This window comes from Populus trichocarpa, chromosome 2 (genome assembly GCF_000002775.5).
Source record: "Populus trichocarpa isolate Nisqually-1 chromosome 2, P.trichocarpa_v4.1, whole genome shotgun sequence".
Taxonomy (NCBI): Eukaryota; Viridiplantae; Streptophyta; class Magnoliopsida; order Malpighiales; family Salicaceae; genus Populus; species Populus trichocarpa.
Genome location: NC_037286.2, coordinates 4,002,728 through 4,074,053, shown reverse-complemented (window position 1 = coordinate 4,074,053; position 71,326 = coordinate 4,002,728). Strand labels below are relative to the sequence as shown.

The following is a 71,326-nucleotide window of genomic DNA, read 5'->3' as shown; positions in this document are numbered from 1 at the left end:
CAATTTTATCAGTTCAAAAAGAACATATACACCTATTAAAAAAAAAAAGTCTTCGAATGCAATTGGGAGCGAAAGATAAAAAAGAGAGAAAAATGGAAGGAAAAAAATAAAGGGGGTGAATTGTAAACATTAAGCTCCATGAAATTTCTTGAATTTTTTAATACAGTACGGTAATTTGAAAAAAATTATCCAAAATTAGAAGAATTTTTTAAAATTAAGCTTCGGATATAACATAATTTTTTTCAAATCATACATGGCACTGGTGTTTTTATTTTAAGTAACAATTTACTCTAAATGCAGCCATCTGTTCTTCAATTTTTGATATTCATGCTTGCTGAATGGTGGCAGAAAGCTCCCGGACCACAATAACAATTATATAGGTTCGAGCTATAAATGCCAAAAAAGTCGACATTTGATAAGGAAACCTTTGACACCGCTTTTAGATTCGAGGAATACCTGGATTTATGCTAGGCTGCCAACAAGTTAGTAAAACACGCCTAACTTGATGAGCTATAAATGAGAATTGACGTTTGTCCTTTAATTAAATCCGGAGAAAATTTTGGATTTTTTTTTTAAAAATTAACATAGCAAACAAATTAAAAGTTTTTTTTTTCAGAATAATATCATTTGAAAATAATTTAATAAAATAAGATATTTTCATCTTATCATACTTTTTAAAGCACTATATTTACTAAATGTTATTGTTTCTAAATGCGATAAGATAGTTGTTACGCTTTAAAATAACAACATTTAAACATATAGCCTTACTGTCAATTCTTTAGCTCAACGAATTGATCAAGTTGTATGAACTAGTTGATCATTTTACACAGGAACCATAATCTTTTGAATTTTTTCTTTCAAATATGTTTTATGAGTGTCAATGATGTAGTCGAGTTTGCGATAACAAATAATTCTGAGCAATCAGATGTGAATCTGTCACGATTAGATGAGAGTCTGCTTTAAACAGATTATGTGGTTGGCTCGAAAGATACATTTATGGACTAGTGAGACATATCTAGGATCAAGAAAAGATTTGATCGCGCTATACCAAAATGATAACTTTGATATTGCTTTATTAACATTTTAATCTAACATTTCTTCTCATTGTTTTTAGTTTATTTTTAAGATACCATATTTTTCAATTACGTAAAACATCTAAAGAAACTGGAAAAATTTGACGATACTTCATTGAAACATCAAACTTTTTTTTTTCTTCCAAACTTTTTTTCCTTTCAATCGCATCTTTTTTATAGCCTAGTTAGATGAAATTATGGTAAATTTACCGAATTAAAAGATACAGGACTAAAAGTAAAACGCAGAAAGAATATATGTCTAACCCCAAATTCACAACTACTATCATTTTGGAACAAAAATTTATTTTGTTTATTTTTCAATCTTTGAGTTAGAGAAAGGAGAAAAAAACTCATCAGAAAAAGGCAAAAAAGAGAGAAGGTTGTCGGTTGTCACGATTTAAAAAATTAAAATGGTCAAACTTGATGTCAAAAGGTTTCATTCAACGAAAAGAGTTTGATAATGGTTTTTTGGCTTCCATCTTGCTTGAAAGAGTAGATCATTCTTGAAAGAGTTTTTTTATTTGATTTTATATTTTTGGAGCAATTTGTGATGTTTTAAGTTGAGAGATTTCTTTGTTGATGTTTATAGGGTGTTTTTGTATCAAAACATGTTAAAATCGAATCTTGAACCCAAAAACACCCTAACCCGGTTTTTTAGCCACCCTCTAGTTGTCAAAATCTAGGCTAGCAGACAACGCGTCGTTTGTCTATATTTTTTTTATAAAAAAAAATGAACAACATGTTGGTCATATTATAGAAAAATAAAAATAAAAATAAACAAGGTCATGTGTGTATGGGCCTAGCCTAAAATAACTCCAAACTCACCTGACCTTTTTCTATTTGGGTCAAGCCTTGGACTTGAACTTTTTTTTTATATATAATATAAAATACATATTTAACATGATAATTAACCAACCCTTTAATTTTGACATGATTTTAAATCATATTATCGGTTTTAATTAGAATGTTAACAATTTATTTTAAAATTTTAAAATATATTTTAACATGATTTTATCACATTTATTATTTTTTTAGCCTTAATCACATATAAAAACATGGACACATTGTTTATATACATATATATATTAACTTGCTTTTACAACCATGAAATTTCTTTCTAATTAAAATATTGATTCCACTTAAAAAAAATGCTTTTACTACAATAATCAAGAGATACATTAATAATATTATTTAATTTAAATTTAAAAAATACATGTTTTCTACTCATCTTAAATAGCTTAAATTTTTAACAAACCTTTGTTTTAATTATCACTTTTATTTATTTATTAGGAAAGTGTGATCCTAATAAAAAATAATCATTGTTTTTAATTTTTTTCTTACGTTGATATTATTGATTGCTCTATGGATAATTATGTATCAACACGATAAGCCAAATTTTGATAATAATTTGCTCATTAATATTAAATGAGAAAAAATATCTATATTTATTCTAATTCTTCTTGTTTTTATCAAATTAAGAACTCACAAAAAATGTGTTTTTTGTTGAAAAAAATATATTAATAAAAAAAGCATGAATTATACTACAAATGTTTCCTATGAAGTTTAAATTATTTATGTTCTAACAAAAATAATTGAAAAGATTCTTGCAACATGAGATCATATATCTTAATATACATATTTATATCAGATTTTCAACTCAATTTTTGTTGGAATTAATAAATTTATTATTAACATATATAGTTTTTAATTTTTTTTACTGAAAGCACGTATTAACTTTTCAGTTTACAATTAAATTTATTTTATGATAGATAAAACATTAACAACATCCATCCTTTTTTGCTTTGAAAAACAAAATTGTTGAGCCTCTCAATGTAGCATGGTAAATCAAACTAGTAATATACCAAATCTATATATTTATGAAATGAAACAAAATTCAAATGTTAACCATTTGAATGTTGATCCCTGAAATAATGGGGGGAGTGAGTGGGACTTGTAGTATTTAAAAAGAAAAAAGGAAAAAGAAAAAGAGAAGTTACCATGGTTCTTGAAGAACGAAAAACCAACTTTAGCCACAATCCTTGTTGTATACTTTATTTTTTCATGAGAAAGTTTGTTGGATCTTGTTCTGATTTTTTTCTTAATCACATGGCTAAATAATTAAAGTTATTGAAACTCAAACCTACTTAATTTCATGTAAATTATGGTGGAAACACATACTTAAATATTTCGGGACTTTCAACTTTGGATTCATTGACTGTAGATTCAAGGAAAATGCAGAGGCTTTTATTTTATTTTTCTCTTTTCAGTCGACAAGACGGCTCTTTTCGCATTTCGGGTGAGAGAGGAGTGCTAGTTTCCCCAACTTCCCAAATCCCAAGTGACGAAATGGCATGAAAAGCAGCATTATTTTCTGAGAGCAGGACAAACCATAAAGAAACATGTAAAATTAATTACGTACTTATTCAATGCAATCATCTCAAGTTACGCTCAATGAATAGGCATGACTCATTTTCATGAGAGAGCTGGTTGATTACAAGAGATGCCTTAATTACTCCCCGAATTGGTTTTCTGTAGGGTTACTTGTACACCTCAAGCATCGAGGGGAGGTAATACAATCTCCCTCTCCCTCTCCCTCTCCCTCCTCTTTTGTCTATAAAACCAAACGAAATAATTCTTGTTTCTCGGTCACCGATCATTACTAATAATGATGGATTTCTCTCTATTTTCTATAAGAACTTACCTTCAATTTATTTTTAAATGGAAACGTAGTGATTGCTTTTTTATGGTAAAAAGTTAGTTTTTCCTTTTAATTTTTTATACTTTCAAATGCTTTTGTAAGCTTCTCCTTTTTAGAAAATTCTCTTTCATATCTCATGAATTTATAAAACAATTTTTCAACTACAATACCAATAACTTATTCATGCCAAAAATCCTTTTAGATCCAAATATCAACGCTCCAATCCCACAAATTCGCAAGGGAGCCTCTACACAACATGAAACAAAAATAAAGGGTCTAAATAGGTGAGGCGATAAACAACACCAAACGAAATGGCAGACTCTTGAATCATAAAGTTGTAGATTTGGAGCTATGAAAGGGAAGAAGAAGAAAAATCCAGTGAAGGTTGTTATTTAATTAAGGAATGGCTGGCAAATAACAAAAGAAACAAACGAATGCAGTAAAGGTATATATTCAATTTACCCTTAAAAACCTAGAGCCAAGATAGGGGTGCGTAGGTCCTTCCATGGCATCCAATAACGTCGCATGAAGGGGGAATCGAGGTGATTTCGCCATTGTTGTAAATATTCTTACTTTTATAGCAGATTAAAGCCACTTTTGGATCCTTGTGTGGTAATTAGGAAAATTAAAGTAGAAATTCTAATCTGGTACCATATTTCTTAAGAGCAAATTAAGGTGTGGTCACCGTTTAAAACATGAAGACAAGAGAAAAGTGTGTTATCATGCCGAGCAACAAACTCGATCGAATGAAAGTAACTGAAATGTTACTCCAATGGCAACACTTAGATAGCCCATGAACACAAAAACACAAAACAAGAGTGACAAGCAGGAAACAAAAGCGACAGACCACCGTAACCTTTAATAGACAAGTTACGTTTGACCCGCTTTTGATATAAAGTTTGGTTTGTTTAATAATCATACCTATCTTTAATTTTTGAGGTGTGGGCTCATATAGTAAGTTAATTTGCTTCATATTATATATATAAAACACAAGAAAGTTTTATAAACATGTAAATCTGAATACAAAATTTAATTTTTTTTAAGTTTAACTCGGTTTGACGAGTTAACCTGAAAAATTTAGGATTTGAAGATTAATTCAGACCAGGTTTTTAGTTGAAATAAACAATATATTAACACGGGTAAACTCAGTTTCACCCGGTCAATCTTGGTCCAAACCTTGTTGAGCCAGCACTAAATAAAAAAAATGAAATTACATCATTTTAATAAAGATAATTCCTTATAACTCGCAAATGAAACTACTAATTTAATGACTTGGACTCTTTTTCGACTTAATTTACAAGTTTTATCTAATAACTATATTCAAAATTTAATGAAAAAAAATCTAAATTAAAAGAGGTTTTCAATAAGAAAATAAAAGCAATTTGATGGTACGCCTACTTTATATATATATATATATATATATATATATATATATATATATATAAGAAAGAAAGAGAGAGAAAACATAGTGCTATAGGTTATAAATTTAATTTCCTCTCTACATGTTTATGTCTTTTTGTCTAAAATAAACACAATAAAATAAATAATTAAAATAGAAGCTACAGCCGATCATTTACCCGTTAAATAAAAAGTCTTTCCAAATTACATTAAGTGCGTGCTTTGGACAAAAAGTTCGCCACAAACTTCGGTAAAGAAACGGAGATTTGTAGACGAGAGATGATGACGTGAAGGCCCAATCAGCAAAATGGAGGTGGAGACATGATTTCAATTTGTTTTTAATTTCGGGAAAATAAACTCTCACGTGCCAATCACGTTCAAATGACGGTGCCCAATACGGTACACGTGTGAGCCCAATTCTCCAATAGAAACCGTAATGTTGGAAACATTGACCGTGTATTTAGTTAGTACCTCCACCTTTATTACATGACCGTGACTGCGTGCATATAAATCGTGGCTGGCCCCTCTTCTCAACCACAAACCATGGGTGCAGCTAATCTCCTTCCTGTCCTTATCCCTCCAACCTTTTTCTTTTCTTATGATTTTTTTTAAAAAAATATCCCCCCCAATTTATAAGAAAATAACATGAGATTCAATTAATTAAGTCCAATATCCTTCCTTTAAAAAAAATAAAATTAAATTGGGTTTGTAGTTAATTTGAGAGAGAATCTAGCTCAAAAGTTGTGTTAAAAAGCGAGTTCTTGATTACTTTATATCTCAACCATATTAATTTGATATCGATTTTACACTGAAGTTTAATTTAAATTCAGAAATTAATTGTTTATCTCATATATAGGATGCCATGCGAGCTTGCTAGCTAGCTCTAATTAGAATATGGTTTGAGATAATTAAACTGTTTTCAAATTTATAGATGAAATCTTGAGTTATTACCATTTTGTAATAATATATTTAGCATAAAACGAGAAATTGATTATTTCGTAATTAATTGTATTCTCGCTGTATTGGTTATAATCAATTATCCAGAAATTAATATACAGTATGGTACTCAATTAAGCAGAATAAAAAGAATAAATCATGGAATTAAATAAGCATGGAACGTGTATATAGGTGTGTCCATTATACTATATGAAATCGTGGAATAAGAATTATTTACTGCATTTTTGGAAAATAAAGCCTCTAGTAATAGTGATTAATTTTATTAGTTGTAATAGTGTAATTTTATTATTGATAGATCATAAATTTTGGACGAGGATTTTTTTCATTTTGTCCGTGATGTTATTGGTAAAATATATTTTGACAGATTATAAAAATATATACTAACAAAAAAATTTATTAATAAAATTATTAAATCTGTTAGTGTTAATTTTAGCATATGGTTTTTGAAAAGAAAAGCCGAGCAAATCAAAGGTTTTCCAGACTGCATGCTGTTAAAGATTCAGCCTTTGTGCTGGACATTGTAGAAAAACTTATCATTTCCATGATTAAATGAGACTTTTGATACTGTGGATTGAATTTAATTTTTTATTAAAGTAAAGGGTATTGTTAGATGAGTTTGTATATCAACCATAATTAAATTCTTTCTCTAAAAAATTATTTAAAGCGCGCCCCACTTCCTCGATAAATTAAATAAATAAAAATTCTTACGGATATATATTATCCTTCAAATTTAGACACTTAAAAAAAAAATCAAGAAATACCATAACATAAATTTTTACCTATCAAGAAAACATTTAAAGATTTAAATTCAATTAATAAGAAATATATATATAAGTGGAGATTAGCCAAACCTCCCATCAAAACTAAATTCTCCGCTCCCGGCCCCTCTCTCTCTCTTTCTATCTCAATAAAAGTAAAATAAAAATCGAACAGAAAAGGTCTACTATTTATTAATTATAAGAAGAAAACAAGCACCTTGAGAAAAGTCCCCCCTCTCTAAGCTTTCAAGCATTGTAGTGTATCTAATTCCCCCTCCTCCTCCCCCCTCCTATTTTTCTCTCCTCTTCTTGATGTCAAATGAAAAGGAGGATCCATACAATTACGATCCCTTTTACTACAATATTCAGCACCGAACCAACCGGCCGGTGTCGGTGTTTCCATTCTTCAATGACAACAATCTCTCCGTGTACAATCAACAATCACCCACACAAAGCTTACAAGGGTTTAACGATCCCCCGTATATGAGCTTCACTGACTGTTTACATGGCTCCGTGGATCACTATAACACCTTATCAAGAGCCCTCAACGTGTCTTGCTCGTCATCTGAGGTAATTAGTCCCATTGAAGACGGTTCAAAGAAAACTGGTGCTGGAGAATTATCAGCAGCTACTAATGAAAACCTACCATCCACGCCGAATTCCTCCATATCTAATTCTTCTTCTAATGATGGAGCAACCGAAGAAGACTCTGGGAAGATCAAGAAAGATAAGCAGCCAAAAGAGAGTGAAGATGGGGATGGAGATGCTAAGAAAGTGTAAGTTTCTTGATTCTCCTTTGTAGTCTGTAGATTCATGCATGGTAAAGGTTAACAGGCTTTTAATTACAGAATTAACTCCTTTAATTTCCTTTCTTTTCTTTTTATAGTTGATTAGGGTTTGTGTATACCACTTTTTTTTTCCCAAGACAGTTTGTCAAAGTCTTTTAATAACTGATGAAGTTATTATTGCTTTTTCTCCCTGGTTGTTTTTCAAACTTATTATAAGACTTTTACTCCTTCTAGTGAAAGGGATATGGGCAATCTTTTTCTTATAAACTCCTGTACCATGCGTAGAACTATTTGAATGCTTAATTTCATCAGTTTCCTGGAAGTTAACGCACAAGATTTTCTGAATAAAATAGAGTATTATCCTTTTAGTGGATAGAAACCCTAGTGCAAAAATGAAAGAAATCTCTGCTTGGACTATAAATATCTCGCTCTATGCACTTTGACTTTGTATTTTCGTGATTACTAGGAGCAAGACAAAAAAGAAGGAGAAACGGCAAAAGGAGCCACGGTTTGCCTTCTTGACAAAGAGTGAAATTGATAATCTTGAAGATGGATATAGATGGAGAAAGTATGGTCAGAAGGCCGTGAAGAATAGCCCTTATCCAAGGTCATTTTGCTCAATCACACACACACATATGCATCCTTAAGATATGTACTAGAAATTAATCGATGAGAAATCAAAGAATGCAGCTCCAAATAATTGATAATCATTGTTTGAGCTAAAATTATTTATTTTATGCAGTTAGATTTTTATTAGCCGGATATGCTGATGAATTGTTACTTCATGTATTTAAAGATCACATCTTTCGGCTATCATTGCATTCATGGTGTTAATTTTATCCTCTAACTCTACCAAATGATATTGTTGTCAAACCCGATCTTTTGTCACACTCAGAGTCTCTAGCTAAGATAGTGAGAGAGTTTCCATTTTGTGAAGCCAAATTGTAGCAAACAAATGTACTCCCCAAAATGGGCAAGCAAAAAACTAATTAAGAGCTTAATTTGGTGTCAAAGTTAGGAGAACTTAGACGACATCATAGGAGCATTAGTCCTCTTTGGACATACATTTGAACCAATTATAGAGCCTATAAATCATTTGCCTATATATCAGTGTGATTTTCTAACTTGTTTCGTGCTGGAAGAGCACACATATATATATATATATATACATCTAGCTAGATGACCACTGCATTAATAATGCTCTAATTATTACCCTAGCAGTGCTAGCTGGGTGCCTTAATTATCTACGAAGTAGTTAGCCTCAATACCGTTGGTTCTCTATATATCTTTCATTTTCTTGACCTTTGCTTAACTCTTAACACTGAACACTGCACATGACAAAATTTAGCTATAGGCAAAAAAGAAAAGAAAAAGAAAAAGAAAATCTTGCTGCTGGTAGCTGCAAACTCAAAGTATGGTGTTATCTGTAAAAACTCTTTTACATAGGAAGCTTTCTTCAAGATCATCACAAAAGAATATTTTTCTCCTTTGCTTTGAAATTGCAGAAGTTATTACAGATGCACCAGTCAAAAATGCACGGTTAAGAAACGTGTGGAAAGATCATTCCAAGACCCATCACTCGTCATCACCACGTATGAAGGGCAGCATAACCATCACTGTCCAGCAACTCTTCGAGGTAATGCTACTGGAATGCTACCACCTTCCCTTCTGGCATCGACATCAATAGGGCAGAGCTTTCCTCAGGATCTCCTGACTCGCTTACTACCAGCGAGTAACCAACAAGGCGACCAAACTTCGATGTTCTATCACAGCCTTGCTCCACAGAATCAGCAGCTGCAGCAGCACCAGCTCTATTCTCCTGATTATGGCCTTTTGCAAGATTTAGTGCCCTCCTTCATCCACAAGCAACAGCCATGAACTCCCCCCCGATATCCTCTCTCTTTCTTTAGTGTACTTAGATTCCCATGGATGAGCTAATATACCAGTATGGTGCTCCCATAGAGCATTGATTGCATATTTCTGGCAACTGGATTTTATATTCTCATTGATTCTATAAAAACCCTATTCGCTTTTGTCAAAAAATGAATGATAGGGTATCCCTTCATAGGAATGGCAGTTTGCTTGAGCTTGCCAAACTGGAAATGAGAGCATTAAGTGACAGGAGACGGTGCATGCTGGTAGGACTGCACTCAATTTAATTAGAATTGCGTTTATATATTGGACAGGGAGGTTAAATTGCGTATATATATGTTGGTGTGTGTGTGTGTGTGTGTGTGTGTGTGTGTGTGTGTGTGTGTGTGTGTGTGTGTGTGTGTTGTGTATATATGCAAGTGCAATTAATTCGGTACATAGCTTTTCGATCACGACGGGGTTGTGAAATTGCAATATATATCGGAGATGGCTGTCTCCTTTACTTGTAAATGATCAATTTGATCCTGCTATGCTGTGCAAGGAGATTGGATATATATATATAGTCGTAATTACTTTTCAATTTGAATATATATATATATGGCTTTGACAATATGCTGTGCAAGGAGATTGGATATATAGTCGTAATTACGATCTTGTCGAAAGTTTTTCCATTTTGAAAGTTCTCTTCTTTTTCCTAGTAAATTTAATGATATTCTTCTGTAATTGTCACGACTTGCGATTATAAATGCCGCCGGCTAATCCTTCCTTTACTCTCTTTTTTCTTGCCTTCCTAAGTTTTTGTCAAACCATATATAATCTTTCATGTTGTTAGATTGACTTTCAGTACAGGTGAAGTTGAATATTATATGCTTTGCATGTGAGGTAGAAAATATAAGAATAAAGATTAAAAAACAAAAGGCCAGTGTTAGATTTTTTTTTAAATTTATCACTTCACTTCTCACCAATCTTTTTTTATCAGTAGCAATGAACTAACTTAAAGGCCAGTGTTAGATTGTTTTTTTAATAAACCAAGTAGAATATTTAATCTTCGGTATGATCAGTTTGATCGAACAATTTTATGTTAGAACGGCTAATATATATATATATATCAATTTGTCTGTGACCCCAATCACATTCCCGTGGTATAGTCAAAATCAAAAGCTTAATTTGCTATAATATATGTCTACTGGGAGGGTAAGTCATATACGAGAACCCGAGAAGGAATCGAGATAAATTATTTAATCCGACGAGTTCTACTTCCACTTGTTCGAACACAAACAATTTTAGACAAGCGACAGAGACATGTAATAATTAGGTTTTCTTGAAATCCTAACCAAAACACGCTTGTCGAAATTGTTCAGTCTAAAAAATTAAGGAAAAATGTATGTATAGGTTAGCATCTTTGTCTTTTATATACTAAAGCAGACTCGTGAAGAGGAATGGAAACAGTGGTCTTTTTTTTAAAGCCCAGAGTAAAAACAACCTCTTCGTCTAATAATTTAAATTTTTTTTAGTTAAATAACTTTTTAATATTATTTTAAGATTTTGTTAATTAAAACATTATAAATTTAAATCTTATTATTTTTATTTTATAAATTTCAAATTTAAAAGAAAAATACTTAATAAAATATATTAAAAAAATAATATAAATCAAATTTTTAGACTTTATCACACCTACCATATGCAACTAGTGGTTTTCAATAACCACTAATTGTGGTTGATGTTGTGGTTAGATATAATCCAATTATACATAAACCTCAATCATAAAAAAATTATTTTATTTGTTTTAGTTTTTTTCATGAATCTCACAATCAAATCTTACCTTCCATCTCAAAAACAAACACAGACTTGAGTAGAAGGACGTAGAGAGGTCAGTTTAATATACCAGCAGCGGTAGAGTCCAAATAATTTGCTTCATTTTAAATTAATGTCTCCGAAATATTGAATTGTTAAAGCTCTTCATCGATTTCAAAAGTCAAAATCAACTCGAATCCGATAAAAAAAACATATTCAAATTCCCAATCACTAATCCTTACTTAATTTTTTTTTCTCAAAAACAGTAGAGGACAAATTTATATTTCATACAACGGCATTATTGAATTCACGCGGTAGCTGGGATTTGTAGGGCGTGTCCTTATTCATTGACTAACCTGCCAAATTTTGGCAATGACACTGAATTGTTTTAACACACAATCTATGTAAGTCTTCATGTTCCCATTCCGACGAATCTTAAGAAACCGAGTTGAAAATATTGCATTCAAGAAATATCTTGGTATGAACTGTTTCATTGACAATGAGCATTAGGAAATTTGTGGGATTAATGGTGACGTAATGAAATAATTAATACTAGCTTGTTGCTCATGCTGCCAAACTATTTTTTTATACAAAAAATAATGTTTACATATTGAATTGAGATTAAAAAATAACATAAAAAACCAGTCATAATAAATATATAACAATGCTATAAGGCTAAGACAACATTGCTTATTTTTTGACAACACACACTCTCATAATAGAAAAGAAGACAGCGAGGAATAAAATTATACGATGGAAGCCTATTTTTTACCATCGAAAGTCGCCGCACACACCGCCCAAAACACATGGTGACCCCAATGTGCCAATAGTTTTTTAAAATTTTAAAATATTATTTAAATAATAAATTATGTTATCACCATCAATCAAACCTACAATTGACAAGAGAAAAAACTGAGGCTAAAAGACCTTAATACCCCTAACCTCAATTACTTGCATTTCTTGGATTCAATGGCCCATGTGTAATTTGATTATTTATAAAAAAAATACAAAGATACCCTTGCGCCTGTTGTGTTGATTCTTTTATCTACAGGATTATTTTTGTTATTTTACTTTAATTAAAAATATAGAATAGACAAATACCCTCAGCCAAAAACTACAATGACTAATAAATAATGTGAAAATACATAAACACTCTTGGCTTCAAGGCAAGTGTTTTTTTTAGGAAGGCTACAGACATCACTTGACTATTGTAGTAAATAGTAGATTGTCAATATGGCTATAGAAAAACATTCTTTCTTTTTAGTTGTTTTTTTTTTATCAATTTCATTATTATTATCAATGTTATTATCATTATTATTAATATTATTATTATTATTACTACTACCACCACCACAACTATTATTATTGCTATTATCATCATCACTGTCATTACCATCACCACTATCATTATCATCATAATCACCACCACCACTATTATTATTACTATTATTACCATTATTAGTAGTATTATTAATATCATTATTATTACTATTACTATTACTATTATTATTGAAATAACAAAAAATATAAACTTGATTTGAAGGGTGTGTTGTTGTTGTTGTTACCACCACCACCACCGTTGTTGTTGCAACTACTACTACTACTACTACTATATTATAATCACCACCACCATTATTATTACCATGTCTTCTCCTTGGCAAAGAGAAATTTTACAACTCAATTATATTCATATTTTTTTTATCTTGATATGACACAGACTACCCGGATCCTATTTGTGAATAGCTACGCCAGATATTCTTTTTAGGACCATTCCTATTATTTTCCTATTATCTATCTAATATATTCCTCTTATATTTAATTAAAAGAGCACATTTAATACATTTAATTTATATAATATTTTTTTATATTTGATTTTTTTATTCCACTTTACTTTAATAGAATTAAGATTTATATTCATTTAGAATTTATTGAAAAATGTAATTTAGAATTTCTTAGAATTTATTATTCTGAACTGGAATTTAGAATGATTTACTACTATTATTACTATTGAAATTACAAAAAATATAAACTTGATTTGAAGGATAAAATTAAAGATCATAAAAACTTTGACAAAAGAAAAAAAAGAAATAAAAAAAGGATCAAATTGAAATTAGTATTATTCTTATTGGAAAAAAAATCAAAAACCTGATATGAGGGATAAATTGAAAACCATAAAAACTTTGACAAAAAAGCTAAGAAAAAAATATAAGAAATCAAAAGTAAAAGGACCAAATTTAAAAATTTACACTTACAAATTAGAATTGAATGATTAAATTGAAAAAAAATAAAACTTTAACAAAAGGGATATGGACAAAATAAAAAATCATGACTAAAAGGACTAAATCTGAAACACCAACAACAATAAGGACCAACCACCTTTAGATGTCACGCGCCATCATCTAAAGAAGAGGACACGGAGGAAAACCAATGAGACGACGAAAGCTCATTTTACATCACCAGAAGACGTCGCATGCTTCGCAAAAGTACGCGGCGTCTCCCATGCACGCGTTAGTAGTTTTTTGCATTTAAAAATCATAAATTAAATGATAAATTATGTTACAACCCTCAACCAAATCAATAATTACTAAAAAAAACTATGAGAAAAAGACGTCAATACCCCTGTTTCAATAGCTTAATTTTTTTTCATAAATGTCATATACATAATCTTATTGTATTCTAGAAAAGAAAAAGATAACAGCACCCCTGCCCTACAGTGTTAGTTTTTTTATTTATCCCAAGGGTATTTTGATTCTTTTGCCACTCATAAATATATTAAATAGACATAAATACTCTCATACAAATTCATAATGACTAATTCATTATATATATACATTCTGGTTGTTGATAAAAAGAAGAAGAAGAAGAAGAAGGAATGCATGAATAAAATGAGAAATAATAATAAAAACTAAAGCAACTAGCTCTTGTCTCTACTGTAAATCGTCTAATTGGATTACCTGTGAACCTCTGAGTAAGCTTTTGCTTGATGCAAATTATTTTTTTTTTCCTGCGGTCAAGAGGATGTCTGGGTCTCGATATTGGGCCGATCTGATAACAAACTCGAGATTATCAGTTTCAAAATGCCGAGGCAGTAAGGCCTGAGAGCACCCTGTTCAAGAATGGGTCAACAAATAAGAAAGTTATTAGCCCTAGGCCCAAATACCATTTCAGTCTAGAAGGAGGTAACCATCCAAGTGGACAATTGCTCGTTTGAAACCTATCGATCAAGCCCTTCTATTTTTTCTCAAGTCGTTCTGAACTTCTGATCCTGGGAACAGAGATGCAGGTTGGATTAGAGATGTCGCGGTGAAGGCTTTTTCCTCTCTCTCTGTTTTTTTCTGATTCTCTTCTTCTATCAAAACTGTGACTCGAAGCATTTTATTTTTGGACTATTTGGGAAAGTGAGCAAGATAAAAAATAGAGTCGAAGTCGCTATAAAGTGTAGCCATTTCATACCACTAAAATTAAGTATTTAATCAGGACATATTCTTTCCAGAAAAAAAAAAAAATATGGATACATCCCTGCAAGAATTGGGTTCCTTTAAAAAATTTCACGGCAGAATAATGTGTGAGTGTAATCTTCATGGATAACTAAGAAATTTTATGGCGCTAAATAGTGATGTTCTATGAGTTATATTTTGAGTCATTAATTAGTATGCCATGTCATTAGTCCATGTCAATAAATCTAAAAAAAATCAATTATGGTGAGAAATTAAATAGGAACAATCACTTTTCTAAACAATCAAGTCAGTGTAATTAATTTTGTTTGGATACACTACCATATGTAATTAATGATTGATGCATATTAACATGAGAAGATTAAAAAAAGAAAACCATTTGAGTTGTGAAAATAATGGACTGGAAAGAGATTTTAAGTTTTGATTATAAGGTTTTTTCCCGTGATTTTAAAGTGATTATTTTTTCATATCATATCATATCATATCATATTTATTTTATTTTACTGACTAATGTAAACATAAATATTATCCTTTAAAAGTAAATTAATCATAATGATCACTTGATTATTATTATATAGATAAGAAATAATAGACAAAAAAATATTATATCCTAATTATATTTTTAATTTTTTTTTCTTTTCTAAATGAATCGATTTTGATTTACCTTCTCATGGAGATATTATTTCAATATACAACAAGTTGGATTAATCATATTTTAGGTTTGAAACCTACATGGAAAAAAAAAAGGGTCAAATGACAACTTCATTTAAAACCAACATCAATCTTACCTTTACCAAAAAGAAATAGTTACATCAATTTGATTATTATTTTTTTAAGTGATTGTTTCTATTTGATTTTCCCTGTCTGTGCAAAAAATTAAATAATTACATTAATTTGGCTCTTTAGAAGAGTGGTTTTTTCATTTAATTTTCCATATTAATAGTTGATTTAGATAAAAAGTTAGGTATAATTGATGATTTTTTCGATTTGATAGCGTGACATACTAGTTAAACGCAGTAGTTACAAATTGATCATCATATAAATTCTCATGACAATGATGAGAATTTTTTTTTTCCAGCAGGTAGAGGAATTTGGACAGGAACATCACAAGAGAGTTTTTATCTTGGTTGGAATAAACTAAGAAAGCTTTTGTTAAGGTTATTTCTATTATGTAAAGATTTTATTAAGAATTCTTTTTTAATTAATTAAATATTTGAGTTCCATTTTTAGCTTAATCCGAATAAAAGGAAAAGTTACCAGATGCAATATATCATGACTTGTTATTTCCTGCGTTACTTGCGTGGCTTGGAATAAAAAAAATTGGTATGGAAAAAATAATATCTAGGCGGACAAATTTTTTTCAATATTGTTATTAAATTTGGAATAATGATTTAAGATTGAAAAATTCAAGCTCGATTCTTTCTTTAGCTCGGATTTTAAATTAAATCATGTGAAAGTTGTCCCGACATGATTTTATCGACCTGGTAGGTTTAAAGAAAAAAAACAGGTCAAATTCACCCTAATTAGCCTGCCAAACTCGGGACTGTGATCTGAATTATACGCTCCACTGAGTTGATTAAACTTTTTTATTTTATTATATAATAAAAATACAAAAAATTAATTGTCTATAACATATTGTCTATAACATAACATAAAATATTGTCACCACCACCTTCATGAAGACAGCGGTATTTGTTGATATTATCAAACGATTACAAAATATTATCATGGTTAATTGTTCATATGAACAGTTAAACCAGTCCAATTCTTTTAGTTGTTTTGATGGTTAAAGAGCGTTTTAAAAGGTGAAGTTAGCTTTTCTTTTTTCTTTATCACTCTTGGAAAAAAAATCCCAAAACAGAAAGGAAAATATATGGATCGGTTTGACACTATTTCTTGTTTTGTGGGTTTCCAAATATTTTTGGCCTTTTTTTTTAGAAAATAAAGGGAAAAGGTTTTATATGGATGCGATTTGACAGGTATAATACATAGCAATTTCTTTTTTCCATATATATATATATATATATATCGCAAATGGTAATAACAGCATAATGCAGTTTTGGGACGTAGCAACGAGGTGGCTACGGCTGGCAGCATGCTAAAGACAGCGGCACGACAGCAACAGCAGCAAGAACTATGGTAAGGGCAGTAATGTTGCTGATAGAGACGATGATAGTCATAGAAGTACTAAATCGATGGTGGTAGGCTGGTGATTATTTTATTAACAGCTGGTGAATAAATATGATGATGCTAATAAAATGGCAGGTCATAGCATGCACAGAGGCAATAATGGTGGTAGAGGAGTTCATGATCATAATAAACTAGAGATATAATCATAGTAAAATTGAACGATGGTTGCTGCTCGTATTTTATCAGTCATTTATACTTTCTGTGACGGTAGAAATGGTGTTGACAGCGGAGCTACCATCTTTTTGCAAATAAAAACTTACTTGATTATGGTATTTTTCTTTTTCTTTTTCAAAAAAAGAAAAGAAAACGCAACGAGTAGCATCTAAATATGTGCATAGATATACTTTCTAGCTGTATAAATAAAGTACTCTCGAGGGAAAAGAGGAGCAAAAAGAAAAGTCTTACAAATTTGTACAGGTGTGATTATGATTCATTGCACTGGTCAATTAACACAACGTACAAAAGCAGCCTGAAAATCATGGCTGCTCGGAACCATCTCAAGAACTGGTACCTATTCCTGCAGGCCTGGCACAGTACAGCATGCAGGTGACCTTTTCTTACCATAAAAAAAAAAATACATATATAGCATAAAGATGACCTAAGCGAATGGAACTACTACGAGGGGGCCTGTCAACACTATCCCGAGGATAATTTCCAGAATTAGACCGTTGCATGTCCATTACTGGACAAAAAAAAATAAGAAAGTCAAAAGCTGGGATCCTCCGAATTCAAACTTAGATCCGAAGGAATTGTCAAGAAAACAGGACGTGGAAGAAAAAATGATTAATTGATTGAAAGAAAGAATGTGTTTCTCAAATTGAAATGCATATTATTTATTTATGCTTTATTCTTTGCTTTGACAAAAAAAATTTCTATTAACGTCATTATTTAATAAAAATCAAAGGTAATTAAAATAAAAAACACAAGATTCTCAATAATTTATTTTTCTATAAAAAAAAGTATTTTTTTTTATTAGTAGCATGTGTTTTTAAGCAAAAACTTAATGTGGCTGTATGAAAAAATAATTAATTAATTCATAAAAATCATATAAAAAAATATTTTATTGTCATTGAATCATATGTAGTTATTATATATTAAGTTATTGTAAATATAACCTAAAAAGCTCCAATAGCATTTGAAAAGTAGAGTAACATGATGGAAATGAAGTCTGGGGCTTGAAACATAAAAGCACATAACTCCAGAGATCAGACTGGAAAAACAAAGACTTCAAGGACCAAAGTGAACTTTTACCATCACCTCCTCTCGCCTATGAGTAGGAGAACAGGAAAAGATCTGGAATATATTTCATATAATGTAATAAGGATCCAATAGCATGCTTAACGAGTCAGAAAAAACATTTGATTAGTTCCACGACATCAAGATCAGAAACATGGAAGCAGATATCCCACTTGTATATTTACTCATGAGCAAGTAGCTCAACTGAGAAAACTCAACTTTACGCCACATGCTCAAGGGACAAGTCATTATAGTACGTTAAATGGCACTGAAAAGATGACAGAATGCAGTGATGAGAAGAGATCAAGCACAGTGGAGCATGCATCATTGTGCTGCAGCAAACGGCAAAACATTGCAGAATAAAGAGCAAGAGGGGCAGTGATGCCTGCAAACATCATCGTTTTTTATCAATGAAAATCATATTTCATAAATAAATAAAAAAAGGAAAGGAAACGGAAAGGTGTAAAGTGAAAGGAAATAATCATTCACTATCCCAAGAACAATAATCATGTAAGCAACAAAGTATGAGAACCATAAATAATTGTACTCGTTGTAATGAAAAGAAAGCCCATTGAACCTCAGCAAACATCTGTACAACTCTCTCTCTTTCTTCTCTCTCAAGTTGCCCTTTTTTTATGGGATTGAAAGCGACTCCTCATTTGTGTGCCAAGGCAGTATGGAACGAAGGCCAACACTCCACGATCAAAATGAGTAAACTGGATCCAAGCCACCTCTTCCATGCAGGAAGAAAACAAACATCTAGATTGTGTATTATCGATGAGTTATTGAAATCTTTTAATTTAATGGATGAGAAGGTAATGCTTCTCCCCCATAGTGCTCGTTGGTCCTATCCATGAGTTGTCTCAGCTAAACGGCTTTCTGAATCCACTCCCTTGTTTTCACTTTCTGTTGATTCCTCTCTCATGGATTCAATTTCCATGCTAGTAGTACGAGTCTTTCTGTTCCTCCGATCCTGCAAAGGATTGTACAAGTCAAATTCATGAGCTCTGTAATACTGTAATATCATGAGCATGGTAAAATAAAAGAGTTTCTGAACCCTTCACATCCAGATTTATATAATAGTTTTTAAATGACAAGAAAACATCTGGATAATTTGAGAGAAGTCTCCGGAACAGACTAGGGAACAGCAAATGCAAATAGGGCAGACCGTCTCCCTGAAGCAATTGCTATCACAGAATATAGCTATATCACATGGAAGAGTAGGCTTCAAAATAAAACCAAATGGCATTACCCATGATGCAAAAGCTGCCCTATTCATTATGCATACTCGAGGATCATATGTTGTCATAATTAATGGAAGATATTATAACTTTGCGTGAGGAAAAACAAGATCTTCCTCGACGGATTCATATAGCAACAAAGGTGTCCACCGCAAGTGTCCAACCTATCCTTTGGTCAGGAAATTTGCAGAATGAGCAATAGGAAAGAAGCTCACAATAGATAGTTTCCTGGGAAACCTATCCCTTCCAGAGCAAGTACCTTATAAAGGTTACTCCACACAAAAACAGGATGACAGGCTATGCACCCTTCTGAAAAGAAAATTAGAATTCCCAAATTTCCATGAAAATATTAACTGCTGAATGGAAAAAGATGAAAAGAAAAGAAAAGAAAAGAAAAGAAATAAAAGATCATATACCTCACGAAGCGGGTACTCATCAGCTTCAAGCATCCTTACAACTTGGGTCATTTTAGGTCTCCTTTCTGCATCAGGATCAACACACCTTAGTGCAACCAAAAGAGCACGTTTTAAAGCACGTGTTGTTGGTTTAACTTCAAGATTTGGGTCCACAACTTCCTCAGCTCTTCTTGTCCCAACCATCATTTTAAGCCACTCAAGAAGATTAACCTGTCATATGCAAGTGATGTGCACTAAGGAAAAACTCTTGGAAGAAAAAAGTTAATATTCTTTTCGAAAGAAAGTGCATGTGATGTGTGTGCCCAAATATACATCAAAGAATATGGTACCTCGTTAGCTGGCCGGCCATAGTCCACAGGGTCCCTTCCAGTCACTGCTTCTAGCAGCAGGACTCCAAAGCTATAAATGTCACTCTTCTCATTTAGTAAGCCTGTGTTTGCATACTCTGGTGCAACGTAACTGAGTTCCACAAATGAGACACCCATCAAGAGATACTCACCATAGAGACAAACTATTGCACATGTAAAAAAAATGTACACATACCCAAATGTACCCATAACTCTTGTTGTGATATGACTCTCTCCAGAACCAAGGAGCTTGGCCAATCCAAAATCAGAAACCTTGGCGTTAAACTCGTCATCAATCAAAATATTGCTGGATTTTATGTCTCGATGAACAACCTTTGGTTCTATTGCTTCATGCAAATAAGCAAGCCTGCCTCAGGTTTACAAAACAATTTCAATTTCATCATCTTTGTGTATACATCCAGGGAAAGAAAATACTAATTCCATTTCTGGCATCATCCTTTATTGAAGTTTTCCTTGAGAAATGAGTTAAAAATCAACCACAACTAAATAACCACTTTAGATGAAGTAAGTAAAAAATAAACTGTCCAATCTATACATTTAATGGAGGTTCTTTTGAAATAATGGACAAATGTGGTTTGAATAGAGCTAAGAACTTACGCCTTAGCAGTACCCAGAAGAACCTTCATGCGGGCCTCCCAAGTAAGGATACCATGATGATGCATTGCCCCATGCAGCCATTGTTCTAAGTTCCCATTATTCACATATTCATACACCAGCATCCTGTGCAAATAAATTTTTTATGCAAAAAATCAAGCTCAAAGATGATCAAAGAAGCTATGCCAGGGTAGAATCATGAAGCACATGCCACAGACTCATGTGAGACTGGAAGGCAGAAAATAACATCATACCTGTGAACCCCTTCGATACAGTAGCCAAGAAGCCGCACAAGATTCTTGTGTCGAACATGACCTATAGCCTCCACTTCGACCCTAAATTCCTTCTCTGCCTGTCCCCTAAAACCACAATCCAAAAGAAAATTGTTGGATAAACTAATACAGCAGTGGATTTTGGCATCACAAAAGTAAGAGGTGACATCTTTAAAGAATCCTTACAGATTGTTAAGAAGCTTCTTCACTGCTACCTCGGTTCCATTTATTAGTGTACCCTTGTATACAACTCCATATCCACCCTCGCCAAGCACATTCTCTACTGCAAAACTATTTGTAGCAAACTCAAGATCCCTAAGTGTAAACCAGTGGCCCCATCCAAGGTGTGAAAATTCTGGCAAGCCGATTAAGGGAGAGGCTGTAACAAGTCCAGCGTGTGATAATGAAGATTGCTTCCGAAAAGTCCCAGAGCTTCCTTCTTCCCCTGAATGGGAACTGCATGCCCTCTCATGGTGATAAATCGAGCTGCATTGACTGGCATTGTCAGGATCACTAGATTTGCTCATTCCCAAATGAACCTGCATTTTCTCTGAATTCTTGTCACTCAATTTATCATTGACTGTGAGGAATAAACTTTCAGGGTGATCGTTGAAATTTTGAACCCCAACCCTATCAACCTTAATATCTTTTGATGTGTTTGGTATTTTGGAATGCGAGTACTTGTCCACTGATCTCCTAGATTTCCTCCGAAATGTAACCCATGCAGATAAGGCACAGAGAATAGAAATTATAAACACTCCTACAGATACTCCTATTAAAACCCATAGTTTCAGACCAAAAACCGATGTCTTCTTTGATAGTTCTGCATTCAAACTCTCAGATGACATATCTGGTCCTCCAGAAATCACAATTGAAAACGGTATTATGCAATCTGACTTTACACCAAGAGATTAACAGATATCCACCTGGACAAAGATAAAATGTCATGGATGTAAATACACATCAAGATGACCAACTGATGAAGTTTTGAACTTCTTATACGAGATGAATGTTTTGTCCAACACTCTCTGAAGGTAACAACTGAAGCAACGTATTGATTAAAAAAGAGCTTTATTTTCCCGATTAACACTAAAACCTCAAGGAAATGAAAACAAAGGAAAATTAATCTACTGGAAATTGAGTAGAATAAATTCTTGGCTTCATCTACAACTATTTAAAAGGAACCAAACAAAGAAAAATTAAACAAAAGAAGGGATAGGAGAGAGTCCACGGGACATAAAAAGAATTTAAATTGCATAACAATTGGCAGTTCCTTAAGGTTTCTGCAGTGCGTACAAACATGAAAACAACTTCTACGCTCCAGGTATTTGACAAATCAACTAAAACCCATTTCCAGAAAAGTCTCTCTGACCCAAGAAACCAGTGCAAAATCAAAGTTCAACGAAAAAGTAATCCCAGACCCATAAGTCACGAACAGTTAAATCACAAATCTCAAAACTACGAGAAAAAGGAATAAGTTCTCAAAAAGCATCTCTTATGATCCAAGTAAGAGACAGATAAAGAGATGTGAAACCTTCGAAGAAAAAAAAAGGGAAGGCATTTACCTTTGCAGTCATCTGAGTGTCAAAGCTAACCCCCTTGATATTCTTCCTTGAGCACCCACAAAAGCAAATAAAGGGCTTCTCTTTTTCTAGGCAAGTGAGACTCAATAAGCATGGAGAGGCCAATGTAGACCTGAATAACACAAATCAACCAAACCAAAACCCAATAGCCACAACAAGGCAGAGCTGCAGAGAGTAGTAGTTTAGAAGCACAAGTCGTGGCCTCCAATTGGCCAAAAAAATAAGAATTTTGTGAATAATAAAAGAAAGAAATGGCAAAGAAAGAAAGACAAAAATCTAATCTTTCAAGGCAAAATGTGTAAAGGGAGAGGGGGGGTAGTAATATAAATGAGGGTGATTCTAGGGGCCTAAAAAAGATAAAATGGGTGAAATGGTTGGTGGGTCTTTGTGTGCATGTGGAGGGAAGAGAGACGGACCTTTCAGAAAGCTGGAAAGGAAGCTTAGTTTGCAATGGAGGAAAACAGAGAGAGAAACAGTAAAGGGAAAGCAAAATGAAGTGAAGAGAGGTGGCATTTATAACCAGGTAAAGAAAGAAAGAAAGATTATACTAATGAGAACCCATCAAAAAGCAAAGGAGAAAAGTGAAGGGCAAGAGATGGACAGGGAGAGAGAGGGGCAGAGAGTCAACATAACAGTAGGGAACTCCAAATCATAGCTTGCCCACGAGGTTTCCTTACCAAATTATCCTTTTTTTTACAGGCTGTTTAATCCTTTTTAATCGAAATTAAAAATATTTAATGAAATTTTATATTTATAATCATTTTTAGTATGAAAATAAATTCCAACTAGAATTCAATACCTCAAAATAGATCCTCTAAATGGAATTCAATTTAAAATTTTAATGAAATCTTGTATTTATAGCCATTTTTAGCGTAAAAAATAAATTTTTAAAAGAATTCAATTTCTAAAAACAATATAAAAATAAATCAAACATCAACCTCTCTTATTTATTACAATAAAAAAAGAATAAATTAATATTAAAACTAATTTTTTTTTAAATACCATCTCTTTTTTTTTATATAACTATTCTCCATCTTGTCAGCAGTAAATATTCATCCCTATTAAAACCTAATCTATACCATCACCAGAACACTATTTTCTTCTCATTCAATCATATATCATATTGTTTGTCTTTAATTTTGTGATTTGTGTAGTCGTGGAAAAATAAGACCTTAGAAAAAGGTATTTGGATTTTATCTTTTTGGGTCATTTAGTATGGCAACGGAGGAGAATTAAAGTAAAATAAAGGTGATGGTGATAATATAAGTAATTTGATGGATTGAATTTGGTGATATAATATATCTTTAAATATGTGAATTTAAATTATTTATTGATTAAATTTAAATTGAATATTGTAATTTAATTTAATTATAATAAAAAAATGAATTTTAACAACCAATTAAAGAATTTTTTTCTCTCTCTTTTGATTTTTTTTCAAAATAGTATTGTTTAGAAAAAATGATAAAACAACATAGTTTAAAAATGTTATTATGAAATAGCACAATTTATATATATTACAATTAGAAAATACGAGATTTAAAGTTGTTGTTGTTATTAGATTTGTTTTTTCAGTATTTTTCTGGTGGTGTTATGATTGAAGTTTTGATGTATCTCTAATTTTTTATTTTTTTTTATTTTTTATAATTCGAGCCAACTCATTTAATTTATTTTTCAAATGTTACATTTTCAAATGACGGACAATTTTGAATCTCAAGTTTTCTATCCCAACATGTATAAAATATGATATTTTACTAATTTTTTAAAAACATTATGTTATTTTATCTGTTTTTTAAAAAAATGTTAATAAACAAAAATACCCCTCTCTTTTATAGAAATTCTTGCTGATTTTTATTTTTTTCTAGATCGAAGGAGACTTGAGCAGAAAAATACAAGGTGCAATGTCCTAATCCGTTGTGACCCAAGAAAATAAATCAATCCATCCTGTGTTGCGTACGATGTTCAAAGAAAAAAAAATTGTTTTGGTTAAACATGCACAGCCTTTATGCACTTGGAATTTCGTTTTTATTTTCGTATTTATAACTTGTATTTGTTTATAACTATGAATAAATAAGCAGCCAAAGAAGGCATGCCAAAAATAATATATTTATCACTTTATAATAAAAAGAAATAAAAAAATAATAATCCGCGCAAGCAGCTATTCCTTAATCGCAAGACAAAATTAGGTCTTTGTTGCAACTAGCCTTTCATGTATTTCTTGTCTTCCTCTCAACTAGCTAATCGACTCTGTAGCCATGTAAATGATGTTGCAGCGGTTATCAAGGGCAGTTATGTCAATGTATATTCGACCAAACCTGTGTTTGTTTTTCGGCGTGTTCGTGTTTTTTTTTAATTTTTTAACATGTTATTATTAAAAATAATTTAAAAAAAAATATAAAATATTTTAATATTTTTTTAAAAAAAATAAAATAAAAAACAACTGCTATGAACCCGAAAAGAGCTTTTCGACAGTAATAAATTAATTAATCATAGCTCGGAAGGAGATAATGCCACCCCGTAATCGGGGAGAGTCAGGGAGGCTTTGAGTTGAAGCATCGATACCTTTAGATTAAAGCATGTCTCCAACAAAACCTTTTCAATTCTCATAAAAAAACAAATCCTTTTTAATTCTTTCTTTTCAGAAATCACATTAGAAAACATACAATGGAACATCAAATTCTGCCGAGCGAAGAAAAATCATAAAAAAGAGAGATGAAGAGCCAATCGGACTCGGTTTTCATGGGTGGCATTCGAGAGATGATGAGCACCAGCTTCGACTTGATTAACATGGCCAATTGTGACCGTCTGATCATTATAAATCATGTGAGGTGTAACTTTTATCAGCATCTAGAAAAATGAACAGTTGAAACAAAAGGCAGCCGAGGTGTGTGTGAGTTATATACACAGCCTTCTCCTCCGTGGCCACTTGCTTTCCTAGAAGCCTTGCACATGCGTCACGTGAATGGCACGCGGAAAAACTCCTTTACTGAACTAGATGCGAAGTGGTGATTGTTGGTTCAGTGTTTCTAAAGAATCTAAATTTAATTTAGTAATTGTTTGAAATTAAGTTGGTATAAATATTGTATTTTTTTTTTTACATTTCCTGTAGGTTTATATTGAAATTTAGCTCTCAATATGTAAAATCTTTTCTCTCACAATTTTCAAATACATAAATCATATTTTCAAAAAAAAAAATACAAATCCTTGATAAATTACTACAGAAGACAAAGATTGATTATTAAATAACGACACCCATAATGATGAAAGTAGTGTTACAAGTGAAAACATGAAACACGTAGGATACAATGATTAAACTTGTTCTCGGATCTAGACTAACTTGTAAGAAAAAATCAATTCAAGGTTGATTTTATTAGATCGGTTCACTTGATTTCTTGGTCAAACTATGTTGCAAAAAAGAGTCTATAATATCATTTTAACTTTCTAAAAAATTGATCTAAATCCACCTAAATTAACATGTTAAATATAGATTTGAAACCTTTTATAAAGTATACACAACATAAGGATAATAATCGAAGTGAAAATATGATGTCTAACCTTTGTATATACATAATTGATAAATTAAAAAAAAATAAAAAAATTTGATTATTCTTCCAAAAATAAAAGTGTATATCTTCATCATAAATCATGGCATATTAAAAGGTACATGTGAATATAATAATGATTGTTTTTTCAAATGTTTTTTATTTCAAAATACATTAAAATAATATTTTTTATTTTTTAAAAAATTATTTTTAATATTAACATATTAAAATGATATGAAAATATAAAAAATATATTAATTCAAAAAATAATTAAAATTAAAAAAAAATTAAAACAATTTTCAACCCTGCCAGGTTCGGGAGGTGCACTCACAGCAACCTTGAACAGTGCTCAGATGTGTGTTCAGGAATGTTGCACGACATGCATGCTCACGAGCCTGTTTTTCTTCTCGTGATTGATTTTTCTATAGCAGCATGCCATGGCCGTCGTCGAAGATTTTCTTCGCACGTCACGCACCCAAATCATTGATGAGAAAATGAATTTCGCTCGTGAAATTGGGCGAGCTTTAATTCAACGCTCTTGACAGTGCATAAAAAAACCAGACTTTCTTGTGATTCGTGAAAACAACCCTTAAATATCATTAAAAAGCGAGAAATGAAAAGACGAAAAGACGAGAATAGGAGGAATACAAAAATTAATTTCCATTTTCATCTATTAAAGTACTCAAATTTCATTTGAATTTATTGCTACTATTCAAAACCCGATATTAAAATTAAATATAGTTTGTATTTCCCTTTTCTCATTTAAATTATTTCATTTCTGATTACCCAAAGGACACCTTGGAGCAAAAAAAAACTTCACATTGATTAGAAGGACATTAGTTTACAGCGTTGCATTACATTGTAAACCGAATCATGAAAATTTTGAATGTAAAAGAAAGTGCAGGGAATAGATAATTATTTGATATTATTATTAAATTTGATTTAATGTGTTAATTTTAAATTTTTTTAATTTAATTTCTTGTTTAACATGGATTTAAAATTAAATTGTACGGAAATTATTCTGATATGACTCAATCGAATTGATATATCAAAAGACAATATTAATGACATGTAAAAAGCATGGTTTAACTTCAAAAAAAATAATTCAAGATTTTATTTTTAATATTAAGACGTCAATATTTTAGATCGACTAGACCTTCACGAATTAACATGTTAAAATCACAATTCGAGTTGTCATAACCCAATTTTTACTCCATTTAGAAATTAAAAAACAATTGCATCAAGGTTTTCTTAGATAAATGTTGGCATATTTTTGGAAAAAAAAAAGACTGTTGTAAAAAATAACAAAAAAAACATGAAAAAATAATTTGAGATGAAATCATAAAAATATTTTTTTAAAAAAAAAACCAAAAGAACTTATCCAAAGCAAGTAAAACTAGGCCAGGGATAATTTTGAGGGAATGCAAGTAGGGGGTTTAATTGAAGTGAAATTGAAGATAAAGTTTGAAATTGATGGAATTTGCATAAATAAAAAGGCCAGGGATGAAAATTTTTGAAAGAAAAAAATTGAAATATGAGTCAACTAGTCAAAATTAAAAAAATAAAGGATCAAGGGCCAAAACAAAAAAGATGACAAAGCTTGGAAGTCCAATTCATTCAATTAAGAGCTTAATTGAAGATGAAAGGGAGACTCTGTGGCAAAATTGGCCAAATATGCACAAATTGGATGGCTAAGGACCAAAATTGACAAAGCAGAAAAAGTTGAACCAGGGACAAAATTAAAGGAAATTCAAAGTTAAATGTTCAATTTGAGACCTAATTGAAAGTCTTCGAAAACAAAAATTAATATTGAAAAGGCACTGAAGTGTAAGGACTAGCTTGAAATTTACCAAAACAATGTAGTTTCATCTTGATAAGAAACCCTTATGTAAAAACTACACCATGCCGTTCAGCTTTTTTCTTGAAGGGAGAGACGACGTTGTCCTCTTCTTCGTTGAAGGTTTTTCTGTAGAATTCCAGCCTTTCTCGGAAGCATGGATAAGCCATCTTTGTCCACTTTGATCTCTTCATTTTGTACGTGTTTCGAAACAAAAATCACTCCTTTTTGCACCATCTCGTCACCCCTGCAACCAGCCAAAAAAAAACCCTGCACTTTATAGCCCTGAACCCGATGAAAAAGCCGACCAAAAAACATGCCTGAACCTGCTGCAACGATGGTACGAATGTGGTAGGACATGTTTCAACAACTAAAACTTCGTGATAACTTTATTTTTTAAAATTATTTTTTATTTAATTATATAATAATAATAAATAAATATTTTTAAACTTAAACATGGGTCAAATATTAAGATGATTTTTTAAAATTATAATAATTTTATAAAAATTAAATTGAAATAATTTATAAAAATAGATCTAAAATTAAGCATTTGTTAAAGAATAAAACCGAGAAAATAATGACAAAAAAAATTAAAAATTAAAAAGAAAATATTTCATTCACTTCACTATTTATTGCACCTCTAAGTTTTTTAGAATAGAAAATATAATTAATATCAATTCAAAAAATATTATTCTGAGGGATATATACATAAAAAGAATCTTGCTCATTTAAGGAAAGATATGTATTTTTGTAAATAATAGAATTTGTTACATTTATAATTTTTTTCTCCATTTAAAATTAAATAATTCTACTGTGTTCAAGCTGACATCCTATAAGTTAGAGCTTAAACCATTAACTAGCATGTCATATCATCATTTTATGTTATCGATCCAAAAAAAATCATTAATCATGTCTAATTTTTTATTTGAAACAATTATTAATATGATAAATTAAATGAAAACTATCACTTTTGTGGAGAGCTAAAATAATATAATTATTTCTTTTCGATACGAAAACAATCACTTTTTAAAAAAGCTAAATTAATGTAATTATTGTTTTAGTAAGGATTAGTAGCCCAAAATATGATTAATCTGACTTGTTATGTATTGAAATGTTGTCTCATCATGAGAATGTAAATTAAAATTGATTCATCTAGAAAAGCAATAAATTAGCAATATGAGTAGGATATGATAATTTTTATCTCTTAATTTTCATTTCTATAGTAATAATCGGGTGATCATTATAATTAATTTAATTTTAAAGAATAATATTTATGTTTACATAATTCCGTAATATAAGATAAAATAATTTTTTTATGAAGAAATAATTATTTTAAAGTCATGGAAAAAAAAAAACTTATAATCAAACTCAAGATCTATTTTAAGTCCATTGTTTTCACAACTCAAAAGTTTTCTTCTTATTAAAAGACAACTCATAATAATTATGTTAATTTGTCTTTTTTTAAATAATTCTTTCCATTTAATTTCTCAATATAATTAATTTTTGAATTTGCTGGGTTAATGATATAATATATACATATATATTAATTAATGGCTAAAGCTGTATTTTTTTTAATTAAAATTTAAACACTATATATAAAATTTATCCTCGAAGCTATTGCTATTACACGTGTTGTATAAATGGAAGGAAAGCTAAGAGAAAAGAATCACGTTTATATGGAGTTCTTTAATTTCCTATATCTATCATTTTATATTTCAGAACGTGTTATATTATCTTGAAGTATAATTTTCCACTCTATTGGCACGAGGAATTAGTTTGCACGCACGCGTTACATGCAGGGTACCAAGATTTTTTAAAACACGATAATAAATTTTTTTTCGGGTATTATGAAATTTTCTTGTATTATTAAATATGAAAATACAATAATTTTAAATTTGTTTTTTATCAGATTTTTTTTTCTAGTAATGTATTTTTTGTTTATCTTAACGAACATAATGTTTTTAATTGAAATAATTGTTTCTTTTATTTTTTTTATAATTATTAAAGCAAGTTAACAAAAAATATCAAAATAGTATGTTTATATTTTATTTATGATTGAAAGCTAAAGAAATAAATAATAAATATGATATTTAAAATCTATGTAAAAATTGAATTAAGGAAACAAAGGGTGCTATAAAAGCTGCTAAGAACTCCAAGAACAAGGCCCGTTAATCTGATGGGCTAGATTCCTGACCCGATTTCTGGCCCCTCTTCAATATCCCGGACGAATCGCATCTTCTAGGGTTTAGCGTCGCATCACCGGGAAATAAACCTTGTCATTAAAGAATCAAGACTCGAACATCGGAGTTCCAATCCAGCCAATGGCATACTCCTATTCCAGATCTCAATCCTTTTCTTTTCTGAACGAAGTTGAATTTCAAGCTCATCTTTTGTTTGGTCTGTGGGTTTTCGTTAATAAATCTTTTGGATTCCTCCACCGAGCACGTTCAGAATGGTGGCAGTTACTTTATCTTTCTACCCCCGCCCCTTCCATTATCTAATCCAGCACCCATTAATAAGCAGTAACGGACATAATCAAGCTCTGCCAGGCGCTATTTTATGGAATTTATACAGGACATGCACCGGAAAAGATACCTAAACCAGAGTAAATTATCAGAGAAAAGGTATAGCGTTTTTAAGGAAATCCATTGTTTCGAGACAGTGGAATTGAGTTGGTAACGTGACAGGTCATTTATGCACAGCTCTAGCTATCCTCCTGCTTGCCCACAGGTTCAATTAATTGGGTGGTATTTTAAAGTTCATGAATTACAGTTACATTTATATTATATCATAAATGTAAAATATAGTAGAAGGATTCGATTGATCACCGTAGCAATTCACAACACCCATAATGTTTTTTTTTTTTAATATTTTCATCCTCAAATCTTTTTTCTTTCTTTCTGAATTGCAATATTTTATTTTTAATTTCATAACTAATTTATAAAAAAGAAAAACATTTATTAACATAAGATCAAAGTGTAAAACAAGAAGAAATCTTGTGGCTAATCTCAAATCCAGTATAAAAGAGTCCACCTTTATTTTTTCTTACTCTGTAGTCTTTTTAGTTTTTACAATTTTAATTTTGGATCCAAAAATTTATTTTTTTAATATTTTAATTCTTGTGTTTGAAAAAAAAGATAGAAAGTTGTCTAAATACTGCGAAGGAGAAATAAAATTTATGAATAGTTACTTTTTGGCGACAAGAGTCTTTGTTCTTTGTATTCACATGTTTTATTTGACGAGGAGAGTTTGATGGTAGTGATATTTTCTATAAACTTGCTTAAAAAAGTAGATTGGGCTTAATTTAGATTTTTTTGATTCAATTGATTCTTATTTTTTTAGTGATTTTGAGGTATTTTAGGGTTGATAAATGGTTTATGGAGATTTTTATAGTGTTTTTAAAGTAAATATGGCTAGAAATTTTGATTTTTAAGACAAAAAAACCCCTATCACCCATTTTACAAATACTATAGCGGTGGTCATATTTTAGGCTAACTCCCAAAGATGACATATCACATGCTACTACAGATAACTTGTCGCATGCCACCACAAACAACCTGTTGCCTACTTAAAAAAAGAGTGGATAACATATAGAAGCTTGGGCTTCTATACTCAGACATGAATGAGCTTTTTAATTAAGTCCAAACACATGGGCTTGACCCATCAACACTTGATTCCTCCCCCTTTTTTTTTTTTAATTTCACCCTTCATCGTTGGTTTTTTATTTTTTTAACTTCATCCTTCAATATTTGATTGATTTTGATTTGGATTTCAATATTTGTATCAATTTGCTTTTTATTGGTTTATTTCAATCTCAAACAAATATTTTGATATTTATAATCATCTATTTTTATTATTATATAATTAAGTAAAAAAAACTTATAATAAAACCATTATAAATTTAGATAATGTATCACAATATCTAAATATTGTGGGTTTGGAAGGTTAATCAGTGAAGCCTAGGTGGATTCAATGTATATTATCTAAATATTAAAAAAAAAGATGTTATCTTAGACTTTTTTCTTGTAAAGTCAAGTTTTGTTTTTTTCTGATCATTATGATGTTTATAAAATTATTAAGTTGATTGGGTCATATTTGATAAAATAGTTTTAAAATTGACTTACTAAACCAAATTTAATGATCTTGTCAAAGAATTTTCATCCATTTAGATACTCTTTTTAATTTTCAAGAAAAAAATTGGGCCAACCTACAGGTAACAATTATGTAAATTTGCCTAAAACACGTAAACATGATTTTCTTGGAAACAAATATTTTAAATAAAAAGTATTTTCTAGTATTCGGTGAGAAATGAAATATAAATTTACGAGCCATATTCAATAATTGATTAGGATGGGCAATTACAGTGTTACTGCAGTTGGTTTGTATGAAACACTACTACTGCTTTTGCAAAACTAGACTGGAATTATGTATCCTGTTGTTCCTCTTCCTACAGCCTTTGGTTTATTACACATGACATAATAGACCCAACAATTATTAGGCACCTAACTCCATCAGATTATTAGTCGCATTAGGCTTGAAATCTTTTACTCTGCATCACAGCTGTACTTCCCTTGTTTTTTTCCTTTATGAAGAAAGAGATAAGATATGCTTTATGGTGTTTGCTTGCGAAAAGCTATTTCTGGACTCCTTTTTTCCCAATGATCATTAAGAAGATAGTGTCGGCTATAAGCATTGTCCAGATGGAAAATTTATTGTGAAAAGTGCATAGGAAGCATTGAGACCAAGGGGTGTTATAATTGGTTGGTGGAAACTGCTATGGATCCTTTATCTATCCCTCGACAGAATTTTGTAGCCTGACTCGAATCCTTCAAAGATAGACAGAAGATAAGAAGAGGGAGAACTACAGGCCCAATTTGTGTTTATGCAAGTATACCAATGAGAGTAGAGATCATTTGTTCTTTAAATGTCAATATGCCAAGGACATTTGGAGCGAAGAATTGAAAAAATGCGACGTCTCCACACAAGTCGGTATTTGGGACCAAGAACTGGGATGAGCAAAGAAAAATTTGCAGAAAAACATTTTTTCTCTCCATGTTGTTAAGAATTTCACGGTGCTCCCACTTCTATTTTACATGGAAAAAGAGAAATTTCAGATGGCCTGCATTACAAACCTTTTATTTTCATAGTTTTGTGAATACCATACTTTTGATGGTAAAGATGGGTTAATGACACGTTTTATTCTTGATAAAACTGCAACATGACCTAGATGCTGTAAGTTTGATTAAAAGTGACGAAAACAACAAAATTTTGCTCCTTAGTAAGCATTGCCCGCTGCGAAGCACGGGTCTAAAAACTAAGTATACACTAAATCCCTAACAGCACCGAGGAACACAGATGATACTATAATCCATAGTTACCTTAAAAACAAGTACGTCCCTGGCATTTCTGAAAAGATTATTACAGCTTGGCGCCACCAAATGCAATAAAGTCCCACCAGCTGGTGAAAAGTCCTGTGCTGCAATGCATACATTCAACTAAATTATAGTCCTAAACTAGTTGCTCGTTGAATTCAATCAAGTAATAAGATGTCAGCATGTCATAAAAACAAAATAAGTGTCACATATAATGTTTGCAGAGGCGACAAGCATATACATATACTCGAGAAGATTATCACTGCTAGATCTAAGGGCTGTTACATAAAACCATGATCATCATTCAACTTGAAACACGTGGATGAAAAACCTCGCTAGTGACATTCATGACTCATTAAGGCAGTTTTACATCTGACACTATACATTCTTAGTAGAAACTGTTATTCATGTCTACAATCCACCTCTATTTGAACTGAAGTCCTGAATCCATTGTTTTGGCAATGAAGATCCAAATATTCGAAGAAGCAAAGCTCTTTGTTTCCTGCCTAACTTGTTTACACCATAAGTGCGGTAGACACCAAGTTTAAGTGCTTCTCGCCCTTCTTCAGCAGCTCTTTTCCTAACAGACGTTAATAAACCAGTCCCTTGTGGATCAATTTCATTACTCTCCACCTTTCCATTCTCACCTTTCTCTTCGTCTACAATCACCACACTGGTACCAGCATCTACCTTTTCTTCAGATTGACGGCCGTCATCTTCATCAGTCTCAATTCCAGCTCTATCAGTGGCCCTTTGAGTATCAGACAGGCTGCTACCCCACCATTTATTCGTAGCTGTTGATAAACCATCTGATGGAAATCCATATTTAAACTCATCCAAACCCATCAATCCTTTTGCCAACCCTGGAGTGAGCGTGATATGTTGCCGCCCAACTAGAACATCCTTAGTTCCTTGTTGCTGCAATTTGTGAGGTTTGGAATTCTCATTGTTTTGCTGCTGGATACCACTGATCAGATCATGAAAATAGGCCAGAGAAAGAAACTGAATCAAATTGATTATACATAAATACAAGAGCATATAATTCAAATGGATTTAGATGATAGAATTGTTTTCATCATGTCAAGCATTCCCTCAACAGAAATTTACTAGGTGATATCTGAATTCTCTCGTGACCTGCTGTTCACTTATTAGATCACAGACCAAATTACTAGATAAAGACAACTGCAACTAACACACCATCTGCTAGCCACTCTTATCCATAAAAAAAACTCACCTCCACATTGTCCTAATCAATGCAAGAAGCAAGGATAATGAATAAGCATGCACACCAGAAACCAATTCTGAATGCAGACACATAAAGAAAACCTATCAAATATTGCAAAAGGCGAATCCAACCATCGCTACAAACGTCAAACCTCACAAAATCTATTCTTTCAAATTTTTCCCATTAAAAAGTCTCTATCTTGGTCGAAATCTTTAGTAAGAACAACAAAAACCAACCCAGGTAATTTTTCCTTCAGAGAAACTTATATTACCACAATCCTATTTCTTAAATCTAGTAATCTAGTTAGTAAAACAAACATAATGACAAATTCTCGAAAGCAAAATTTATGACAAATCAAACGGCGTTAAATTCTAAAACTCTGTAACTTGCTTGCATTGATTAGTAACAAAAAAAGAAAAAACACACCTTTTGTTAGCAGCCTTGGCGAGGTCGGCAATGGCTTTGATTTTTTCTCTAGCAGCATACCTTCTAATGTCCTCTATACTCTTTCCAGCTAAGTACTGAAATACCCGGGGGGGGGGGGGGGGGAGTAATTAAGTTTCTATAGAAGAAAATTCATTTCTACCAAGAAAATAGAAGAAAAGATTACTGATAGGAATCGAGAAAAACAAAAACAAAAACTGACCTTGCGATATGGCCACCTATCAAGACCATTGTCACGGCAGATTTTCTTAAGCACACTGACACAGACGCCTGCTCGAATAATTACACAAAATATTAATAAAAAATAAATAATTTGAAACTTGAAAGTTCAAATGTGAGATGAAGGGAGAGAGGTACCGAGATTGTTAGCGGCATCGGAGAGAGGAAGAGAGAAGTGCTTGGAGATGGCTTCCCAGGAGGGCGGTTTTGATTGATTCGGTTGCTGCTGCTGCTGGATATTCATTTTGTTTGAATAACTTTAAAATCAATCTAAAAGCCCAAAAATATAATCAAGGGTTTCTTTAATCCGTGAGAGTGATGAGAAGAGATTCGAGCTATGGATGGATGGATGCTGTTTTCTGTGTTTTTTTCCCTTGTTTCTTTTTTATTGTGACGGCCGGTAACCTAAAGGGGGTGTTGGAGTCCGACTCGAGCGCTCTCTCTCTCTCTCTCTCTCTCTCTCTATATATATATATATATATAAAATTATTTTTAAATTATTTTTTATTTTAAAATATATTAAAATAATATTGTTTTTTTAATTTATTTTAAACATTAGCAAATTAAAATAATTTAAAATTTCTAAAAATAAAAAAAAATTAGTTTATGTTCTTTTATCAGGGAATTCCTGTACGTGTTTGTAATTAATTGAAGAATCATTTAATAAATATAAGTTCCTTGATTTTGAATGGTTAAGTTAATTTTTTGTATTCAAATTATTTGATTATATTGCAAGTTTTTGATTTGCTTTTTTTAACATATAAATGATCACATAATTTTAAAATTTATATTTGAAAGACATCATTATAAGTTTTTTTAGTCTAGAAATACAAGTGTGAAATTTTAGGAATAGTACTAATATCAAATTTAACATATAACTTTAAAATTAAAAGTTTTTTTAGTTGGGGATGGTCATGAAAAACCTCAAAACAACTATATAATTATATTTTTTATAGAATTATCTTCTTATGAGATATTTTTTTTCTTTTTAAAAATTAATAGAATTACTCTAGTGATTCTCATTACTTTAGTTTTACTGTTATAAATCATTTTATTTAATAGCTGATGCACATACACCTTTAGTATAAAGTTTGAGAATAAGCGAAAAGAAGAAACTACTCCCTCATCTTTTTCTTCAATTTATCTCAGTCATTGATTTTTTATTTTCCTTACCTTTCACACGTCCTTTTCAACTATTTTCATCAAACAAATGCTTGACCTTTCAATCTAATTGCAATTAATTTAACTCGTGTTTGCTCAAGAACCTTTTTATACTTAAAAATTTCCAGATCTGACCTCTTCCACTTATAAGGTTCAATCTATCTATAAACTCGTCTACCTATAAGGTTCCAACAAACTTAGAAATTTTGATGGGAAACCTAAAATCCCTAGATTTGACCTCTTTCTTATCACGAGGTTGTCTTCTCTATTCGTGTTTTGGGTTTCAATACTAGCCAATGACCCATGATCACTCTTTTGGGTTTGTTCTTGTTGCTCTTTCTTCTCTAATCTACGAGTCAATTCTGTAATCTATTATTGTATATCCTCCATGATAAGCTCTTGAAGGTTTCTCTTAAAGAAAAGTCTCCTCATCCTTTTTTTGAACACGCCCTACTCTATGACCTCTTCCTACCATGGTTGTTTAGTAGCACACAACAAACAAACAATTAACTTATGTTGTTCATTTATGTAATTCATTGTCTCATGATCTGTAATGAGGACAAACTCTTTTTGCACTAGATAATGTCACTAATGTTTGAAACTCTAAATAATAGCATAAAGTTTCAGACCATACTTATAGTAATTCTTCTTTGAACTAGATAGCTTCTTATTGAAAACAGTCACAGGCCGCCCATCTTGGTTAAGAACTCCTCTAATGCCTATCCCAAATGTATCACAATTAACCTGAAATAGCTTCTTAAAGTTTGAGAGTGCTAGTACAAGAGTTTCAGTCATTTCCCGTTTAACAAGCTGAAAACTAAATTCAGCCTTCTATGTCCACTTAAAAGAGTGCCCCTTCAAACACTTCATAATAGGGGCAACAAGAGAATTGAAGTTTTGGATGAAACTCCTATAAAAGGATACAAGTCCGTGAAAGCACCTGATATCATGAACACTTTGAAAAACTTGCACCTTTTGCAATTCACATACAAATGCTTATTTTTTAAGATTGTAAAAATAACACGCCAATTCATTTAGGACCCTACAGATCCACTCTATTTTCTATTCAAAGAGTAGCCCCTTGTCTCTATGTTTTCACATTGAGAATTCTTTGCAGATGAAGAGATGTCAAATGGGCTTCTTACTTCCCAAACAGATCCTCCTATATTTATATATAAACACTGGTTTATCAAGAATATGTAAGAAAAGGACTTCGAATTGTTGATTCATCGCCAAAGATGGCTTATAGCCAAGAGTTCATTATCTAATGGATTTTTCCGTTCTAATACTCTATCCGAGTGTTTTCAATAATGAGAAATTTAAAATGCTCGGGGATGGAAATGAGAGAATGTCTACAATATCTGGATTTAATCATATTTAATTTGAAGGATTGCTGCTTTTTATGAAGCACAAACAGAAGAACTTATCCTCAAAACAGAAGAACTACTGAAACTGTGCAAAATCCTTACAAGGTTTTATGCACAAAGAACAAACAAATTCTTATGGGTTGGATCTGAAGACATAGAAAGTGATGTTTTTATATCAATAGAAGTCCAAGTTCATGGAATTATTGATCTTTAGCAATTGCATAAAAAATAGTAAGAATTTTACACAAATCAAGATTTGAGATTTTAGTTTCTTATCAAAAGGTTTCATATTCTATTAATTTGACTAGGTGAGATTCCAAAATGGGGTTGTAAATCAAAATATTATAAAAACCATTTCCTCGTGAACTCAATACATGATGCATGAACCTCATGCAAATACTGAACGCATTGTACATCCCGAATGATATAATCATCAATTCGTATAACCCTTGCCGAGTTTCGGCACCTTTCTGCTGAGGGGGCAACGCTGAAAGATGAGAACCCAAGAACCCAACTCACACGTGTTGTTGTCAATTAGAAAAACAATAAAGTGGGTCCTAAATTCCCAATTTACATAGCCGAAAAAGTCATGCTGTGGTGGGGCATGATTTCTTATGATCATATATCACAGGATGGGAGATTTTGCTTATATCCCCTGTTCATGTCGAAGATTGACCAGAGCAATTATAGCTACCACCGATAAAGATTGAAAATCAGAACTCACTTCTTGCATTTGGAGAAGTGAACAGCATAGGATTAATTAGATTGTGTTTAAAGCTATAAGATTAGAGAAATTCATCTCTCTATCAAGATTCCATATAACATTGGCACCTTATAAATAGCTTCACAGATCATAATAAAACACAAAAAGAGAAGAAATAAAATTAACTAAGGAAGATTTAATTTCCTTAAAAGCTCCTACATCGTAAAGAAAAAAAATGATCATATCAATCGATCTTGTAAAAATAATTACCATCTTTCTTGGACTTCCAACTAATTTTAGATACAGGACAGAATAAACAAAATGAAAGTGAAATGTAGAAGATCTAGTTAGATGGTGCTTTCCTTCCTGCATCAGCGCCGTCTTTCTTTACTGTTTCAGGTACATCTTTCTTTACAGTATCGCTTCCATCTTTCTTTCCTGCAAGAATCATAGAAATCTGGAGGCCTCTGCTAAATGCTTGATTGAAGAGCAGGCGAGTTTGGAACTCTGAAACAAATGAGAACCATGACAAGATGGCTATTGGCATGAAAAGCAATAAGCCCATGATGTACTCGTATGCCCTTGCTAGCTCCTTCAACGAATCCCAGAATCCTATCCACTTAAACAAACTCATGCATGCCTGTCCAATCTATATAAAGAGGATTTAATCATGCAGTGACCAACTGAAGGAGAACCCTTGAAGTATATATCACACATTTTGAACAAAATTTGTATACTTACAAGAAGAAGGGCCCACCCTGTGGGCATGAACGCGAGGATGGCAGCAAATAAATCTTGTATTGTGAGACCACAAACTACGAAGAGAACAGTCATGACTGACATGAAGCCGAGAAATAGGAGTGCCTTGAGAATCCTGAACATGAGCTGAAAGTCTGTACGGAATTTTCTTCTCCCCATTGATACCATCTGAGAGCAACGTTTGAAACACAAACAGCAGCAGACTAAGTTCAGAAATAAAGCATAGACACAAACTTACTTGAGATTAATTTACTAGAGAACACCGCTACATTCTTCATTCAAATGGTCAAGATATAAGCTTAAAATGCTGATTTGCTAGTTTTCAAATACAATGCTAGATTTTTTTATTCAAGCTCCTCCTAATCACATTTACTTTCTACATGAGTTCCATTGGCATGCCACATACCTTGAGGACTAAAAGAGCAGTAATCATAACTATCCACGAAAGTCCGTAAACCTGCAATAAAGATTTTAAGTTTATAGTAGAGAAGTTAGCTTATGGTAGCAGAAATCAACCAAAAAGTAATAGGCCAACAAATAACAAAACCACTCAAATATGGATTGTACCAGCAAACTTTTACTGTGATGGGATATATCAAGGTGGTAGACAATGCCATATTGGTAGATAAAGAAGCGAAATGCAAGGATTATTTCAAGCAACCATCCCCTGAAATTTGTGTGTCTGAGATGTTCATGTTCTCCAGCCCACCATGATTCCCAGCTTTTATCAGGAGAAATTCCTATACCACCACGATTGCCCATCCACCGTTTCCAATCTGTCCAATCATCCACTGTTTTTTGCCAGTCAAATCCAGATGGATTGAACACAAATGGAGCAAACAACCAGGATCCAACCATGAACCACATGGATAATGTGATGAACATAAAAAGACTTGAACTGCGATATGATGCCCCGTAAACTTCATACACGATCAGCAGTATAAATAATTCCAATCCCTTAACAAAGTGACTTCGTGAGTATAGCCTGTAGTTTTCTGCAAACTTCGCATGGAAAACAACAAAGCCACGCCCAGTGGCTCGATATTTGGAACCACCATGAAGAATTGTTCTTCCGAAATAATGTGATTTGGTTCCAAGCTGGAATGTAAAGAACACAGATGCAAGCTGTAGCTGCATAATGACAAAATCACCTAGAGCAGTGCGGAACCCTTTCTCCAAGCCAATTTCCATAACCATGGGCAGCACTAGAAAAAAGCCCAGCTGAAAAATGGATTGAGGAGCCATAGCCTGTTCAAGGACCTTGCTCTCACTTATGCTCGGGTCCATAAGAATCTCCCTATCTAATCCACTCAGTACCATGTATATGCGTCCATATAAGAACACATATACAGTAATCACAGTTACCTGAAACGACAAAAACATACCAAATCAAACTATAACACACACTTTCCATTCCATGTAGTTATAATAAAACTTGAAGTAAATCTTGGTAGGAATATTAAAATGGCTTCACAAGTAACAAGCTGGCCAAGTGACCTGAATCACCTAATGGTATCTAGCGCTTTTGAATTCCATAAAACTGGGGTCTCCTTTTTTTTAGTACCTCATTAATGCAGGAAATAATTGTGAAACCATCACTACGTAATATTGGTCACCACAGAGGACTGAAGCATAGGGCCCCATCTGAAACAATCTGATCTTATTCTTAATGTTTAATTGCTTATATTTTGATACCAGCATAAATGACGCTCCGTCCTCAATAAGCAGCTTGGAATATGTAGATAAGAATAATCTGAGCTACATTTACTGGGGAGCCTAGTTAGAGTTATGTTATCCATTTTTTTTTAAATTGAAAAAAAAAAACATAAACAGGGAGGAAGATAAGGGCATTTCCTAAAACAGAAGTAATGAAGGGAATGAAATCACCTTGAAGCTCCAGATGTGGAACTCCTCAAGGAGACCAACAAACCACCATAACTCAGAAAACTTAAAGAAAAAGAGATGCCACCAGTAGTAGTCAAGAAGACTATAAAAGGAAGCAAGAAACTTAGACTTTTGTTCGGCACAAAGACAGTGAAATAAAGATCAACATACCATGCTACTGAAATAGAAACCAACTGTTGTATAGTAGAATGAGAGCATCCTATAGAAGTCAAAACGGCGCCCCAGTCGATAAACATCACGGCTAAGTGTCTGCTCTCCATTTCCATTTGCAACCTTTGCCTCAAAAGATGATATCTGATTCATCCCCACATCACGCCCTTTCCCTACTTGGATATATTCATGATGCGTTACATATCCCCCACGTAGGGTTGTGTTGTATCCTGAAGACATCCGAATGCTTAACCATCACACGATAATTATATCTAATGGCAATAGTGTTCAAACCCATATAAAATTACCTGCAAATATATCCTCGCTTAAGTTTATTATTTTTGAAGCTTTGCTTATGCCACCCCTTGTTATGTGGAATATTCTGTCAAATATATCAGGATGGCCGTAATGGAATCGTACCCTATGAAGTTAGACAACATTTGTTAGAATCTTAAATTGGTGGTAATAGAACAAAATTAAATTAGATTTTTGAGCATGAGACAGAATATTTTAATTAGAGCAACATACAACATTGTACGTGAAAAACAACAAAAATGCTATAGAACTGCAAACTACAACATTGCATGTTAATGGAAACGAGGCACTCCAAATAGTTTGTTATGACACGAGCAAGAGAGAAGACACCATTTTCATCCAAAAGTACAAAAAATAACATGCTCCTGTAAAATTTGAGTTGTTCTGCTCTAAAAGGATCGAACCTCTCTTCATTAAAGAACTGTTGGACTAATTGAATTCATGTCTAGGCAAATTGAAGAATTCAAGACAGACGAATTATTTGACATTTTGATTTCAAGACATTAAAGACAAGCAAATAATCGTCACAGGGTGTCTAAATAATTTGAAGCTTGCAATTTTTCCTATATTTGAAAGTTGAAGGAGTTCTAGAGTCCTCTTTTATGTAAGTAATTTTTAAAATCATGTGGTCTCTTAATACTTTCAACCTGGATCAAGGCTCATTGTTAAGTTGATTCAGATAACTTGTACTGATCAATGAGCAAAACAAGTCTGTTTTGAGGAAAAGGGGAGAACCTGTCAAGTGGTGATTTACACATAAGATGGCCGTTTTTTGGGAGATTCCCAGGAGCGATTTGTGATTTTGAATTTTATTTTCCTCAAGCAGTGAAATATCATCTGTCTGAGGTTTGAAATTTTTTCATCCCATGTTTGAGAATTAAAAGGAAAAAATAGAAAGGTACGCAGATACAAATTTTAACAGATGGAAAGAGCATTCAAATTGTAAATTGTATATAATACTATACATTGATTGCTGGCTAAAATTAGGCTTACCTTAGAGGACTAGCTAAAACACGTTGGCCAATAGTCACAAAGCTGGTCTCCTGATTGGACATGAACCAAGCAAGTGATGAAACACTGTCAAATGAAAGGGAAGAAATATAAGGGTTTATACTTTCAAAATCAGCATTGTTCTACAACATAATTCTCTTGCATGCTAACATGAGTTAGCACAACCATTAATTGGTAAGGCTGACCTTCCAGTAAATATATGCTCCCTGACACCCAAAATCGTAGGGTTTTGTTTCCTACGATGAGATTTTTTAAGCTCCTCCAACACATTCCTCATTTTAAAAGCTTCTTCGAAGTAATTGTCCTGAAAACAAAGGGAAAGTTTAGTGAATTACTATGTGATGTAATTTACAAATGAAAGGATAAAGAAAAAGTTAACCACCTGATTCATGTCTATAGTCTGTAAGGCTTCTCCACGAGTAAAGATAATGGCATGATTTTGATTCTCAGGTTTTCCTTCACCGATATCTGTTGGAGGACCTGGAAGCTTGATTCGGTAGATTTCCTAGCAATGTGGCAAGAACGACATATAAGAGAACATGTTTCAGATTGAACAAAAATGGCAAAATAAGCTTGTAATACTGGAGCAGCATTAACAATCAACTACTCTCAAAAACTTTCTTGAGAACGCAAAGGCAGGACATGTTCCTCATTCTCAGTAAATGAATGAAGGTGCTAAACTAAGCAGTTGGGGAACATCGCATAAATGTAATTGTTCCTTAAAAATAGTCCTTTACAGCACAATTTATTTACATCTGCAGATAACAAAGTACTCCATAGGATTATCTTGCAGACACTAACTAGATTTTTTCCAGAACACAACTCTGCAATTTCCAAACCTTAATTGCAATTTGAAATGTGATAAATTTAACTGGAAGTGACCAATAAATCTTCTAAATTTTATCATAGAAATCCAGCAACACTTAAATTCTGCACCAAACAAGGAATCAGTCCCATACCTCATCAAACTTATCACCTCCTTTGACGAGAACAGAGTAATACAATTTTTGAGATTTTCCATTCACTGTCACCTCTCTCTCGTCGATGTAAGCAATACGCAGCGAAGGATTCCTGCAATAATGTTATTAAATTAAGGATTCCATCAACCTTTTGCATTTAAATGGAGAACTTCATGTAACGCATAGAGACATAATTTTAACTTACGTTAGCATTAGATTTAGAATATTACTGTAACAACTTCGGTCCCGGGCTTCAGTGGATTTTTTCTGAGCTCCATACACCTGACAGGAAACAACATAGGTGAACTTCAAATCAGCCAGTGCTTGTGCATGATCAAAGTAAGCTTTCTGATCCTGCTCATGTTCCAAGGTACGGAAGGCACCCAAAACAGCTGCAAAGAAAAACAGTGATTAGTTTATCAAAAAGAGAATGAATCATTAGAGGCAATGGAATCAAATGCTAAATTTCAGAAATCATAATGTGTATATATGTTAAGAAATCACAAACCATGGTCTCCTGCAAATTCCAATAAGCACTGAAGTTCTAGGGCTTGTCTATAGTACATCATCCCTCTCACTGGAAAACAATTTGAGAAATATATATGAGTGGTTACATGATAGCCTAGTCAACATCCAGAAATGAAGATGGTAAGTACAGCTGCAAAAATCTTCACTATTCAAACCTGTTCTAGCAAGGGTCTGCCCCCTGTAGGATACCCACTGACGAGTAAGCTCCATCTTCTCTTTGGAAGAACTTGTATTTGTGCGTTCCTCAAAATTTTTCCATTCATCTGTTTTGTAGTCATTTGTGCTTGATAAGTTAACCCCATTATAAAAGACCAAAAGTGTGATGCAGGAACTGGTGCAAAACTCACTCACCACGATATATGGTCTTTAGGTAGAACAAAATTGTTATCCCATCTTCATTTTCCTTGTGAAGTTCGTCATCAGAATAAAGAACATCTTCTTTGTAATATGGAGTCAAAACACTAATAATATCAAAAAATACATCAAAAGTCAGAGCAGAAAAAAATGAAAACAAGTAACCTTCTATTTATGACCAATGAATGATCATCTATACGGAAGAAAATGAGAAGTATAGAAGCATGTGACCATTTATAAAGATAGTGAATGAGAGAAGGAACTGTGTAATCCTTATTAACACAATCATTATCATGTTTGCATGAGAATGGTACCATTTCTTCATTTCTGACCCGATTGTGGCAAAAAGCCATGAACATTGTTGAAAATGATTTATTTTAGAACTTGTTGTTGCCATGATGAAAGTATAGACAAAAGCTAATCCCATCTATAACATTTTTGCTAACAAGTTTCACATTGTTCAATCACTCACCTAAAAGAGAACATGTCTCGGACTTTTGGAGCCTTCGGCATGTTCATGAATAAGGAATTTGCAAAGAAAGTTATTCGGCGACGAGCATCCAAGTTCGAGGGCACATTTATGGCAGATTCCTTGGTGGTCAAAAGTAAATGGAGCCTAATGACCTACGGGAGAAATATAAAACAGTAAGAAATTAAAGATGTATATGTGAAATCATAACATGACATTTGTAAAAAAAATACGCAAGTATGAGGAAAACCTTATCCGCCCAGTACTTTTTATATGTAGGGCCTATATTTATCTTTCCAAACCTCTGTTCTCTTACACTACTTGCATCCCCTGTGGTAGCAGTGTGAGCTTTTTCCAGGATTCTGCAGGGATATGTATCTAAACGTTTAGTAATCACAGTTCAGTCTGTCACAACCATTTTGACATCCCCAGTAAATTAGTTATCATTCAGAGCTTACTCATGGCCATGCGTCATGATATCTTGAGTGATAACTTCTATAATAGACTGGAGAGCATTAATTATCTGAGATTTGTACATGTCATCAGCTTCTTCATGATCACTTAGCTGTCAAAAAGATTCTAGTGTGAGCACTCAAAAATGAGCAAGTGCAGACCACAATGACAAGTTACAAGCTTAAATGCTCAGAAATTAAAGAAAAAGGAAAAAAAATGAAAGCATAAAGAAAGCACATTACCAAGAATTTTAGAAATCTCTCCAGATATTCACTAAGCATAGGCAATCCACTCATCCGGAATTCATTCAAAAACTGACGTTGTTGTATGCTCATGTCTACTTCATAACATATCTGCCTTACAATCCTATTTAGAAAATAAAAAAAAGGGATAAATAATCAATCATATATGGCCATATTCATCTAATATTACTCGCGAGACTCAAGCTCACAAGACAGATGCTTCTTACGTCTTATCTGCACTATCTTCCAGAAGGCCATATATTATGTCCCTCAATGTCTCATAACACTCAGTTACTGCTGATTGCATATAATCATCCATCTTCTTATACAACTCAGCGTCCTCCTTCCCCTTGAAATCTTTTGCCATATCCAATGCTATAGGAATCTGTCGTGTGTCAATCAACACATTGAAATAAATTGGAATTGGATTTGCATTGAGTACAAACATTAAGAATAACAATGACAGAAGGTATTACCTTGCTAGCAAGCAAAAAAGGAGGCCACTGCACGACAGAGACATCACTTGAAGAATACGGCACAAGCAGCAAGTCTCTTTCACTGAACAGTGAAGTAAATTAAAATCTTACAACTATAGAATATGATGCACTTGACATATTGAATAATTATTTAGCAAGAAGAGTCTCAACTGATTGCTGATCAGATCTTCTGCTCTCAAGGAATATATGAACTCATTCCACACATGTGAAAAATTTGCAATATTTTTTCTTTCGTGTTGCTCTTCCTGACATGAAGAGAACTGTCAATTTAGCCAAAGACAAAGGAGAAAGTTCCAATTGATTGCTGTACAAAATAAGTTGGAAGACCAAATAATATTGCTGCTTTTGTATTTGGAACAAAATGCATCCAAAAGGAACATCATGAAAAAGAAGAAGATATATATATCAGACAGCCAGCGCAGATAAGCAAACTACTACATAGATTTGTTAGAATTGCTACCATCACATGGTCCCCTGAAACATCCTCATCTGACGATGGCACAAGATGGCGACTGAAAGCTGAAGGCACTGATTCAAATCTGGACCTTAACATCCCTAGTGTCCTTATCTGGAAAATCAAAAGTTACAAGTGTAATGCACGATCAAAACCGCCATTTGTAAAGTGATAATTTCCATACAATCAAACATGAACTAGGATTTCAGATCTCTTATAACAATCAAAACAATGTTGGGTTAATAGGATCATTGCACATCATATGATTGCGAATATATCATTATAGGAGAAAAAAATGACCACCAACCTCACCCAAATGGTTGAATGCTCCTTGAATCCCACCAACAAGTGTAGAAAATATGGCATACCATATTTGTGCATCCAAAAAATAAACCTAACACAATAACGGAATTTACCTTATTGAAAAAGTTTGTAATGTAACATAATGCTATGAAGTTTCTCTTTCCTAATTAAACCTCTTATTCAGTCCGCTTACCAGAAGAACAGGGGCCCATATTGAGATAACAACACCGATGTTATGCGTAACTACAACAATTTCAAAATATGACTTAGTTACAGTTTCATGATGAAAAAAGTACAAATAGTCATTGAAAAGGGTGAAGTATTACGTCGAGGAAAGAATTCATGCCATTGATAGTTATCAACGGTAATCTCCATAATCAACTTTGTTGGTTCAACTAGAGGCAGTATCTATTCACAAATATGCAGGATACAGGTTATAAGCAGAATGAATTTGACAGATCAACAAAGAAAACACGTCCACATAAAAAGTAAAGAACCTATAGAATGGACAAATATAGAATCTCTTTTTCTATTTTGCCACATCCATAGTATAGTTGCTGCGAAAATTCACGAGAAGTGCAATCATTGATAAGTATAGGAGTTTACCAGCTTGTTTTTGGCACTTTTTTTGTTAAAAAATATCGTAGTTTTTATTATTAAGGTAAAGGTTCCTGAGAAATGTAAAAAGAAGTTGTATTCCTTCTTACTATTAGAATGGTAGTCAGCATCTAAGAATTCCTTATCTGCTAGTGGCAAAAGATTTCAATCATACGAGATAAGGCCAGAAAAGTTTAGCACTTTCACCCTACTTTCCCATAGTAGGGTTATCTGTTTCTGGAACAAATGAAGAAAATTCAGGAAACTGTGTCTCTCCTAGTATTATACACAGGCTTCAATACCCTCTCTCTCAGGAATTGTATTTCTTTCTCTCGTATTGGCCATGTAACTAAGAGTTTGATCCTTGGAGCAATTTAAAATATCTCACATGGCAACTGCATCCAAAGGGTGTTCCAAATAATGTAAATTTCAGGAAGTCAAGTTTTTATCCCTCAACTCCCAACCCTGCACTGCATGCAACTGTTCTTTAATTTGAGAAGTACAAATATATGTGGCATGCTATGCAACAAGAGGAACACCCTTTTAGGTGGTGGCGGAAAGACTTCAGAGTTCCTCCTAAACTTAATCATGACAATTCCATGCTCTTTATCTGAATATCTTCGTTTCATGTGTATATATCCAAATTTTAAAAACATGCATATAAGCAAACTTATAACATCTCTATGTATGCACATGGATGTGTGTTTTGTGAGTACTTAATGCATTTAAACTCAGAATACTATTAACAAAATCTTATCCAAAGGAGTACTGAAATTCAACAACTAAGGTGTTTAAGGAGAGAAAACCTCCACGTAGTAGCTAAATGCTAGCTTGCAGATTATCAGCAGGATCCAAAACAGTGTATACCTGTGCATAGGAGAAAATCAAGATTTTAGGAGAAAGAATCTCTAATTTATAGCAGAATCAGATTCATGTTGAATGTCCCAACAAGAATTCTAACATATATTAAATATTTGCACCAAATAATGCAACTTTCTAGTAACCTCACTAATCCCCTCCTAAAAAATAAAAATGAAAATAAAATAACAATCAATAACGTTTGTTTTCTTACTTCAGAAGTGAGAACATATCCTCATGCATGCCTCTTCCTACAAATAGTTTTGGCTGCAGGTAGGCAAAAAAAAATTTAAAGCAGCCCCTAGGTTGAAGAGGGAAAAAAACAAAATCTAGAATATCAACCAAACCAGAAACACACACACACACATATGCACACAAACACTTGAGTCAGAAGTAACAGTGCTAAACATGCTTGCCTGAGCCCACCACATAATAAGAGTGACAATCCGCCAGTTTGAACGTTCCATGGTTCTCCGTAAAGGCGGAAGAAGAAAAAATATGGCAGCCAGTATATTGGGTATCAAATAAATTGCAATGGCATAGGTATAAAATGACTGGTTCTGCCAATCCATAGACCAGGTGCTAAAGAGCTTTACAAGTCCTGTTGGATTCAACACAGAGCTTGAATAACCAATTGGCAGAACCACAGCCCATGCAGCAGCCACAACAAACTTCAGAAGATACCGCAGTATTTGTGTGGCTTTTAAGCTCCTCCATGCATTAAGACTCAGAATTATATCCAGAAAAGCTGCAAAAGAAAAGGTGAAAATGTCAAGGGAAAACCAGAAATGTTGCTCAATCTACAACACACAACCATTGCAGGATATAGACATCTGGAAAAATTTTAAAATCCATGTTAAGGTTTCATATAACTTTAGAAATTGCCTTAAGGATTTCTTTGATTTGGTTGATGTCCACATTCCACAAGAACTGCTAATTCGCTTGAAAATAAGGCAAGCAAAGTTTTTCCTTTCCAATGGAATAAAAGCAATAAAAATTAAAATAACAAAAAACAATCTTTTCTGGAAAGGAAATTTTTTTTTTTGAGAATTTCACCAATACCTTGCAGAAGATTAAGGAATGCAGAAGTAATAAAGATGCTCAAAACACTTTTGAAGACATCCTCATCGAAAAAGGCTATAATAGATCCAGAAGGACTCCAAGCAACAATTATCATAGCCTGGAAAACAAGTTCATATTCAGTTGATTCCTAGCAGAAAAATTGATTGAACGCATTAACTCAAAACATTTTAGGCCACCTGCAAAGCCAATATAAGAAATATCCACATTCGATCAAAACTTCTAAAGAGGTGCCAAAACGTGCGGACTTCAACAAAATTAGTTTTAGGCTTCCTCTTTCCAGTGCTTTGGTTAGGTCTCTGCAAGAAGCACAAAAACTTCAACAAAAAATACTTGGAAGAAATGCATGATAAACCACTCCCCAAGGGAACACATAAAATATAAAAATTCAGGAACACGGAAGAAGTTCAAGAGTTCAACATTAGAGACTAACATAATTATCGATGGCTTAAAAAACATCATTACATCACGTTTTAGAGGAATAAAAAACCAACCAGTTGAAAGATGTTTCAAAAATGGTGATGAATTTAAAGATCCGCGAGAAAAAGTTGATGACAAACACTGTGCTCCGTAATTTCTCATTTTTGTGAAGCACAGTTGTTCACATGCTTAAGTAAAAGGCTACAACACACTGGAGTCCGGAATATTTTCTGATGCCTTAACCTCTTCTTTTGGTTTTGTGGGGAGGGGAATAGAAGAGAGAGATACCTCATTTGCACGTTGAATCTCGTCAGAATGAACAAAAAAATCTGCTTTAAGGTCCATTGGCCAATTTAATTTAAGACACCTATCAGACCTAAAAGATGAAAAAAGTTGACTGTCAGTAATCTTGACTAAATGTGGGAACAAAACTTACTCTTCAAAGGATCTCACCAGAAGTACTCATTCAAATCATCATAATTTCTCCATTTTGAATGGCTAGCCTTGCCTCCTTTGTTTCTCCTTGCTTCCTTTTTAAGGAAATGAAATTATTTTCCAGATGTAACATGTAATTGAAGGTTAAAAAAAAAGCAAAAAATTGAGTTAAAAAATACCTTGCGCAAAACCTGATAGATTGGGGTTATAACAGTCCTCAGAAAAGCTTCATCATCAGGTGCTGCTGTCTCATATGTCTCCCCACTAACAGGATGCACGTTGCTAAACAATATTCCATAGACTTCATGTGCCATCTTATACATAGGGAAATAAGGAGAGCATTACACTCGCATACAAAACAGATATGGAACATCAAAAAATCATTATGTAGGAAGCTAAACAGATACCAGCCTAAGAATGTTTCATTTGCTTTTCCAAGATAGGAGAATTATATGCCAAAGATTAATTTCCAATGATTCTGCTATCATAATTGGTACAAATGCTTCTGGTAAACTGATTTTGTAAAACTCGTAACAAGCAAAAGAGACAGATTGATTCTGCTATTTGGAAACCAAGGTTAAGACCTTTATTTCGGTCAATAGTAGATGATTAAGATAATCCTAACAACTAATAACAAGTAAAAAGACCTCATAAGGCACTTTCAAATGATGCTTTTCTTATATGCCTTAATAAAGGGTAGACACATGACCTTTTTTGTCTGGTTTGGGATATGTAGAATACAATTTCTGATACCACTGGTGAGCATCAGCAACAATAGCAAGATGGAAGAGTTTTTTTTTATGCAGTTGGTGGGTTTGGGGAGAAAGGATTATAAAATTATGTATAAATGTGCAATATTTGCAGTGGTATGAAAAAACTCAATCCTTTTTCACATAATAAATGTGGGACCAATCATTTTCCTAGCTTCTTCGTTGAACAATGTATCTGGGGGCATTTAGGAGTTTCTTTAGTGGATATGAAATGAGACTAGAAAGCCATTGTTTTTTTAATTCTTCTTATAATCTTTTATGTTCTCCACAGAAAGTTTCCTTGCTCTACTTATTCAGGATTCCTTTTCTGTTGAAGATCATACCTTTTCCATTAAAAAAAAAATACCCAGCGCCTTTCTTTAATTAATTTAAAATTTTATTATCTCTTTCAGGAAAAACAAAGGCCTACAATGCTGCTGGCCCATGTGAATCATAATTCCTATACAAGATGGTATGTTGAATGAAACGAATAACATGTGTGTGCGTGCGGGTGTGCGTGTGCCATGCTAATATTATTTAATTCAAACTTGACAGTAGTCCATGAAAAGGTCTTATAAAAAACGTACTTTGTGGAAGATATAGCAAATGCATTCTGGCATGAATCGTATATTTGAAGCTTCACCCCATATAAGAAGATAGAGTGCAATGTAAATAAGCTTTAGCTGTTGGGTGTCAGACTTTTCAGGAAACCTGCAAGATCAAAAAACTTCAGCCACCTGAAATAATACACCATACCTACTGAAATCTAACTTAAGACACAGTGGCACAATAACTTACTTAAGATTTGATTTACATCGCAAATAGTTACACCATGAACGATAATTCTTGAAAATCTTATCCAACAATTTCTGTATGGTCCTACTATTGAGCTGCAATAAGCTTTAATTCAATCTTTGAAAGAAAATGATATAAAGATGTCAACAAAAAAGCTTCTATAGAGAGAATAGAAGAAAGCGATCAAGCTTTTACCGCAGTATAATCATCAAGACTCCTATTCCTTACATCCATATTTGCTAGTAGCAATATCAGGTGCTCCCTCTGATTTGCCACATTTCCTCGCTTTGATCCCCCACAAGATAAAAAAAGAAGAAGCATTATATAGTTAGATAAACTAATGTTCGTTTCGTTAAACTTTATAGATGAGATAAGAATATAATTAGGAAATATAACTGAATCAGAATTCTTTTATGCATAAAGCTGACTTGGTTATATGAACATGGCACACAAGTTTCGTTATAACCATCAAAACTCTGATGTTTTTGTGGCAGCTCAAAGGTATTACTGAACCCACACTAGATATCTGACAAGATAAACAAATTGTCAAATCCACGCAACACTAATCTTGTTTTTCCAAATGTTAGCCTCATTTTGATGATTTGGAGGAGAGGGGAGGAGGGAGGGAGAGTTCTTTTCTTTTCCAAATGTTCTTTTTAGAAACATTCTGATTTTTTCTTCACGAGCATTAAAAAGAGATGCACTAATTTCTTTATTACTTTCGTTGCAATCTCCTCATTGCCACATAAGATTCACCTAGCTTCATGAAGAACAATACTGCTGCCAATTCTCAAAAGGAATAAAGTATATGAATAATAGTGAACTGCAACCCGAAGGTCCAAGCATTCATGTCTGTGAGTCCTTAAAGCAACTTAAACGTGAAGAAGCTATAAATGCAGATTAGTAGAGCTAACAAACTAAAGACCCAAAACTGATGACATTTTAGATGTAAATACGAAAACATATTGCAAAGATAGAACTGAAGGTGCAAGTTACCTGAAACCCGAAAATGGATGAAAGCCAATCGAGTATGTCATTGACAGATTTAACACTTTCCTTCGGCAAGTCATCAGAGGAAACATGTGGCAGCGTAATTCTGGGCATCGGAAGATTATCCAAATCACGTATAGCATGAAGTGCAGCTTTGATCTATATTTTCAAGGATGACCATGATGAATTTCAGGCATTCATAATTAATGTGGTTAGCACAAGCAAAACAAGATTACATATAGTACATATATCCAACCTCTGGAAGTTCCATGATCGCTGGTTTTACCCCGGCAGCATACAGTGGAAGAATGTTATAGTGTTCATACTGTCCCCTTTTCCTCTCAACATCGTCAGCATATTTCCTTGTCTGTGACAATAAAACCAATTTAACATCCATGATTAAGCACCTAAAACATATACCTTAAGAACTCATGTCAGGACGCTGAAAGCAATCAAAACAAACCTCATTGTCAACTTTTCCTGTTGGTACCACCGTTTGCAGCACATCATATAATACTGTAGCAATGCGAAGAATTTTAGCCATCTCTTCCCTGCAAGAGTTGACAAGATACAAAGAATAAGATATGATAAATGCTTAGTAACTTTGGCAAGACAACAACTAGACTAAAAAATAAAGAAGAAAGTAAGCTCCTTAAAATTAATCAAGACTCACGGTTTTTTTGTATGTTGTGCATCTTTAATGTTCTGCTCGTAGAATCTTTGGTAATACAACTGGATTTCTCTTGGATCATTTCTTGCCAGCTGAAACTTTGTTTCCAATTCTTCCTAAAAAAAAGGGAAATTTAAAAGGTCTAAAATCATTTCCTGAGAACTCTGGAATATAATTCGAGTATATTTTTAATACAGCAATCTGATAATATCTTCTTTTTTCATAAAAGGACTATTGCAATCTGAAAGTGTTATTGAAATATATATGTATGTATGTATATATGTATGTGTATATATATATATATGTATATGTATGTATGTTGAACAGGTTACCTAATGACCAATTACAATATTTTAGGAAACTGTGATTAGGCTAAACCATCAATCGGTTATGCAGTTCCTCAATTATTTGATTTTCAAAAGGCCAACTTTTTCCTTCTTAACGAAACTACAGTTTACTTTGGCAATATATCCAGTCAAGAGCAATCCCCAGGAGAGTAAGAGAACAAAATAAATAAATTACGGAACATATATTTTTTTACAATTGAAAGAATTTGGACAAGAATGGGATACCAAACAAGAATTTAAAATCAAAGAAATGCCAGAGTAGAAAACAATCACATAAATAGCAATCCATCTATGCTGCAGAGCATCATGAACAGGATTATACAAATTGTTCTCATGGTTAGCGCATCTAACGATAAGGCTTCTGTTGGTTAGTGAGAAAGCAACACGCTGTATAATGCTACACTGGACCTTCATATATCCAGTTCATTGTAAGATTGCGCAATGTCCCACTCATGTTCAGGCCCAACAGAATCATGCAAACGCCACACAATATTAGACAGGACTCTATACATGCATTTTCTAATACTTTGTAAGAGCATCTGAACCAAAATGTTCCGATTAGCTATATAAGTCGTACCAAATTTCAGCTAGTATGCCAAGAATGCTCCAAGAAGTCAGGCAAGCAGTGCCATAATGACTTTCTTCGAGATACAGGCCAGCAGTACGGTAATTATTTTTTTACTAAGAATCAGGAAAGCAGTTGAACTAAAAACTTCAGGCACCCTAAAACAAGTAGGATAAAAACATCAGGTAAGCAGTTCAGTTATTTTTTATGGATATGTGATCAAACAACTGCCTAACTTTTCCTAGATTGATAGTATGATCCCGATTGGCACATGAACAAAATTCAACTGGAATCTTGAACTTCAGAACACAAATTATGTACAGTGTATATCAGATAATCTTGAATACTGCTGTAAGTTTTTTATAAATTTACCAGCTGCCGAGGAGTGAATATGCCTGCCGGTTAAAAGTTCAAAAATGCTAAAATTAACAAAAGGGAATTCATCGAGAATACTAAGAAAATTCACAACCAATGCAGCTATACAAATTCACTTCATTGGTACTTGAAACAAAGAAAAGAGAAGAAAACAGCTATAAGAAACAAATTTCATTCGAGAAGAACACCACAATCATTCCTAAAATCCCCAGCAATGAAACCTGAACAAAATATTTTTCTAAAAAAAAAATCAGTTATTATACCCTCTCAAGCCTGTGAAGCAGATAGGTCTTGAACTGTCGAACTCCACGTCCACTCGACGTCTGATCCATCTTATGAGCTTTCTCAAATGCATGGAATCGACCTGCTTGCACAAAAACATAGATAAATATAAAAGCCATTATGCAATGAATTGTTTATCCAGGAGGAAAAAAGAAAGAAAGAAAGAGGTATGCAAAGGAGAGGTGGAGGAGGTTACGTACAGAGATAAGCGACGCGTGGATTGTCCTTCTCAATCTCATTAGCAACGCGAAGAATAGGAGCGATACCGGCCAAAGAAGACGGCACAAGCTCACTGTCAACGGAGGCGTTATCCTCGTCAGGAAGATCCAACATCATCGTCGGTGCTCGCGTCATTCTCCGAGACAGCGACCGCGGCGCCGGACCTGTGTCATTCTTGGTCCCGCTCGAACTCGCCATCGCCAATCAACGAGGACGTACAATGCGTTATACTTTCAGGTTTGGGAGTTTCTTTGAGTTTCGGTATCTTGTTTGAGTTGTTAGGGTTGTTTGAAGGTAGTGAAAACGAGAGAGGCCATTCTGTTTTTGTAGAGAGAGACAGAAGCAGAAAGATTGATGCTTTGAGTCTGGAGTGGGGCAAAGTGAGTGGGTGATTGCTCTGGTGGCAAGAAAAGAATTGAACTTAAAGGTTATTTTTATAGGACGGTGCTTCTTTTTCTTTTGAGTTACATGAGGAACAGACAGCAGTTCCATCTGCTTTTCGTAAGTAAAGTGGATGCTGGCGGGAATTGTATAACGCGGGGAGAGAGGGTTTCATCGTTTTGTGAGGCGTTAATATGGAAAATAAATTTTAAAAAATAAAAAAATATTCGATATGCTTTCAAATAAAAAAAATGAACGTTAGGAATTTTAGAATGCAGAGAATTATTGGCGTTCCGGTCCTTGGCGTTTTGGAATGGTTACTTTTAGTCCTTACACTTTAAATTTTTACTCCAAAACTCTGGCTCATCTCCCTCATCATGTAAGATCGATCTATGATATTTGTTGCCTCATATAAATATGGAAAATCGAACATTATACAAGCATGCTGAGGATAATTTTTCTCTGGGCTCGAAAACGCGATATAATTTTGTTTGGTGAAGTCTTTACACGAGTGTATTAGTGAAAGAAGCCGCCCTTCTTTTCCTTTATTTTCTTGGATTTAGCCTCCTCCTCTTGCTATCTTTAAATCATTCATTGATCCTTGATTTAGCTCCATTAAGCATCTTGCCCCTTCCCAATGTCTTCTTTTTTCCGCTTGAAATCTTAATCTTGTGCTTGTGAAATTCATAAAAAAATGAAGCAAAACCAAGAAAGTGAGAAATTGCAGGAGGCACATGTAACCTTTCTGCCCAGCGAGACTGACATCTAGTGGGGTCAATTAAGCTGAATATTCAATGGGCCAAGAAGTTATAAGATCAAGTGAAAAAGTACAAAAGTTATTGATGAAGTTTTGAGAATGCGTGGACTGAACCATTGAGTCACCGTCTCCTTGTTAAATTTATATATCCTACTATTATATGATTCTGGCAAGGGAGAGAGAGCCATACATGTAGAAGATTGGTTAATTTATCAATAGAGATTATTAACTTTTTTGTGTTCACAGAAAATGGCGTAACACCATGTAGAAAGCTGTTCCTGGGAAGATACCAGAGCCGACCCAGGCATCACAAAGCCTGCAAACCATTCTAGCAATACAATTGTACGAGGTGTACGAGGAAAAATCTACTTGAGCTATTGGCAAAAATCTTTTCATATAGACCTTCCATGGCGAGTTTTCAAAGGAGATGGTAAGAAAGTGGAAATTCTCGTTAACCAAAACGTTAGTCTCGCTTGCTATATTAAAAGTTATGTACAATCATTGATGTCAAAATTTGATACCCAACCAAGAGTGTAAGAAATTTCAACGTGAAGAGTAAGGAAGCTGCTGGCTCGTCATATTGCACAATTGGACTTCCACCCGTAACAAATACAGCTTTCTATACTTTCCGCATTCTTTAGCACAGAATATGATAATGATGCTTATATTGGACTTGCTTTTGACACCTGAAATGAAATCGCAGATAGAGACTTTTAGTATATTTGGTTCAGTTTCATGCACAGGTAAAATGAAATGGGAAAGTAATTGCTGCAATCACAAGTTCATCGCAAAAGCACCAAGATTACCATGATGCAAGCAAGGAATACGAGGGTGACAAAGAATAAAACTTCCTTGTTATTATGATGTGCCCGATATGAGATTCCAAGTTTTGGCGATTCAAAGCCTACTCATAGACACTTCGATGGAAAAACTTCCCTCTTATGGTGTACAAGCACCTAGAGTGGACTTTTAGCTTAAAATGGAGGACATGCTTAGATATTTTACAACATCATCATATAAGATGATGCACAAGGTTTGTCGCTTGACTTTTGTGTTTGGCACCTGTTCTCTATCAGACTCCTAGGTAGTTAAAGCAATAGTGCTAGGCATTATTACTGGGATTCCTAATCAACAGGGGTGAGAAAAAAATAAAAAAATTGATTAAACCAAGAAAACTGGAAAACAAATAATCAAAAAAACTGAACCATGAAAAAAAAACGATTAGAATAGTTAAAAAAGCTGACTGGTTCGGTTCGATTTCATAAGCCTAAAACCGAAAAACCGAACCGAAATTAATAACTGAGCCAAATTGGAAAAAACCGAGCCAAACCGAAACCAAACCCATTAGAAATTACAAAAAAAAACCCCAAAAAACAATATAGTTTTTGGTTTTTAATATAAAATAACCAAACCGAACCGAAACCAATCGGTTGGGTTTTGGTTTTTGTTCTAAATAACCGAACCGAAACCGGTCGGTTTGAACCGGTTTCGGTTTTTTGAAAGAAAAAAAATCGGTATGGTTATTTTTTAGGTACGAACCGAAAATGATCACCCCTACTAACCAATGTCCAATATGCCATAATAAGGATTTTCTAGTTGAATTTTCTGAAAATTTCAAATTTCCAACTCAGAAATGCTGTTTGAAGTCAACACCTAAATGGGCTTGAGGAAATTATTTTTAAAAAAATACCAAAGACGTAGAAACCTGATTATTTGAAGTTGTAGCAGCAACCCAGTGCCGAGGATTTTGTGTTCCATCTGCCCCATAACAAAAAAAAGTTACTGCTCTTGATTGTGCTTGTGTAATTGTAACTGGGGTTGGCAATTCTCTCATGGCCCATAATACAAAGGCTGAGGGCACAGACGAACCTGAAAACAACAAGCTTATAGCAATAATAGACATGTTGCTCACAAATTTACAATAACACATGCCAATCAGCTGAATAAAAGTTAGTTTTGCCTACATAATTGAAAAAATTAAGACCCTACTCCCTTAAAATCAAGAACTGAGGAAAAAGTAAATGACATTAAATGAATTATACAATGAAATTGATTTTATCAATTACAACCTATCAAACCATAGGTTACTTCAATTTTTTGGTTATTAAGGTAAGTATCTCTCAAAGGAGACAACCTGGCTAGTGAAGTCAAATCTTTAATTCTACATGTTTGGCATGGATGTATCAAACTGATATCATCCCACGCCCAATAGTGTAATATCATAATGATGCATATGAATATCCCAGGCTGGGCCCCCTTCTCCAACTGTCAAACTTTCTTCCATTTGTGACAGATTCATAACATAAGTAAATTCTAGTTTCAAAGCAAAGGCATGATAGCACCTTTTGGCATTCAGTTAATCTGAACCTTGGTGCCCCAAGTTATTGCTATCAAGTTTGGTATTAGAAGACATGGAGCTAGATAATCAAGTAGACGGACTTGGTGCTCACAGCATGTCAAAGTTCACTGTATCAAACAAGCAATCTTTTGGTATGCTGAAGAGCAAACATAAACAAGGTGGAGGAAGTACCTATAAAATAGTAAAAAACTAGAAGAACTAGTGTTTTTGCTTCATTTTTATTCTCCATACTCCAATCATATAGAAGCTGCCAAAGGAAATTAGATTAAAAATTGTACATTCCAAGGCAGGAACTGATAACAGCCACCAACCACTTACAGGTACATCTGTAAGAAGAGCCACTGCAGCACTTGACGTAAAACATACAACAGAGACAACTGCCAGACCAGCAACCTGCATATCATGGAAAATCTTACAAAATCTAAACACAATCAAGTTTTTCCAGTTTGCAAAGAAGGAAGTGCCAGGATGTTTTATAAATTATAACCTTCAAAGGGATAAGAATATAATTGGTGACATTAAGATGGTAAGGAAATATCTTGAACAAAAACTATAACAGAAGGCAAATCACAAAGACAATACCTTCCGCATCTCAGATGAAGCTGTCTCAGACCTTACATTCCTCAATTTAAGAAATAGGAGAAGACCTGGAAAAACAACCAGTGAAAGATAGTCCAGAGAAAGAAGAATGAACTTGTATAGTTAACAACACATGAAACCATTCATGTTAGCATGCCATGTAAAATACAAAGACGGTTTCTAAGTAAAAGAGACACATAAGTTGCAATTTTAAACACATGCATGAATGTAAACAACTCATGGTTGCAGACAGTCACAGTACTTAAGGAGCAAATCCAGGCCTCATTATAAAGGAGCTTGGGGAGAGGGTTCTGGTATGGTCACCATTGATGGTCCACCTGTACTTAGTACCCATATTTTATCACAAGATTCTGGGATTATTTTATAGTGTTTTCCTCTTCTTAATTTTAATTTTTTTGAGAAAAATCTACATTAAGTTAAAGGTTTAAATTCCATTTATTTCAACTAACGTTCAATTCTCTAAAGTTCCATGTGATTTATTAAATACAATAATTGGAGCATTCATGGCAACTCTTGATTAACCTAAATAAAATGGCTGTGCTGGTGCACTTGTGCATTATGCAGCCGCACATGTGAACACATGTGCATAAAAAAATAAGAGGTGAACATGAAAAGTTACATGGCTGATGGCTGGAAAGAAATACTCGATGGAAGACCCTCATTGGAGATGTATACAACAATAATTCTTCTTCGCTTTGCATAAATAGAGCTATTCATTGACCGAGATCCTTCTACACATGTGAATTCTAATAGCCATGAACAAGCATTTGCTGGAAGTTCCTCCTTTTAACTATATGTTTTTGGTATCCTCTATTTAAGGAGAGAATAGTTGAATAAATCTACCTTCCATCCAGTCATTTGGTTAAGAAGTAGGAGAGAAAGCAAGATAAAAGTGGATTCTAGAAAGCAATACCATATTATTCATACACAAGGTTTAACTCAAAATCAGCATAAAAATGGACAGGATAATGTATACAACAGAGAAACTAGGCTCTCGCAAAAAGGAAATAAGAAAAATGAAAGCATTGTTAAGGAGCTTACCAGTAAACTTATTTAATGATTTAACATTTACTCTTCCAGAATCTATTGTAGACAATTTATCAGTAGAATATTTTGCTGAGCAGAAGTATACATGACAACATCACATTTCATTTACGGTGGATATTTCTCAAACTGTAATATATTTTAACATGCTATTGCATTTCCAAATAAATTTAGCTGACATGGCAAAATATTTCAGTTACTTACCATAGCAGCCTAAAGCCCCTCCCAATATGAGGATTGCAGAGGCCAAAAAATCTACATAGACCTGCACAGTATGTTAAGGTAATTAACAATAACTTGTAGCTCTGAAGATAAAAAGTGTGTGTGTGTGTCACAAATAATTTTACTTCAGCTTTTCTGTCATTCACAGAAGTGAACAATTCATTCACAACTTCCAGAAGATTTAAAGAACCAACAATTAAATCCTTTAAAGTGAAAAGCTATAATATTTTCCTGTGCTGTTATCTAAACAATATAAGCAAGAAGAGATGAATTTAATACCCGGGCAGCTACTGAAGAACAAATTGGATTCTTTCCCACTCCAATCCAGATTATCACAGCAAACGACAGCATTAAGAAAAAGATCAACACGACAACCTTTATTTAAAAAAAAAAAATCAGAGAGAGACAGAGAACCATTATATTCCAGAATCAATGGAAGAAATATGAACATAAAAATGACAGAATCTCAAAAACTACTTCCCGTACTGTGATAACAAATTTCTGACGACCACCAACATGAATGCCTCGGAATGAGCAGCAACTCCAGAAATTATCTGTGTTCGTTGAACCAGGTTTATTCTTTGAACTTTCCAACAAAGGCTGTTGAGAGCTATGTTCTTCTTCGTCGTCATCTTCTTCATTTGCCTGATGGCAAAGGTCGACCCTATAAATCATTACCAATGAAAAAGATATATGTAGCTCATAAATTACAGTATACCACTCTTGATACAATGTCTCATAGAGGTCAATGCTAAGAAGATGACCTTCACATTCATTTGTACACTAGTGTCATTATTCAAATTCATAATGTGCAAGGTACCATGCGAACTTCAAGTTTTCCTGCAATGTTAACATTATGACCTACTATGTTATCTGTAGATTTAACTTTTAAGACGTCCAAAGCCCAAAGTTTCCCAGAATTAAACTATAAGATCAAAAATACATAACCATGTTGACATCAATTAATAGAAATCAGCTTAAGGAACCAAAGCAAGAACATAATAAATCCGTGCTTTTGGTGAAGTTGGTTCTATATGTGAACTAAATTGAGTTTTTGTTCCATCACAGTTCAAGCCACAGCAGCATGTTCTTTTTACAGAACATAAACAACTAATCACAAGAGGAAGTTCTAAGAAGTTCAGCAGAAATGACATATTGCAACTGACCCAGTCTATCATGAACGAACCAGTTTGCAATTTCCCAGGTTTTATGTATTTGCCTAATCTGATTAGTCTCTAATTTTGTTGTTCTTAACATTATTTCTCTCTTCCTCTTACACATTCCTGTAAAACATAATAGACAGGACCCTGATCCACCAAATCTACCCATCAAACACCATCCATAGAAGTATTTGTTGCCTTACAGTATTTTTCCACCACCTAGAAAATAATATCTTCCTACAACATTAGTACCGCCTCTTCAAGGCTCCAGTGATTAATTACAGCCACATCAAAGCATTTCTTTCTGCTGTAAATCCGTCCTCCATTGTCGTTATACTTTTTGATCTTCTCTTAGAGTTGGACAAAGGCAAAGTCATCTTTGATCTCCAAACAAGAACCAAGAAGACTGAATACATTATCTTACAGATAAAGCAAGTGAAAATAGAGAACCTAGCCCAGAAAGAAGAATGAAGCTTTAAATGATCCTAAATAATCTTACTCTTACCAGAAAGATAGAAGAAGCAGAAACGCTGCAAGGAACAGAATTTTGGGAAATGCTGCATGAAATTTCACAAGTTTCTTAAGACCACTCGGATAGATGGGAATAAAACTGCATGTAAAAGTAACCTGGAGGAAAGCTTACCCATGAGGACAAAACCACATGCATGAGACCAGCAAGGCCACCTATCACAAGTAGCAATAACTGTAGATATAAAGTAGATGAAGTAACCTGCCGAATAGAAATCAAAATCCAGAAGATTAATTTATTTCTGCAGAACAGTATCAGGCACTCGTTCACGAAACCTTAATACTTCCATATTTCAGCACCGAGACAAAGGGATCCCTTTTGCTGACAAAGTATAAAACCGTTGAAAAATCCTCAAAGAAGGTTTTAAAAAGAAAAATCAGAAATCTCGAGGGTGTTTTGATGGAAAAGTGCTCAGAAAAATAATTTCAAGATATTCAGGAAACTAATCAGTTAAAAGCTAATTGAAACATTTCAAAAATCAACATAATTAGTAATCATGCACTCGACCAAATGGCCTAGACATTGCACATTTCCTTCTATGGATGTGATTTTCCATTTTATCATGATTAGGTTCATACAATTAATAAAAAGAGACAAGTTATGAAACAGCATACTTAAAAAAGCATCAGTTCCAATATCCGTTGGAATGTGTAGGAAGAGAAGGTAGCATGACCAAACCTTGTGCTAAAACATCATTTTAGTTCAAAAGAAAGCTCAAAGTAAATTTGGAAACTCATGAAAAAAGAAAAGAGTTGAAAATGCAGGTCCTCTCAAATCTTTGTACAGTATGGTGAAATTGCTCAAAGGATGCTATTCTTTCCAGGAATCATCTGGCTTTTGAAATGATTGACAATAAATGTAGAGGGGTGCGGCGTCTTACTTTTTTTATGAATCTTGTTGTTCCACGTATTAATCCATTGCTAAAATGACCATGATTTACAAAACATGAATTCAGAAGCATCGTTGTACTTAACACTATACCAAGATAAAGAAAAATCTTCACTGTTAGAACCGTAATGCCTCAGACTTACCCAAGTTGCAAGAGGCAACCATGAGATGGAGTACCTGCAATTAACACTTCTGCCACCAAATGAGTATCCTTAATGAGTCACACTAAATGATAACAAAATAACAAGTTTTGCATTCATTTTCATAAGAAAAAATGGCTTGAAGCTTCCTGTAGCAGAGAACCCTCTGATGGCTGCCATGGCATGCGGTGAAAATCCAGAAAAGGGAGAAGAAAATGATATGCAATATTTTTGAGGGTTGCCTCACAGAAATGGATTCAGCATAATGCAAGGAAATAGGGCTTACTTTCTGGCGTGTCCATCCAGTTTGTTGATTTCGCAGATGGATCCTTGTAAACTGGTAAATAGCTATAACATGTCAGAACAAATAGAATAAAATAAAAAGGGCGAAAAATAACAAACATAACATATAATGGGATTTTATACAAAGTATGTGCAAGAGCAAATTATGCCATTACACACCATGCTCAGACTAATAATGGAGATAAATCTAATGTACACATTTCGCCTAGTTAGAGTGCCATTTTGGAAAAATCCCAGCGCGGATCGAATCCCTTCATTAGTTTTAGTGAGTATGTCAGGTCTATAGATTGCCTACCAAGGAAGTAGACGCTGCATAGTCCTCACACATATCCAAACTGCAACTTTCGTTGGATAAATTTCTGGCCATTCAAAATCATGTATTCAAGAACAATTTCCAGCATTTAAATGCACTCTCGTTTTTTTCCAAGAAAAAAAAAAAACCTTGGTGAGCATAGCTCCACTCCAACATTTTCTTTTGACTGGTATCTATTTGCCCAGAATCTAAAGAATCACGAATTGGGAATCTTGAAAGAAAAACAATATATTCCGATACCAAAATATATATATTTTTTAATTTATCCCTCAAATTCCAACACGACGCAAAATCTCCCATTTTCCCTTATTCAATCCAAACCTAATTCAAAGTACATTCAATCAAACAGAATCAATAACCCATCATTACTACTTGTTTCAGTTATCAAAGAAGCTCAGATTGTAAATTCCAATGCCATCAATAATAACACAGACCAAAACGGTATGCACAAAGAAGAAGACGAAGAAGTAGAAAAGGGAAAACAAACCTGAGAAAATGCAATACAAGCAAGAGCACCATCGATGCAAGCAAGTGCTATATTAACAATAAGCAGGTCCAACGGGGAGCAGTTTGATTTTATATTCATTCTTTGTTTTTAATTTTATTTAGAGCAACTGGAGGGAATCTCGCAGCAGGAGGGGAAACCTAGGAGAGGAAGAGCTAAGGAGAGATACAAGGAAATAAGGGGTTGTGTTGTTAATTTTTGAGAGCGGGTTTTATATGGGAAGTAAGTACCTAGGAAACGATGATAAGGAGGTGTACGGAGAGACAACGACAGAGGATCTGTAATCTGTTGATTTGCTCCTCCTGTTTTTGGGTTTGACCTCTGGCATACTCTATTAGTTGCTTACCTAGCCTGGCTTCGCTGCTGCTGAGAAATGGTTCTCTTTTTTTGGTGGGTCTTTCAAGTTTCAGCACCTAGTGGCTTGTGAATTCCCTGGCGAGGTTTGGTTTGGTTGGCCTGACCTACGAGTAGTAACGTGCTATCTTCCCAACTCCCCGCTTGCGCACATGTTATTCTGCCGGTGCTGCCCAGAAAGGTTTAGCGATCGTGTGTGCGTAGGTATTATTTTTTAGGTATTATTTTTTATTTTTTAAAAAATTATTTTTCAGATTAAAAAATCAAAATTATCTAAAAACATTAAAAAAATAACTTTTATAATTATAAATTTAGTCGAGAAAATAAATTTAACTTGATAAAATTATAATTACCAAATAACATAAAATTTTCAGTAAAGATAGAGAATGCAAGCTGATTTTTATGTATAAATTGGTTCGAGTGGTGAGTAAAAGACTGCAATAACACGAAGTCTTGTACCCAACACCACCTGTCATTCTTCGGTGAAAAAACATATCTGCCCTTGACTGTTTTAATTCGAATAAATATTCTAAACTTTGAGCCTAACATATAAATATATTAGGGTATCTCCAATACAACAGGATGATTCGTGTCTCGCAGGAGAAGTTTAAAAAAAAAATCAAAAGGAAGGGAATATATATTTGTTTAACAGTGTGATAATTGTTGTTTTTTAAAAAAATTTATTTAGAAATATATTAAAATAATATTTTTTTTATTTTTTAAATTTTATTTTTAATATTATTACATTAAAACGATCTAAAAATATTAAATTTTTATTTAAAAAAATAAAAAATTCAAATTTTAATAATAAAAAAAAGTTAAAACTTACTGTACAACAAGTTATGCTCCGAAGTGATGTCCACGGGTCAAGTTCTGCCGACAAGTTTTGCTCCAAAAATAATGGTACAGATAGAGATTGCTTGCAAAATCTGCATCGTTGATTACCAGTTGTTCAAAATATTTAGCAAAGGTAACATTGACCCTTCCTCGGCAGCGATGACTAAAAGAAAAGCAAAAGATGCAACCAGTCGTCCAATCTCTCGATTTTTTTTGTCCTTACTTTGGACGCGGTGTCCGTCACTGGCCATCTCGATAACTCTGCTCAAATCAGGCCTCGAGAAAGTAGCAGTACCTTGTTCTCTCTCTCTCTCTCTCTCTCTCTCTCTCTCTCTTGCCTGTGATTTTTCAAGGTCTCAAACTTTCGTCAAAATCCATAGCTGTCTTTTGCTTTTAATGTATATACGGTCCTAGTTGGTGTCGTGAACAGCTACCGTGGATTAATTACAAGAAGCCAAGCACAGGGCAGATGAACGTGTCCATGAGATGCATGTATGTAGTAGAAAGGTACGTGGAAGATGAAAATGCAGATCTTTCATTTTCTTCGAGTGCATGCAAAACGTTGGCTTCCTTTCACCATCTTTCTCGTGGTGCAACGAGTTTCTTCCTCCGAGGTTTCAAAAATCTGCTGCCGGGTGCTACAGCCACTCGTGATAAATAAAAAAAACACTCGAAATCCTGAAAATAGTCAACCCTTAATATAATTAATGTCAATAATGACTGCTTTGACAATGTACAGAAGTTTGAGGTACATCGATTCAAGTTTTTGGCAGAAGAATAGTGAAAATGACTCGGGGCATTTGGCATCTATTATTGTCTTGTTGACTCGAAGAGGCCATGTATGTAATAAGGACGTGTGATAAGAGGCCACGCGTCAACAGGAATCCTAGAGGGGAAAAGAAAATCAGGGCCTATCGGATTTCTTAGTTTCTACATAGAGAGTTTGTCTTTAATGTTTGTTGTTACGAGGAATCACACAAAATACTATTCATTATAATAATTTTTTTTTTCTGAATGTACCTTCTTCAGTTTGATTTTTGTTTTTATTTTGTTTTTTAAATTTATTATTTAATATTAAATTATTTTAAAAATTATATTTCATAATTTTTTTTTATAATTTTTTTATTGGGTCATGTACTGATCCTATAAATTTAGTTTATTTTTTTTTATTTCAACTTTCAATATTAAATTCATTATAAGTGAGATTTTGTATTTTTTGTTGTTTTTTTTCAATTTATCTTAATTTTATAACCCATATCATAGTTTTAACATGTCAATTTGGGTTGACTTAAGTCAATTTTTTTGAGCCATTTTTTTCTAGTTGATTTTTTTTTCGATTTCATCCTTTAACACTGGATTGATTGGAAATTAAATTTCATAATTTTTTTTCTTTTCATAGGATTATCCTGATATCATGATCCGAATCATGGGTTTAACAGGTTGTTCGAGTTAACCCTATTCATTTTTTATCCTTCTTAATTGAGTATTTTTTTAACTAGACTTCATAATTTTTTTCAATTTACTTTTCATGATATTATTCTGATCTCATGATTCGAGTCGTAGGCTCGGCAGATTAACCCAAGGTGACTCAATTTATTTTTTTGTTTATTTTTTAATTTATTTTTTTTATTTTCACCCTCCAACAACTCAATCTTTTTTTTTAATCAATTTCATCCTTCAATATTAAATTGTTTGGGAATTAAGTTTCGTAGTTTTTTTAATTTTCTTTTCATAGAGCTATCCCGGTCTCATGGGTTTAATTTTTTTTTATTGATTTTGACATTCAACATTGAATCTATTAAAAATTGAGCTTTGCTACTTTTTTATTTGTTTTTTTATGAAATTATCATAATATCATGATTCATGTTGTTAGTTTAACAGGTTAATCCAAGTTGGTTTATTTTTTTATTTCACCATTTAACATTTTTTTTAATTACAATAAGGGTAAATTGATAAAATAAAAAAAGTAAGGGATTCAATTGATGATGGAGTAATATATCACTAACTAAATTGAGATTCATGGTTTTACTTACAAACATGCTTTTGCATTTAGTTATTATTAGATAAGTGAGTCGCACTACGCTATGATCTGGATCAAAAAAATTTCTAAACCTAAAAAAATATACGGGAGTTTCTAACCTGTTTTTTAGTGGATTTTTTAAAACTATATAAGGTTTAACTCGATGTGACTTAGTTGACTTCATAATTTTAAAGGCAATCTAGATAATCAATAAAAACATGGTTTGACTAAATAAATCAAGACGTATCTTTAAAAAAAAAAATTGAGATAATAATATATTGATCAACCCAGGTTAACTTACTACATTTGCAACCCTGATCATAAAATTATGATAAAACCATATAAAACGAATTGAAACAAATTACAAAACTCAATTCATAATAATCAAATATTTAATGATGATATTGGAAAAAAAATCGATCAAAAAAGAAAGGAAAAACAAAATCAGTTTTAAGACCGAGACAATCCCACAAAAAATATATCAAAATATAATATAAACCTAGTATTAAAAGATAAAATAAAATAAAAACTAAATTATAAAAATAACCATAAAGAAAAAAAACAAATCCAAGGTGCCAGACAATGAATTCACCTTTTTTTTTAATTTAGATTGAAATAAATTACGAAGTAAAATCCAAAAAATCATAAATTAAAGAAAAAAAAACAATGAACTCCTCCTCTGTGAATTAATAATTGAACTACATGTTATCCCTTTGCTGAACAGAGTTTTTAGACAATCCTCTGAATGTCGCTCCCAAGAAGATCACATGATAGATAAATAGTTGCTCTTGACGGTCACTAACAAGTGGTGCTGGGGGTATAAATGATATCTTGTATCAATCACAATTAGGATGAGGCCAGTAAAAAAAAAATAAAAAAAAAAATTATGGTTTCAATTGATCATGGAGTAATTTGTCCCATGCTAAATTGAGATCCCTAATTCATGTCAAACACAATTATGCATCTGGGCTACAATTATTTTACATGTCGTTTCTCCTTAAGCTATGAGTGCCTGTTTGGTTGTCGTTTTTTTTTATATATAGATTTTTATTGTTTTAATACTATTGATGATTTTAAATCTTCAAGAATATATTAAAATTATAAAAATAAAAAATAAAATACCCTCAGTTTTATTAAATAAAAAACACTCAAGCCACAACACCAAAAAACAACCCTTCTATTGTGTGTTGCTTTTAGATCGTGTTTGAAAACGTGGTTGAAACAATATTTTTTCAAAATTTAAATATTTTTTTGTTAATTTTTTTTATGTTTTTTGATCGTTTTAATGTGCTGATCTTAAAAATAATTTTTAAAAAATAAAAAAAATCATTTTAATGTATTTTTAAGCGAAAAACACTTTGAACCGCAACCTCTACTGCAATCCAAAACAAGCTATTAATAAATGATGATTAATTTTACTGTTTAAATTTAATTCCTTCTCCACATAAAAAGTAAAATAAAAGAAAAATCCCTAGGTATAATCCTTTATTTTTCCAACAAAATAAAGCATCAAGCCATCAACCTTTCTCCTAGAAACTTAGCTTTATCTTGTTGATGCCTCCATCTCATTCGTGAGCCGCCAGAATGGGCAGTAAACACCCTCTTAGGATCTCCACTTGTTAAGAGCCCAAACCACCCTGGACCGACTCTTCCAAAAAAAAAAAAGAGTTGTGTATTAGCATCCACTAGTTACATGACCCGCGGCGCGGGTCAATAGTTTTTGTATAAAAAATATCAAAAAAAGTTAAGATTTAAAAATATTAGGTCTTTTTACAAAGTTATACCTAAGAGTCTTAGGTGTGGCTGCAACGCCTGACCCAAGAGTAATAATTATAATATTAATAATAATATTAAACTTGCATGACTCAAGTTTAAGTGAGTCTGACTGCAATACCAGACCCAATAGTCTTGGATGTGGGTCTGGCTGCAAGGTCATATCATAAAAGTGTGATAATTAAATAGATTAATTAAAAAGAAAAAAATTAATGAAGAAAAAGAAAAAAAATCTGAATTAACTGGATTAACCCGTCAAACCTTGGATTCATGTCGTGAAAGTTTGATAACTAAATAGAAAAAAAAAATTTGACGGGTTAACACAAAATTAACTGGGCTAACCCGTCAAACCCGGAATCCATGTCATGAAAATTTGATAACTAAATAGAAAAAAAAAGTGAACATTAACAAACTAAATTAAACGAAAATAATTAATTAAAAAGAAAAAAAACAAACAAAAAGATATCAGTTTTTTCACTGTGGACTACAGTGTGCAGTCCACAGTTAAAGGCATAAAAACAGCAAAAAAAAAAAAAAAAAAACTAAAGGCATCAGTCGATAACTAAATAGAAAAAAATTTAATATTGATGAACTAAATTAAATAAAAAAATATTAAATAAAAAGAAACAATAAAAGAAAAAAAAATTTGATAACTAAATAAAATAACCCGTCAAACTCGGGATCCGTGTTATGAAAATTTGATAACTAAATAAAAAAATTAACATTAACAAACTAAATTAAATAAAAAAAATTCATTAAAAGAAAAATACACAAAAAAAAAAAGCAAAAAAAAATAAAAACCCATAAAGGCATAGAAAACCAAAAACAAATAAAAACAGAAAAAAAAATGGGATAAAAATAAAAACAAAAAAAAAAGGAAAAAAAAAAAGAAAAAGAAGAAGAGAAAAAAAATAGAAAAAAAAATAAAAACAGAAAAAAAAGGAAAAAAAAACGAAAAAAAAAAAGAGAAGAAGACTGCTCAGCGTTTCACTGTGGACTTGCACAGTGAAACACTGAGCATTTTTAGTTTTTTCTTAATTTGATAATTAAATAAAAAAATTAACATTAACAAATTAAATTAAACAAAAAAAATTTATTAAAAGAAAAATACACAAAGAAAAAAGAAAAAAAAACCCATAAAGACTTAGAAAACAGAAAAAAAAAGAAAAAAAAAAAAAATACTGCTCAGCGTTTCACTGTGAATTACACAGTGAAACACTTACCAGTTTTAGTTTTTTCTTAATTTCCCTCTCTTATTGAGCACTAGCCGTTGCAGAACTCTTTACCAAATGGTGGAAACAGAAACCGCCACTTCAATTCGTCTACTGAATATTTGGAATTACGTCCCAAACAATGCTTTCAAAATATTTATTATTTTAATATATTAATATAAAAAATATTATTTTAAAATATTTTTAATATAAAAAACAATTATTGCCCACATTTTCAAACATCGCTTAGTCAAAACAAAAAAAGAAAAAGAAAAAAAAAGGTGTGATAAAACAGAGAGGAGTATTGGATCCTGTCTTTGCTAGCTGGAAAGACCGAAAACACCATTTTCCACTACAAGATTCTTCCATCAAATCCCTTTAACTTCCCAGAACACCCTCCTCAATCCAACCCAGGCCAGCAAAATCCTGTCTTTTTTTGTTCTTCTTGTCCGAAACAGAGCAAGTCAGCCACTTTATCTACACGACAGAACAGAGGCAAAACATACCCAGAGACAGAGACAGAGAAAGAGAGAGCTAGAGAGAAGGGCAAGGTTTTGTTTTTGTGTCTGTAATGGCAAAGAAGACATGG

At 32.9% G+C, this 71,326-nt stretch overlaps 5 protein-coding genes across 11 annotated transcripts; 1 reads left to right on the top strand and 4 right to left on the bottom strand.

Moving 5' to 3' along the window:
• The first annotated feature begins 7,072 nt into the window (after positions 1-7,072).
• LOC7468734 (WRKY transcription factor 71) lies at positions 7,073-9,873 on the top strand. Its single transcript, XM_002302104.4, has 3 exons — positions 7,073-7,660; positions 8,139-8,279; positions 9,178-9,873. Exons 1-3 carry the CDS (start codon positions 7,197-7,199, stop codon positions 9,548-9,550), a joined length of 978 nt encoding a protein of 325 aa, XP_002302140.2. The 5' UTR covers positions 7,073-7,196; the 3' UTR covers positions 9,551-9,873.
• Positions 9,874-18,682: 8,809 nt separating this feature from the next.
• LOC7468733 (probable receptor-like protein kinase At2g42960) lies at positions 18,683-23,301 on the bottom strand. Of its 3 annotated transcripts, none has more exons than XR_002980513.2 (9): positions 22,676-23,301; positions 21,297-22,036; positions 21,093-21,197; positions 20,842-20,964; positions 20,420-20,590; positions 20,206-20,335; positions 19,877-20,086; positions 19,676-19,769; positions 19,044-19,192 (listed from the first exon to the last, which is right to left on the bottom strand). XR_002980513.2 is itself a non-coding variant. In XM_024595783.2 (9 exons), exons 2-8 carry the CDS (start codon positions 21,956-21,958, stop codon positions 19,758-19,760), a joined length of 1,413 nt encoding a protein of 470 aa, XP_024451551.1. In that variant the 5' UTR covers positions 21,959-22,036; positions 22,676-23,301; the 3' UTR covers positions 19,044-19,192; positions 19,720-19,757. The 3 variants fall into 3 exon arrangements, 2 of the variants coding, with proteins under 2 accessions (XP_002300876.1, XP_024451551.1); XM_024595783.2 differs by having other exon boundaries at positions 19,720-19,769; XM_002300840.4 differs by lacking the exon at positions 19,676-19,769 and having other exon boundaries at positions 18,683-19,192; positions 22,676-23,296.
• A 10,297-nt stretch (positions 23,302-33,598) lies between these two features.
• LOC7468732 (uncharacterized) lies at positions 33,599-35,783 on the bottom strand. Its single transcript, XM_002300839.4, has 4 exons — positions 35,468-35,783; positions 35,313-35,380; positions 35,093-35,187; positions 33,599-34,408 (listed from the first exon to the last, which is right to left on the bottom strand). The coding sequence occupies exons 1-4, from the start codon at positions 35,571-35,573 to the stop codon at positions 33,853-33,855; spliced, it is 825 nt and encodes a 274-aa protein (XP_002300875.2). The 5' UTR covers positions 35,574-35,783; the 3' UTR covers positions 33,599-33,852.
• Positions 35,784-38,714: 2,931 nt separating this feature from the next.
• Positions 38,715-55,730, bottom strand: LOC7468731 (callose synthase 7). The gene is made up of 42 exons (XM_024596257.2): positions 55,323-55,730; positions 55,104-55,204; positions 53,557-53,669; positions 53,347-53,434; positions 53,140-53,250; positions 52,890-53,042; positions 52,089-52,178; positions 51,897-51,988; positions 51,686-51,809; positions 50,529-50,663; positions 50,368-50,444; positions 50,203-50,290; positions 49,674-49,793; positions 49,477-49,594; positions 48,831-49,162; positions 48,629-48,681; positions 48,363-48,423; positions 47,286-47,367; positions 47,153-47,202; positions 46,964-47,050; positions 46,663-46,770; positions 46,353-46,447; positions 46,182-46,263; positions 45,933-46,090; positions 45,706-45,829; positions 45,469-45,575; positions 45,261-45,372; positions 45,014-45,165; positions 44,539-44,648; positions 44,343-44,450; positions 44,168-44,236; positions 43,865-44,051; positions 43,660-43,771; positions 43,083-43,205; positions 42,886-43,004; positions 42,683-42,766; positions 41,683-41,795; positions 41,375-41,604; positions 39,887-40,684; positions 39,726-39,776; positions 39,302-39,487; positions 38,715-39,209 (listed from the first exon to the last, which is right to left on the bottom strand). The coding sequence occupies exons 1-42, from the start codon at positions 55,537-55,539 to the stop codon at positions 38,904-38,906; spliced, it is 5,826 nt and encodes a 1,941-aa protein (XP_024452025.1). The 5' UTR covers positions 55,540-55,730; the 3' UTR covers positions 38,715-38,903.
• Positions 55,731-56,854: 1,124 nt separating this feature from the next.
• On the bottom strand, positions 56,855-65,295 carry LOC7480723 (tobamovirus multiplication protein 1). Of its 5 annotated transcripts, none has more exons than XM_052450714.1 (14): positions 64,773-65,073; positions 63,708-63,758; positions 63,425-63,458; positions 63,274-63,313; positions 62,508-62,594; positions 62,370-62,421; positions 61,191-61,368; positions 60,984-61,079; positions 60,687-60,747; positions 59,421-59,485; positions 59,157-59,231; positions 59,010-59,085; positions 58,185-58,348; positions 56,855-57,165 (listed from the first exon to the last, which is right to left on the bottom strand). In XM_052450714.1, exons 1-14 carry the CDS (start codon positions 64,868-64,870, stop codon positions 57,142-57,144), a joined length of 1,101 nt encoding a protein of 366 aa, XP_052306674.1. In that variant the 5' UTR covers positions 64,871-65,073; the 3' UTR covers positions 56,855-57,141. The 5 variants fall into 5 exon arrangements, with proteins under 5 accessions (XP_052306674.1, XP_024451724.2, XP_024451723.2 ...); XM_024595956.2 differs by having other exon boundaries at positions 64,525-65,071; XM_024595955.2 differs by lacking the exon at positions 63,274-63,313 and having other exon boundaries at positions 64,525-65,295.
• Positions 65,296-71,326: the final 6,031 nt, after the last annotated feature.

Excerpts from the sequence above, each read along its gene's own strand:
- LOC7468734 (XM_002302104.4), top strand. The coding sequence starts at position 7,197 with ATGTCAAATGAAAAGGAGGATCCATACAATTACGATCCCTTTTACTAC. Across the intron at positions 7,661-8,138 it reads GATGGAGATGCTAAGAAAGT|GAGCAAGACAAAAAAGAAGG; the intron begins GTAAGTTTCTTG and ends CGTGATTACTAG. Across the intron at positions 8,280-9,177 it reads AAGAATAGCCCTTATCCAAG|AAGTTATTACAGATGCACCA; the intron begins GTCATTTTGCTC and ends TTGAAATTGCAG.
- LOC7468733 (XM_002300840.4), bottom strand. The coding sequence starts at position 21,958 with ATGTCATCTGAGAGTTTGAATGCAGAACTATCAAAGAAGACATCGGTT. Across the intron at positions 21,198-21,296 it reads AAGAAGCTTCTTAACAATCT|GGGACAGGCAGAGAAGGAAT; the intron begins GTAAGGATTCTT and ends TTGTGGTTTTAG. Across the intron at positions 20,087-20,205 it reads ATGGCCGGCCAGCTAACGAG|GTTAATCTTCTTGAGTGGCT; the intron begins GTACCATATTCT and ends TGCATATGACAG.
- LOC7468732 (XM_002300839.4), bottom strand. The coding sequence starts at position 35,573 with ATGAATATCCAGCAGCAGCAGCAACCGAATCAATCAAAACCGCCCTCC. Across the intron at positions 35,188-35,312 it reads ATAGGTGGCCATATCGCAAG|TACTTAGCTGGAAAGAGTAT; the intron begins GTCAGTTTTTGT and ends CGGGTATTTCAG. Across the intron at positions 34,409-35,092 it reads GCCAAGGCTGCTAACAAAAG|TGGTATCCAGCAGCAAAACA; the intron begins GTGTGTTTTTTC and ends TGATCTGATCAG.
- LOC7468731 (XM_024596257.2), bottom strand. The coding sequence starts at position 55,539 with ATGGCGAGTTCGAGCGGGACCAAGAATGACACAGGTCCGGCGCCGCGG. Across the intron at positions 53,251-53,346 it reads CAGGAAAAGTTGACAATGAG|ACAAGGAAATATGCTGACGA; the intron begins GTTTGTTTTGAT and ends TTATTGTCACAG. Across the intron at positions 48,424-48,628 it reads GATATGTTCTCACTTCTGAA|GTATACACTGTTTTGGATCC; the intron begins GTAAGAAAACAA and ends TCCTATGCACAG.
- LOC7480723 (XM_052450714.1), bottom strand. The coding sequence starts at position 64,870 with ATGCCAGAGGTCAAACCCAAAAACAGGAGGAGCAAATCAACAGATTAC. Across the intron at positions 60,748-60,983 it reads GTTCTTCAGTAGCTGCCCGG|GTCTATGTAGATTTTTTGGC; the intron begins GTATTAAATTCA and ends CATACTGTGCAG. Across the intron at positions 58,349-59,009 it reads AGTTTTTTACTATTTTATAG|GTTCGTCTGTGCCCTCAGCC; the intron begins GTACTTCCTCCA and ends TGTTGTTTTCAG.